This window comes from Equus asinus, unplaced genomic scaffold (assembly GCF_041296235.1).
Source record: "Equus asinus isolate D_3611 breed Donkey unplaced genomic scaffold, EquAss-T2T_v2 contig_3, whole genome shotgun sequence".
Taxonomy (NCBI): Eukaryota; Metazoa; Chordata; class Mammalia; order Perissodactyla; family Equidae; genus Equus; species Equus asinus.
Window position 1 is genome coordinate 788917 of NW_027224960.1, and position 60948 is coordinate 849864.

The 60948-nt window shown below is 43.9% G+C and overlaps 1 long non-coding RNA gene and 1 pseudogene across 1 annotated transcript; one reads left to right on the plus strand and one right to left on the minus strand.

Moving 5' to 3' along the window:
* Positions 1 to 679, minus strand: part of LOC123289598 (myelin-associated neurite-outgrowth inhibitor-like) — a 1043-nt pseudogene extending 364 nt beyond the window's left edge.
* A 32984-nt stretch (positions 680 to 33663) lies between these two features.
* LOC139043600 (uncharacterized) lies at positions 33664 to 55091 on the plus strand. The gene is made up of 3 exons (XR_011500681.1): positions 33664 to 33816; positions 35064 to 35189; positions 54942 to 55091. It is a non-coding gene; the product is annotated as an uncharacterized lncRNA (long non-coding RNA).
* Positions 55092 to 60948: the final 5857 nt, after the last annotated feature.

The following is a 60948-nucleotide window of genomic DNA, read 5'->3' on the forward strand; positions in this document are numbered from 1 at the left end:
GCCTGCAGCACCAGCTGTGGAACCTCCATTATGTGACCGCACAGCTCCATCCTCAAACATCGCAGGGTGATCACCACTGAGGGGGCACGTAGCTGTAGGTGGGTGTTCCGGGGGCCTGATATGTGGGCACCGTGACTGGGTGAGGGGCGACAGGAGTTGGGGAGTGGGCAGTCAGCAGGGTACCTGCTGACATCGCCATAGTGGTCCCAGCCACCATGCCCATGGTGACCCCGTTGCCTGTAGGTGGAGGGATAGGTGCAGGGTACACCGTCGCCGGCATGCCATTGGGCTGCACCACCGTGGTGTGGTGGACGACGTGAGGAGGTGCTGCCTACAGGGGTTGTGTGCAGTATGTGCCTTGCTGTGCGTATGGGCTCTGCTGGGGGTAGGCACTTCGCACGGGGTACACGGCGGTCTGGTAGGGGCTCGGGGAGGAGTATGGTGGCACTGCCTCACTGGTGGGGGAACAGGGCACTTTGTAAGGTGTGCCAGGAGTGTAACCTGTTTGGAAGGTGGGGTTCGCTCCAGGGTACATGTTGGGGGAGTAGGCGGGAGCCGCTGCTGTGTAGCCCATGGGGAAACCAGCTGGATAACCAATTCCTTTGGCGTTTGCATAGGGAACCCCAGAAGAACCAGGGCTATAAACAGGATTCATGATTTCAAGAACATGACATCCACAACCAAGGCTAAGACAGGAGTCCAGATCAGCGCTGTCCAACAGCACTTTCTGCAGCGATGAAGCTCTTCTCCATGTGGGCCGTCCGATAAGCACCCATCAGCTAAAGTAACAATCGCTCCCCGCGCCGCGGCGGGCGGCCTGGGCCTCGCTGACCAGCGCGCCGGCCGGGGGAGCGCCGCGAGGCCTGCTCCGATGCGGGGCCCGAGCCGCCAGGGCCAGTCTCCACCGCCGCCGCCGCCGCCGCCGCCGCGGGCCTCTCCCCTGCTCCGCGCCCGGCCCGCCTCTCCGCAGCCCGCGCGACCCGCCCACGCTGCTACATCTTTTGTTTTTATATATTCTTTGATATTTTTGTTTTTCTCCCAACATTGGAGTATGAAAATTACTTTATAAATGAATAAGTTGAAAGACTTATATACCGTCAATGCTCATATTTCTATCTTCATTTAACTGTTTTTTATTTATCACATATCTATATATTTATGAATGCCTTTCTCCATTTAGTCCATTTTATTTATTTTATTTGTTTCAAAGTGAATTTCAGACACTGGTACACTTTAGCCCCTGAACATCTGAGGATAGATATATAATATTAACTAACTAGAGTTGTTTGCTTATTTTTAAATTTTATTTCTATATTTTCAATTTAAAAAATTGGTATGTAAAACTACATATGCTATATTTTTACTTAAATACAGTCAGATACACAAATTTAAATGTACCACTCAATGAATTCTGGCAAATGCATACACCCACGTAGTGTGTTGAATTTATCCTGCAGAAAATTTCTTCCTCCTACGCCCATTCCCGTTAATCCTTGCCCCAAACCCCAGAAGCTTCCACATTGTTCTGACTTTTTACCATCTTGGATTAGTTTGTTTTCTGGAAGTTTATACTAGTGGAGTTCTATGGCATCCAGTTTTGAGTAAGAATTCTGTCATTCTACATGTTTTTGAGATTCACCCATGTTGTTTGTATAAATACTTGATTTGTTGTTGTTGTTTAATTTAAACTCTTTTCTTTTGAGAAGTAATTTTAGATTCATATGCTATTGTAAGATATAATGCAGAGAGATACTAAGTAACTTTTACCCATCTTTCCTCAAGGATGACATCTTATAAAACTAAAGAACAAGAATTATAACCAACACAGAGACATTGATAAAATTTATCAATATTTCTCAGATTTTCCTAGTTTTACTTTTCTCGAAAGTATGTGTGTAGGTGTGTGCGTTTAGTTCTATGTAAGTTTATTATGAATGTAGGTTAGAGTGTCCTTCACTGTGGTCAAGATAGAGATCAGGTTCATTACCATGAGAGTCCATCAGTTTGCCATTTACTGCCACACCAACACACCCTCCCCTAATTCGTGGAAATCATTAATTTATTCTCAACTCTATAATTCCATCATGAATTACATGAATTTATGTATATTACATAAATATTATATGAGAGGAGTTTTATACACTATATAATTTTTCAGGATTGGCTTTTTTTCACTGAGCATACTTGTCTGGAGATTCATTCAAGTCATTGAATGTAACAATTCCCAAAACTTAGACCATTTTTAATTAATTTGTTTTTATGTTGGAAATGGAAACATCTTGTATATTTTTTAACACTAGAAAAGAGGGGACTGGTGAAAGAGAAAGTTGACTAATATAAAGTTATTACCATGCAAGCTTTAGTTGAAATTATTCTGTTTAGTATAATAAATTTATATAATAAATTTTAAAATCTCAAACTACACTTCAACATACTAAACTTTTGAGATGGAATGAAAATAGTTAAAAGGAGAAATTTTATAGGGGCTAATGTCTGCATTAAAAAAAAAAAACCTTAAATAAACAAGCTAACCTTGAAGTTTCCAAAGAACTAGTAAAAGAATAAATTAAGTCCTAAGTTTGTTGTAGAAATAAAACTGAGACTAAAAACAATAAAAGAGATCAATTAAACTGAGAAATGCTTCTTTTTTTTAAGGGAAACAAAATTGGCGAAAATTTGGCTGGACTAATCAAGAAAAAAAAGAAAGAGGGGTCAAAAATACAATCAAAAATGAAAGATTACACATTACAAATGATACCACAGAAATAAAAAGGCCCATTACATATTATTATGAACAACTATATGCTAACAATTTAGATGATCTGGAAGAAATGGATGAATTTCCAGAAATGTAAAATCTACCAAGACTGTCATGAGGAAACAGAAATGATATCTACATATACAATGTAATATTATTCAGCCATAAAAAAGAGTGAAATCTTGCCATTTGTGACCATGTTGTTGGACCCTGAGAACATTATGCTAAATACAATAAGTCAGACAGAGAAAGACAAATACTGTAGGATCTCTCTTATATGTGGAATATATCTATACAAACACACACTATTTATACACACTATGTACTATACACCATGTATATACTCTATAATATGTCTGCTAGATATGTATGCTATATACTATAGATAGATAGATAAATAGATAGATATAAGCTCATGGATACAGAGACCAGACTGGTGGTTGCCAGGGGTGGGAGGAAGGAGATGGGAGAAATAGTTAAATTGCTGTTTGTTTTTGTCTCGTTTAAATGAATTGAACAAAAAAGTAGAAATAAAAAGAAGTAGAAAATCCAAACAGACTAATATCAAGGAATAAGATTGAATTAGTAATCAAAAATCCTCCAACAAATGAAAGTCCAGGATCAGATGGCTTCACTTGTGAATCTGACTAAACGATTAAAGAAGAATTAACACCAATCCCTCTCAAACTGTTTCAAAAAACGGAAGAGAAAGGAGCACTTCCGAACTCATTTTATAAGACCAGAATTATCCTGTTACCAAGCCAGATTAGCACGCTAGAAGAAAAGAAAATTACAGGCTAATATTGCTGATAAACATACATGCAAAAAGTCTCAAACAAAAATTAGCAAACTGAATTCAACAGCATATTAAAAGGATCATATACCATAATCGAGTAGGACATATCCCTGCGATGAAAGGATGTTTCAATATGTGGAAATCAATAAATGTGACATTAACAAAATGAAGAATAAAAATCATACAATCATTCCCATAGATACAGAGAAAGTATGTGAAAAACACTTACCATCATTTCAGGATCAAACATGATAACTATAGTTCCCACTGCTGTGTGATATATACGAATGTTGTTAAGAGAGTAAATTCTGAGTTATCACTACGAGAAAAAAATATTATTTTATTTCCATGTATTTTTATTGTATCTGTGTGAGATAATGAATGCTAGCTAAATTTATTGTGGTAATCACTTCTCAATATATGTGAGTCAAACATTTATGCTGTACACCTTAAACTCATACAGTGATGTATGTTAGTTATATCTCAATAAAACTGAAAAAAGACCTCTCAAACTAGATATAGAAAGAATGCAATTCAACATAATAGAGACTATGCATGACAAACCCACAGCTAACATCATACTCAACAGAAAAAGCTGAACACTTTCTCTCTGAGATTAAGAACAAGACAAGGGCACCACTCTTGCCACTTCTACTTAACATAGGACTAAAATCCTAGCCAAACAATTAGGAAAGAAAAATAAATAAGAGGCATCTGAATAAGAAAGGATGAAGTAAAATTTTTTCTGTTTGTAGTTGACATGATCTTACATATAGTAAACCCTAAAGACTCCACAAAAAACTGTTAAAACCAATAAATGAATTCAATAAACTTGCAGGATATAAAATTAATATGCAAAAATAAGTTACATTTCTATACACTAACAATATACTACCTGAAAAAGAAATTAAGATCTCATTTACAATAGCATCAAAAAGAATAAAATATTTAGGAATAAATTTACTAAAGGAGGTGAAAATCTGTACACTGAAAACTATGAAATATTGATAAAAGAAACTGAAGAAGACTCAAATAAGCTGAAAGATATCTTGTGCTCAAGCATGGAAAGAATCGATGCTGTTATAATGTCCATTATACCCTAAATGGTCTACAGATTCAAAGCAATGCTTATCAACATCCGATGGCATTTTTCCAAGAAAATAGAAAAAAAATCTTAAAATTTGCATGGAACCCATAAGACTCCAAATAGCTACAGCAATCTTGATCAAGAAGAACAAAGCCGATTCCAAGCTGGGTTACAAAGATATAGTAATCAAAACCATATGGTAATGGCATAAAAAAGACGTAGGACACTAAAAAAAGAAAAAAAGAGAACAGAAATAAACCTGACTAACATTTTTACAAAGGCACTAAGAAGGGGCTGGCTCCATGGCCGAGTCATTAAGCTTTGCCAGCTCAGGGTTCTGCCAGTTCGGATCCTGGTTGCAGACCTAGCACCACTCCTCAGGCCATGCTGAGGTGGCGGCCCACATAGCACAACCAGGGGACCTACAACTAGAGTACACAACTATGTACTGGGGGCTTTGGGGAGAAGAAAAAGAAGATTGGCCACAGATGTCAGCTCAGGTGCCAATCTTTAAAAAGAAAAAGGCACTAAGAATACACAGTGGGGAAGGGATTGTCACTTCAATAAATGTTGAGAAAACACAATATCTGCATGTAAAAGAATGAAATTAGACTCCATATTATACCATGTACAAAAATCAACTCAAAATGGATTAAAGACTTACAAGTAAGACTTGAAGCTAACAACTCTTAGATGAAAACAGAGAAAAACTCCTTGACATTGTTCTTGGCCATGACCTTGTGGTTTCGACACAAAAGTATAAGCAAAAACAGAAAAATATAAACAAATGGAACTACATCAAAGTGAAAAGTTTCTGCATGGCAAAAGAAACAATCAACAAATAAAAAAGTAATCTATTGAATGAGAGAAAATATTTGTGAACCATATATACCATAAGAGATTACTATCCAAAATATATAAGAAGCTCATACAACTCAAAAGTTAAGTAAATAAATAAATAACCTGATTAAAAAACACTCAAAAGACATAAATAGACATTTTTCCAAGGAAGATACACAAAAGGCGAACAGACATGTGAAAAGATGCTCAATTTCACCAATCATAGGGAAAATGAAAGTCCAAACCACAATTAGACATCACCTCAAATCTGCTAAGATGGCTACTATCAAAAAGTCCAAATACATCATATTGGTGAAGATCTAGAGAAACGTGACCACTTGAAGACTGTTGCTGGGGATGTAATTGATCAGCCGTTATGGGAAACACTATGAAGTTTCCTTAAAAAATTAAAAATGCAACTACTAGGGGCCAGCCCAGTGGTGCTGCAGTTAAGTTCACATGTTCTGCTTCAGCGGCTTGCGGTTTGCCAGATAGGATCCCAGTTGCGGACCTATACATTGCTTGTCAAGCCGTGCTGTGGCAGGCGTCCCACATATAAAGTAGAGGAAGATAGGTATGGATGTTAGCTCAGGGCCAGTCTTCCTCAGCAAAAAGAGGAAGATTGGCAGTAGTTAGCTCACGGGTAATATTCCTCAAAAGAAAAAAATCATTAAAACTCAAAAAAGTAGCACAAATCTCCCTGGTAATGGTAAATGTATAGCCATAGTTAAATCTGCAATATGGTAATGGTGGTGTATAACTCACAACTCTAGTTTACAAGGTAAAAAAGTCAACGTGGCAAAAATAACCAAAAATTCAATAATCTGTCATTAGTTACACAATACTAAAAAAATTTCAATTGTAGCAGCAAAAATCTAAAATTTGAGGAGGAGAAGAAACCAAAATATAAAGAATGTAAAATATATTGATGTTAAATTGTTAACAGTTCAAAACAGGATGTTATAAGTTTAAGGTATTTTATGTAAGCCTCATGGTAATCACAAAGAAAAATCTCATAGTAATTCTTCAAAAGAACATGATAAAAAGTCAAAGCATACAGTTACCAAAAACCTGAAAACACAAAAAAAGGACAGCAGGAAAAGGAAGAGAAACAAGGAACAATGGATATATAAAACAGCCAGAGAACAATTAATAAAATAGCAATAGTAAGTCCTACCTATATATAATTACTTAAAATTTAATCAAATTAAACTCTTCAATCAAAAGATAAAGAAAGGGTGAATGGATAAAAACAAGACCCAGTGATATGCTGCCTACAAAACACTCATCATAATTTTAAGGACACACATAGGCTGAGAGTGAAGGGATGAGAAAAGACATTTCAGCAAAAGTTAAACAAAAAAAGAAGTGGTAGCTATACTTATCACAGACAAAATAGACTTTAAACTAAACATGATCAAAAGAGATAAGATTATTACATAATGATAAAGGGATCAACACATCAAGAAGATAGAACAATTGTAAATATTTATGCACCCAAGATCTGAGTAGCTAAATATATAAAACAAAAACTAACAGACCTAAAAAGAGAAAGAAATAGCAATACAATAATTATTGGGGACTCTAATACCACATTCTCAACAGCAGATGGATCATTCAGACAGAATCAATAAGAAAACAGTAAATTTGAGCAACAGTATAGATCAAATGGACCTAACAAACATATAATGAACATTCTGTCCAGCAACAGCAGAATACACATTTTCTCAAGCTCATGTGAAATATTTTTCAACATATCATATGTTAGGCCACAAAATAAGTCATAGTAAATTTAGGAAGATTGCAATCATCCAACTATCTTCTCTGACCACAATGGCAAGAAACCAGCAATCAAAACAAGAGGAAAACTGGAAAATCCAAAATCCCATGGAAGTTAGATAACATTATCCTGAAGAACCAATGGATCAAAAAAGAAATCAAAGAGGAAATAAGAAAAGTTTCTTGAGACAAATGAAAATGGAAACACAACATACCAGAATTTATGGGAAGCAGCAAAAAGAGTTCTAAGAGGGAACTTCAAAGCAATGAGCCCCTACATTAAGAAGCAAGAAAGATCCCAAATAAATGACCTAATTCTACATCTTTAGGAACAAGAAAAAGAACAAATTGAGCCCAAAGTTAGCAGAAAAAAAGAAAATCATAAAGATTAGAGCAGAAATAAATTAAAGAGGACAGAAAAACAATACAAAAGATTAGCCAAACTGAGTTGATTCTTTAAAAAGATAAACAAGCTCTTAGCTAGATTAACCAAGGAGAAAAGAGAAAGAACCCAAATCAAGAAAATTATACATTAGAAAGGAGTTAGCCTAGATTCACCAAGAAAAAAAGACTCAGATAATGAAAATCAGAATTAAAAGAGAAGACGTTACAACTGATACCACAGACATTCAAAGGATCAAAACAGGCTACTATGAATATCTATATGTCAACAAACTGGACAACCTAGAAGAAATAAAAAAAAATTCTTAGAAACATACAACTTACCAAGAACAAATCAGGAAGAATTAAAAAATATGAATAAACCAATTACTAGTGAGGACATTGAACCAGTAATCAAAAATCTCCCAGCAAAGAAAAGCCCAGGATCAGATAGTTTCACTGGTGAATGGTACCAAACTTTAAAAAAGTCCTTCTCAAATTCTTCCCCAAAACTGAAGAGAAGTAAACACTCTCAAACTCATTTTACAAGGTCAACATTAACCTGATACCAAAACCAGAAATAGATATTACTAGAAAAGAAAATTACAAGCCAATATCCTTGATGAATATCGATGCACGAATTATCAATACAATACTAGTAAACTGAATCCAGCAGCGCATTAAAAAGATCATTCACCGTGTTAAAGTTGGGTTTACCGCTGGGATGCAAGAGCGTTTCAACATATGCAAATCAATCAATGTGGTGCATCACATTAATAGAATGAAAGAAAAGAATCCTGTAATCATCTCAATAGACACAGAAAAAGCATTTGACAAAATTTAGCATCCATTCATAATAAAAACTCAACAATTTAAACATGGAACATATCTCAACATATTAAAGGCCATATATGACAAGTCCACAGCTAGCATCATACTCAATAGCAAAAGGGTGAAAGATTTTTCTCTAAGATTAGAAACAGGACCAGAGTGCTCACTCTCACCACTCCTATTCAACAGAGTACTGGAAATCCTAGCTAGAGCAATCAGGCAAGAAGAAGACACAAAAATTATCAGAATTGGAAAGAATGAAATAAAATTGTTCCTAGTAGCAGATGACATGATTTTATATGGAGAATATTTTAAAGATCCAACCAAAAATCTGTTAAATCTAATCAATACATTGAGTAAAGTTATAGGATACAAAGTTAATATACAAAAATCAGTAGCATTTCTTACACAAACAGTAAAATTTCTGAAAAAGAAACAAAGACATTGATCCAATTCACAATAGCATCAAAAACAATAAAATACTCAAGAACAAATTTAACTAAGGAGGTGAAAGATCTCTGCTGAAAACTACAAAACATTGATGAAGGAAATCAAAGAATGCAAGTGGAAAAGTATTCTGTGTTCATGAATCTGAAGAATTAATATTGTTAAAATGTCAATAGTATCAAAAGCTATCTATAGATTCAGTGGAATCACTATCAAGTTTCTAATGGCGATTTTTACAGAAATAGAAATAATACTCCTAAAGTTTACATGGAATGACCAAAGACCCCAAATAGCCAAAGAAATTCTGAGAAAGAAGAACAAAGCTGGAAGAATCTCAGTTCCAGATTTCAAGATATAGTATAAAGCTATCGTCACCAAAATATTACAATACTGGCATAAAAACAGATGAGTAGAAGAGCTTTGAGAGCCCAGAATACACCCAAGCTTGTGTGGTCAACTAATATCTGACAAGGGAGTTGAGAATGCTCCATGGTGAAAAGACAGTCTCCTCAATCAATGGTGCTGGGATGATTGCATATTCACATTTAAAAGAATGGAACTGAGGTCATGTCTTACACCACTTGCAAAAATTAACTTGAAATGGATTAGGCTTAAATGTAGGACCTGAAACAAGGAGATTCCTAGAAGAAAACTTAGGAATAAAGCTCCTTGACACGGATCTTGCAATAAACTTTTGTATATGGATTTTTTTGACGCATAAAGCACAGGAACAAAATAAAAAATAAACAAGTGGGACTGCATCAAACAAAAAAGCTTTTGCATGGCAAAAGAAACCATCAACCAAGTGAAAAGACAACACTTGGAATTGGAAAAAATATTTGCAAACCATGTATCTGATAAAGCATTAATATCCAAAACATAAAAACTCATACAACTCAGTGGCAACAAACAACGAAATTAAAAAGTGGGCAAGGGATCTGAATAAACATTTGTCCCAAGATATACGAAAGGCCAACGTACATAAAAATATGCTGAACCTCACTTGTTATTAGGAAAATGCAAAGGAAAATCACAAGGAGATATTATCTCATGCCTGTTAGAATGACCATGGTCAAAAAGACAACAGTTAAGAGATACTGACCTGGATGTGGAGAAAAAGGAATGCCTGTGCCCTGTTAGTGAGATTGTAAATTGGTACAGTCGCTGTGAAAAACAGTATGGAGGAGTCTCAAAAATTAAAAATAGAACTACATTATAATTCAGCAATTTCACTTTTGATAATATATCCAGAAGAATAAAAGCATAAACCCAAAGTTAAAATAATACTCCAAAGTAACCCCATTGTTAGCCTCCAATATGGTTCTTTTTGCTTATCATCACCTAGAATATCAATACAGATTACAAGATATCCTGCTAAAACTGTATGCTGCTTAGTTTCATATTTGGAGATGTCTTATAAATGTCATGGCAATAAAGTATTCTTTTATATTTTGATTTTAATACTCAACTTCAAGTCTGTGTTCTTCGTTTAGGTTCATTAATGCTGCTCTGTTTGTGATTATCAATTTTATAGAATATTCCATTGCACGTTTTGCACTATTCCTTGTATTAAACTAAAAAGTCGAATCTAGTACACAGGGTATCAAGTCTTGAGGCACATTTTTCCCCAAAATAGTTCTCTCCAATTTACACAAACTCCAGCAGTGTTAGAATTTTAATTGTTGCCAAAGTAATGTGTGGGCATACTTGAATCCCTCGTTTGTTCAATTTGCATCACCTTGACCTCTAGTGAGCTTGACATGCTTTTAAAATGTCTGGTAACATTTTGATCTTCCTCTTCTGTGAATTGCATGTTGGTATCCATTTCTCTTTTCCTATTTATTTAGGTATTCATCTTTTCCTATTGAATTTTTTGGAGTTTTAAAAGGCTTGTTCTTTATACCAATCCTTTTTCCATCACGTATGTTGTCTATATTTTCTTCTGATATGTCTTTTGTGTTTTGACTTTGAATATGTTGTCTTAGTTGTTATTGCTGCTGATTGCAATAATTATGTTAATATGCACTTAAATATTGAGGGAAAACCTCCTCATCTTCAGCTCTCTGCCGGCACCATGAAGCCCATCATAAACATCACTCGGCCTACCTGGGACGGACACCATGACCTGAAAAAGAGATGGTGGTGGGGAGGGGGTGAGACGGGAAATGGAGTCCAGTTGTGTTACTAAGCCCCGACTTCTGAACCAGTCTTCTCTGTAGGGATTTTAATTCAACTTGGCAGTTTGGGCTCATTCATGCCCCTCTTCTCACTGGTCACACTCTGGCATACTGCCGTATGAGGTTCACTCTGTGGTGGAAGTTCCTTCTTTAGGTTTAGAGTGACACTTCTTCCATCCTGGGAAAAAATGAAGCCTATTAAAGGAAAATGCCACAGATAAAATTATTTTTGTGGCAAAAAGAGGGGAGATCATGCATGCATGTATGAATACCTGCTAATGTACTCCATTCACGTGTGGAGATTCTGCCCAAATCTGAGCCCTTTTGTTGAACTAAGTGCTATGGACTGAATATCTGTATCCCCTCAAATGAATATGTTGAAATCCTAGCTGCCAATATAATACTTTTGTAGATGATTATGTCATAAGGAGGCAACTCTTAAAAGGGATTAATGTTGTTGTAAACGAGATGCCAGAAAGCTCCCTTACCCCTTCCACCATGTGAGGACACAACAAGACTATGGTCATCGATGAACCCTCACCAGACATCAGATCTGCAAGACCTGATCTTGTAGTTTTAGCACCCAAAACTGTGAGAAATAAATTTTTGTTTTTTAAGCCACCCAGTCTGTGAATTCTTGTTATAGCAGCTGAATGGACTTACACCAAGGAAAGTATCCTTTGAGAAGTTGGAAAAGATCACAGCCCCCAGTACAAGGTAGACGTGCAGACAGGGAAACTGCGGAATGCAGAAATTATGCAATGTCGACAATTTGCTGCTTTGGGGCCTACTGTAGAAACAGTTCAGAGCTGGGAATGTCTGGGTCATAAGGAGAAGGTCTCTCTGATCGCTCACCAGGGGAAGCTGGTGATAACGGCCCCAAATATGACGGGACACTAGACAAGTTCTTTCCTATGCTAAGGAAGGAGAAGTCACCACAAACCTGGAAACTATTCAGTGTATACTCCAGCACAGCTCCAAATCCAAATCTTGTCTATGGTCTTGTTTCACTCTTCCTCAAAGCTTCTCTGAAGAACAAAAGGTTCCCTCAAGTTTTGAGGGGAGGGTGAAAGCAGGGTGGTAAGCATCTTATATAAGCTTCTCTCCCATAATCAACTTAAAAACTAGTCTCAGAAACACACCCAACCAGAGACAGTGGAGAAGGCAGACCCTAACCCCCCACACAGGCTCTCTGACCACACGTAGCAGCTTAACATCTGGTTGTCCTGGCCGCTCTCACATCACAGGACAAAGATAGTATGATAACAAGCAGGAGACACTGCTTCAAAGTCCATTCTGCAGACTGCAACTCGGTCTTCCTTATAATCTGGCTAAGGCATAATGGGAAGTGGGGGAGAAAGGTGATACATAGGTGGGGGGATGTTCCTGTTGTTGGATCTTTGCAAGCCAGCTGTTCCAGTCTGGTTCAAGCTCGCTATAAGCAGAGTATTCAGTCGGCAACCATATCCACCTGCACAATCATCTGGGCCACCCCTTGCCAGACCCCTTCCCTCCCATCCCCCAGGGACTTAGTGGAGGGCTCTCCCTTTTCCATACAAATGTGGCCCTCCTGGTTCAAGAAGTAATTGGCTGTGCCCCTCTTCCATGAAAAAATGAATTGTACACAGCAACTGCTCAGCCTTCTCTTGAAGGGTGTGAAAACACCACAGAGGACAAGTGAAGGAAACAGAGGGAGGCGTGAACTGTATGTGACTCCTTATGACAGGCCTGCTTCCCCTTGGCTGGCGAACTCTCCTATATGTGCTCCATTTAAAAATGATGTGACATGAAACATGGCAAACCACAGATAATCAATGTTAAAACTAATGTCAACAGTTCAAACATCCAATGAGGTAGCAGGATGTCAAACTAACATGCAACAGTCAGTAGCATTCATGTAACAAACAGTAGCCACAGCATATAATAGATGAATAGACCTTATTTACAATAGAAATAAGGAAAGATAAACTGAAAAAGCTACCAAGAAATGACCTGGACCTCTATACACAAAAGTACAAAATAACCTATAAATGCATAACAAACACAGAGACAGGATGGTCCTCTCTGCTAAGTTCAACCATAAAACCTGGACAACCATAAAAGAAGAAATTTAGTGAGAACTCTGAAAGGTGGTAAGAAGAAGGCAAACTGACTTGGGACTTCAGGACTGGAGGAACAACACAGTGACAGGGTGTCTTACCCCCCAACTTTAGAAGGAGACCCAGATTCAGTAATCTCAGATCCTGACCTGCCAACAGAACTCAGCGCAGGTAGGCTTGTCCTCCTCCAGATGTAATGAGTCTCAGGAATTGTTCCAAATTAGCACAGCAACACTCCCAAGGGGGTCTTTGGAAAGTGTCACTAACAAAGGAAACAAAGAGAAGATTCTCCTGCCCTGTCACCCATGAGACTTTCCTCCTTTCCCTGGAGGTACCAAGCCTGCTGGGCAGCAGCAAGAGGCACTTTGCCCACTGGAGGGGACAAAATGACTTCCTCCTAGGTTTTTAGGTTCTGTGGCTGCTCTGCAGATTAAGTTTGCGTGAGACAAATTAACAAAAGAAAATAAATTGATTACACAGTAATTTAACTATGGCTTGAATTTCATAAAATATAACACTCAAGAATGTAGCCAGATGACTCAGATTTTTTTCAATTTTTACCAATTTATTAAAGTAATGTTTCTCTAATAAACACTAACCACCACTTGAGTGAGATTCATAATCATTCTTGTGATTGTGTTCACAAATTAGAGACAGTTTACTTACCCCTACTGCTGTGAATAAAATCAATTTTGTCAGTGCTGTTGGCACGTCATAACTGAAAATTCTGTAAAGTTGAGATTTGGGCCTACAAAACGCTATTTAAGAGAGCAGGTGGGTCTTGACAGTAAAGACAGTACCAAAAGCTGCATTAAGAACTTCATCCAGGCAGTTTGCTGTGACAAAACTTCAATGCTATCATACATTGTCTGGGATTTCTTCAAGGTCCTTTTCATTCCTCTGAGAAATGATGATTCACTTCCATCCTGCTCTGTGTGCTGCCAGCACTTTTTCTTTAATTCACTGGAAGATCAAGACCCCTCTGAAATTTCTCCAGTCATAACTACATTTGAATGTAAAAGCAGCCCACTAAAAGGTGAGGCAAGACAAGTCACTATGATAACTCCAGCATGGGGTCCATCTTTTGTGACAGCTCCAGCTGGAAAGTGCACATGGATGTCTGTGTTGTTAAGATCAAAACTTCCAGAAGCACAGGGCAGATGGTATTTCTCGGCATTGCTGCAGAGCCTACTAATAGCAAGATGGGTGGACTCTTCTCATGATATCCCCTAGCTGAGCAGTTAGAGTTAAATGACCTTCACCATCCATTCAACTTGCCTCCACAAATATGATTTCTCCACCTAAGGGAGTCCAAGCCAAACTTATTGCCATTCCTGGTTGACTCAAATGCCCATTTTATCTATCTGGAGCCCAAAGATGTCTTTTGGAGCATAGAAATCAATCAAAATTGGCATTTCAGGTGGTAGGGCCAAGTAAGTGCTGTCATTGATAGATTCAGATTTTGCGTCTTCTAAGATGTTTTCTCTGTAAATTTCTTTCTCATTCACATCAAAATGGTCCAACTTGACTTCCTTATATTGTTCTTTTCCCACCTTCACAGCAACAGCTGGGCAAATGGCCCCAAACCAGCTATCCAGAGAATGACCCCCTGCCTCTCTGGTACACCTGGTGAAGATGTGAAGAGGAGTAACCTGAGAGATCTGAATCTGCTGAGGACTCAGCCCATGTTGTTCCAGTTGCTTTGGGATCAAGTGCTTGCTGGCAATCTATCTTCTCTTGTGTATACCCTGGCACCTGAATGTCCTCATTCTGTCCAAGAAGACAGGTGGAGTAGTAGCAGTGGTATTGGCGATAGTCATTAAAATAACTTGGGAGAGGTTAAAGCCCACATTTAGAGAATGATTTGTGAAGCTATGGTTTTGTTCATGATCCAATACCTCAAGCAGAGCTGCTGCAGGATCACCTGGACACAACTTTTTCTAATTTGTGAACCTCATCTAATAGAAACACCAGATTGTTAACCTCAACGGTCTTCAAGTCATTGATTGTATGACCAGGTATACTGCCAACATAGGTGTGCCTGTGTCCTCCAATGTCAGACTATTCACGTTCTCATCCAAATACAATCTTGTGGAAATCTCGATCTAGAGTCTTGGCCACAGACTTTCCAACATTGTTTTACCAGCTCTAGGAGGGTCAGCAAAGCAAAGAGTGGGCCCTTCAGATTGGTTTTCAGCTGTTTGACAGCCTAATATTCCAAAATTCTGTCCTTCAATTTTTCAAGGCAAAATGCTTATTATCCAGAAGAATTTGGGCTTCTTGAATGTCTGGATGGTCGGTTGTACTTTTGTTCCAGAAAGTTCCACCATAAATTCTAAATAATTTCTAATCTGAACATATTCTGGCATTGCTTGAAGCATCTTTTTAGTCTTTTTCTCTTTTTGACACAGACCTAATGGGCTTCTTCTGACATATTGGATGCTCACTTTTTCTTCTAGCATGACAATATCATGATTATCTTCTTCCTCATGTTCATCTTTTAAAGTACCTAGGATGCGGGCCAGCCCGGTGGTGTAGCAGTTAAGTGCTCACGTTCCGCTTCAGCAGCACAGGGTTTGCAGGTTCGGATCCCAGGCATCGCTTGGCAAGCCATGCTGTGGTAGGCATCCCACATGTAAAGTGGAGGAAGATGGGCATGAAGGTTAGCTCAGGGCCAGTCTTCCTCAGCAAAAAGAGGACAATTGGCAGCAGATGTTAGCTCAGGACTCTTCTTCCTCAAAAAATAAAAAAAATAAATAAAGTACCTAGGATGTGTGAAATCCTATTGAGGCATATTCATATAATGCATTTATTATTATCTTTCTTGCTTTTTCTGTTTTATTATTATTATTATTATTATTATTATTATTATTTTTAGGAAGATTAGCCCTCATTAACATCTGCCACCAATCCTCCTCTTTTTGCTGAGGAAGACTGGCCCTGTGCTGACATCCATGCCCATCTTCCTCTACGTTATATGTGGGACTCCTGCCACAGCACGGCTTGATGAGCGGTGCATAGGTCTGCACCCAGGATCTGAACTGGTGAACCCCGGGCCACTGAAGGAGAACACGCAAACCTAACCACTGTGCAACCAGGCCGGCCCCAAGTTTTCTGTTTTTTTAAAGCAATTTCAATTCTTGCATTGGTTTCACAAGCAGTGGTATCATCATCTTGGACAGTTCCTCCAGAGTCACAGTATCTTAAATTTGGAGCATCATGAGTTTTACTTCCAGGAACCCTACTAAGTTCTCACAGTGAAGAACCATGAAGAAACTCTGATGTTTCTGGCACGGGAGGGTGGGGGAGAAAGGTTACCATTTTGAAAGGATTTTGAAATATCCCCTGAGTGTGATCCGTAATAGAAGCCTCCACAGCAGGGGAAAAGAGTACCAAGCCTTATCCCACGTGGGTGAAGGGCAATTAACCAACTGCAGCCCCCTGTAGCCTTCCTGTCTCATCTAAAGAGTTCAAAGAAAAGAAAAAAAAAAGCTTAGAAACACTTGTGAAGGTCACAACCCAGGGACACAGGCCCACTAAAAGATTTAATTATATCCCCTCCCTTAACACCTTCCTACCGTGTCCCCAGGGCTGCAGTATAGTGATGGGATCATAGCTGAAAGAGTTGCAAGGCATAGGCTCTGTTTAAGGAGGAGATTTAGGGGAACCTAAAGACACAGGAAACACAAAAACAAGGACACTAGAGGAAATTGAAGCCTCTGACATGCACAGCTACGGTAAATATTAAACACAGCCCAACACCTAGCCAGATGAGCATAAAACTTCACACTAAAGGTTTATTTATTTCAGTTCCTATTTCCTAATACAGCATGTGTGGCTTTCAACCAAAAATTACAAGGCATGCTAAAAGGCAAGAAAAAACAGTCTAAACAGACAAAGCAAGCATCAGATCCACATTCACATTGACACAGGTTTTGGAAGTATCACACATAGAATCCAAAATAACCATGATTAGTATGTTAAGGGCTCTGATGGAAAAAATAGATGGCACACAAGAACAGATGAGGAATGTCAACAGACAGAGGGGAATTCTAAGAAAGAATCAAAAAGGAATGTTAGAAACCAAAAACACTACAAGAAATGGAGAAGGCCTGTGATTGGCTCATCTGTAGATTGCATACGGCCAAGGAAGGAATATGTGAGTTTGAATATATGTCAATAGAAACTTTGCAAACTGAAATGCACAGAGAAAAAGAAAAAAAATTTTAAAGCCCAGACTATCCAAGAACTGTGAGACAGTTTCAAAATATGTCGCATGTGTAATTGGCATACCAGAAGGAGAAAAGAGAAAGAACAGAGTAGAAAAATATTTGAAGTAATAATGGCCAAGGATGTTCCAAAATTAATGACAGGTTAACCATAGATTGTAGAAGCTCAGAAAAGACCCCAACAAGATAAATACTAAAAAAGTCTATACTTGGACATATCGTCTTCAAACTGTAGGAAACCAAAAGATATATCTTGAAAGAATCCAGAGGAAAATAAACACCCTACATCTAGAGGAACAAGGATGAGAATTGTGGGATTCTCATCATAAACCACGCAAGCAAGAAGAGAGTGGAGTGAAATATTTAAAGTGTTGAAAGAAGAAAAAACACCACCCACCTAGAATTTTATATCTAGTGAGATTATCATTCAAAAGTGAAGGAGAAATAAAACCTTTCTCAGACAAACAAAAACTGAGGGAATTCATCAGCAGCAGACCTGCTCTGCAATAAATAGTTTTTAAAAGTTCCTCAGGGAGAAGGAAAATGATAACTTGGATCTTCATTAAAAAGAGGAAGAGAAGGAATAAATTAAGGTAAAATGAAACTTTTATTTTTCTTATTCTCAATTGAGCTAATAATAATAGTGACGATGTATTGGGTGATTATAGTATATGGATAAGTGAAAGGAATGAAAACAATGTTACAGAGGACTTACATTACTTATAAACGTATATTACAAACTCTACAGCAACCACTGAAATTTTTTTTAAAGAACAATTGATATAGTAAGAGATGAGAGAAAATGGAATCATAGAAAATGCTTGTCTAAAACCAGAAAACGCAGAAAAAGAGAAGAAAAAAGAATAGATATAATGAATAGTAAACAGTTATAGACATTGTAGATATGAGTCCTACCGTATTTTAAAAAAATCGCTAAATATAAATCGTGTAAATTCACCAATTAAAAAACAGAGACTGTCAGTGGATAAAAAAACAAGACCCAATTAAATGTTGTATACAAAATGCCCACTTTAAAAATAAAGATACAGATAGATTACAAATAAAGACAGAAAAAAATGTACCCTGCTAACACTAACCAAAAGAAAACAGGAGTAACTATATTAATTTCAGACAAAGCAGACTTCAGAACAAGGAAAACTATCAGGGATAAAGAGGGGTATTACATAACCATAAAGGGTCCATGCTCCAACAAGACACACAGTCCTCAACATGTATACATCGAACAACATAGTGTCAAAATATGAGGCAAAAACTGGTAGAACTGCAAAGAGAAATAGCTGAATCCATTGTTATGTTTGGAGATTTCACCCTCTCTCTCAGAAATGGACAGATTCAGCAGGCAGAAAATCAGTATAGATGCAGTTGACCTGAACAGCACCATCAGTCAACGTGGTCTAATTGACATTTTGTAGAGTACTTCATCCGATAATACTCATTCTTCTCAAACGCTCATGGAACATTCACCAAGATAGACCACGTTCTTGGCCACAAAACACACTTTAACAAAAATAAATAGAGATTGTACAAAGTATGTTTTCAGACCATAATGGAATTAAACTAGGAATCAATTACAGAAGGATAGCTGGAAATCCTAAAATGTTTGGAGATTAAACAACACGCTACTAAACACATTGGTCAAGGAAGAAGTCTCAAAGTATTTTAAACTAAATGAAAATTAAAATAGAACTTATTAAAATTTATAAGGTATAGCAAAAGCAGTACTTAGGGGGAAATTGATAGCATTGAATGCATCTATTTGAAAAGAAAGATTTGATATTTCTGAGGGACCTGATTTACTTACCTGATTGATGTCTCTCTCTTTCCGAAATATTGGGAAACATGGACTCCTCTTTAGGTAGCAGAGTGACAGAAGAAGGAGCCCCACCCCACACAGGAAGGCAGGGATGGGAATACCTAGGAACTCAAGCTGGAGCTCAGCCATGGTGCATTAACATTCCTCAGACAAAGAGGGTGATCTGCATCACCAGAAGTGCACTGCCACCTCAGGCAGCTGGGCGTTAAGAGTGCACATTCTAGACTAGAGTTCCAGGCCCACATCACAGAGCTTTAGCATAGACACCAAAGGTTCTTGAAGGTCGGGGAGGGGAAAACACAGAAGTGATGAACCCACAACCCTTCCCCCACCATCCAGGCCAGCAAATCAGTCCACCCCTCTGAGGCCCTTTAGATCCTTCCAACTTACCTTCCAACTCCACATGTTCACCATAGCATATATTTCACCTTGGTGAAATTTTCTATTTATTCTGTTACCCAGCTGTTACCTAAGAGCCTTTTATTGCTTGGTGATCTCCTTTTGGACCCCCACGTCATCTTTGAAAGTCGGTCCTGTGCCCAGGGATTTACATCCCCAAGATCTACTCGGCCTTCAACTAAAACTTCCCCTCATACATGATGTGTTTTTACCTGTATGAAACCACAAATACACTCAGCAGCAGCCCCACCTCCCGTTATCTCCTCAAAAGAATCCACTATCACCCAAAAGCATGAGAGAACAGAGTAGTCTGTATCAACCAACAGAAAGCATGAGAAAGAGGGCCACAAGGGCGTGGCACATCCGTGGACCCAGGGCAAACAACTTGAAAATGTTTGGTAGTTCTTCTTTTCCCCGAATCCCTCTTAGGCTAGTCAGCCTCTAAAGGTTCTCAAATCTGGCCCCCTCCACCCATACGGTGTCTCACCCTGCTGCTCCCTCTTTTTCTCTGCCAAAGCCCGTCCTCCCAGCAAAATTTTAAACTTTTCCATTATTTTACAGAGCAATTGTGCTGGACCATGACCTGCAGGGTCAAACTCATCTTGATTTAGGGACTAGGCTTCTCTTTAGCATAACTTCTAGTGAGCACAGTTGTAATCATATTTGACAGTACCTTTAGATTTTTTTTGAATCACACCTATGGTTACTTCTTCCATGAAAGGTTTTATGATTTTTTTCCCCATCTACTTTCTATCTTTTCCCCAAAATTCCCATTGACATCTCTGTAGCTTTTTAAACAATAATGTCCTTTTTGTTGATGGTGTATATATGTTTATTTCATCTCCCCCCACACTAGCTAGTCATTTAATAGTTATAACTTTTACAGCTTCATTGTTCAGTGCTAAACTGCTGGAATGAAGCCCTGTGTCATGTCCTCCCTTTGCCTGCCCGCATTCCCTCGCTGAGTCTGATGAATCTATCTTGGCCGCAGACACCCAATCCTTTCCCTCCCATGTGAGAGGGTTTACCAGTAATGACAGCTCCTTTCTTTCCCTGTCTTCTCCCTCATCCACAGCTTCACCATCATCTCTACCCAAAAGGAAGGTACACTTCAAGCCCACCCCTCTCATGTACCCTCCCTCGACTGCAGGAGGTCTCTGTTCAGACAAATCCCTCTATGTATCTTTGCTTCTCTGGCATTGTTTTTTTTTTATAGCAAGTCTGGTCCTGACTGCCCCTAAGGTCCCCAGGACTCATGATTGTCAAATCATCCTTTAAAGTCTGAGCAAGATCAGCTCCACCAACAATAGTTTCAGGTGGGGCCAGCCCCATGGTCAAGTGGTTAAGTTTGCACACTCCGCTTTGGTGGCCCAGCGTTTCACCGGTTTGGATCCCGGGCGCGGACATGGCTCATTCATGGACATCCATGTGTGCGTGTGTGTGTGTGTGCTGATATAGAGAGAAAGGGGAGGGAGGGAGCGGAGACAGAGAGAAAGTGGAGAGATATCGAAAATGGGTCAAAATACTAATGGGTACACCTGGATAAAGGGTATATGGTTGTTTACCATCCATGCAACTTTTCCACAAGTTTATCTTTAAATAAATACATTTTATAAATGGACCATTGGCTGTTGTCCCAAATTTTGCCTAACCTTTGAAATTTCTGGCTTTGATTCCCGCACCTGCCATCGCTAGCCTACCCAGACCCCAGAAGTGTGCAGTGGTGACTTTAAAACAGTTGTCGCAGGTTCTGTCCCAGGCAAGAAACCCTGGATCCTCTTTGCACATTTAAAGTGTGCTAACATTTCAACAGGGTTTCACAAAATACTGGAAAAGAGCATCCCCCCCAATTTTTTTTAAAAAATTATACATAATATAAAACAAGAACCAAAGGAAAGAACAAAATATTCAACATGTGTACAGCATGAAACCCTTAATTTCTTCCTTATCTGGTGCCACTGGGTCGTCCGTCTTCTGGGGTTTTGTGGTGTGAGTTGGTTTGCCGGCACTGCCTCTGCTCTGCTAGTCAGTTACCACTCCTGCACCGGATTTCCGTCTTCAAAAATTGTGTTGACATCTTTTGTCATATCTTCTCCCCTTCTTGTCATCCTCAAGGGCCTTATTCTTTTTAAATCCTTTACTTGTTTTAGCAGCTTTATTGAAATATAGTTCACATACCATACAACTTACCCATTTAAAGTGTACAATTCCATGATTTTTAGTGTATTCACAGATGGGTAACCATCACCACAGTCAATTTTAAAGCATTTTCATGACTTCAAAAAGAAACTTCATAACCTTTAGCTGTCATTCCCCTGTCCTCTCATCCCCCCAGCCCTAAGAAACCACTAGTCTACTTCCTCTCTCTCTAGATTTCCCTGTTGTGGACATTTCATATGAATGGAATCATATGAGGTTATTTGTGACTGGCCTCTTTCACTTCTGCATAATGTTGTCAGGGTTTGTGCATATTGTAGCATGTATCAGTACTTTTTATTGCCAAAAAATATTACATTGTGTGGATATACCGTAATTTATTTACCCATTCGTCAGTTGATGGACGTTTAGGTTGTTTCCGTCTTTTGACCGTTATGAATAATACTGCTATGGACATTTGTGTACAAGTTCTTGTGTGGACATATGTTTTCATTTCTCTTGAGTGTATAGCTAGAAGTGGAATTTCTAGGTAATATGGTAATTCTGTGTTTAACTTTTGAGGAACTGCCAGATGGTTTTCCAAAACAGCTGCACCATTTTTCATACCCACCAGCAGCATAGAAGGGTTTCAGTTTCTCGGCCTTCAAACACTTGCTATTATCTAACTTTTTGATTCTAGCCATCCTGTGTGTGAAGTGCTATCTCACAGTGGTTTTGATTTGCATTTCCCTGGTGACTAATGATGTGGAGCATCTTTTCATGTAATATTTTACTTTTGGGGAAGGAGAGGAGATAAAAAAGTGTTTGATCTCCTGTGTTTAACTCATCATACAGTAGCTCGTTTTAAATGTATTACAGGAAAGAAACTTTCTTCTAAATCTTTGAAAGCACTTGCATGGTGATGTGAAGTCCTTATCACATGTACAGTTTTCTCCTTCTGTGCTCTCTACGTGCTGCAGTCACTGTGTGACTGAGGGACTGCAACACCGTGCACTGCATTTGCTTAGGAAGATTCCTTTCTGCGTGGGGTGGAGGGAGGAGTTAACTCAGTGACTTCTCAGGCTTGACTACAGGGCTGAGCAGAACTGATGGCCAGAGCATCTGAAGCTCAGTGCGTTTCCTCCCCATGGCTCTGTCCATCTGTTTTGGGTCAGTGAGCTCCACAGGTAGTAAATGTCAAAGAAACGTGAGAGCTGTGACATGGGCACAAAGCATACACCTGAGAGACGGATGGCAGGATGTTCCCATGGGCTTTTGCCCCTTAACCGTACTGTAGGAGACGGGCCGTATCACACGTGCCAGATGATAACTGTGAAAGTGGGGTAAGGGGTACCTGGGAAGTCCCACTGCTCTTGTGCATGTTTAAACATTTCTGTAATAGAAAGCTTAAAATAATGAAAGAAGCTGGGTGTCTCCTAAAGAGAGGGAGGGGACGAGAGGATACCTGGCAAGGGGGCTCAGTCCGTCAAGACGAGGGTTTAGCTCTCTCAATAAGGACATTTCAGGAAGTGTAATCATTGAGGTTAGGAAGGAAACCTCTTTTCATATAACAGGAAAGAAGGAAAGGAGGAACGGGAAAAGGTTTTTGTGAAGGTTTATTGACGGAAAGTTCCTGTCTCCTGACTTCTAGTTCCTCTGTGATCAGTGGTCCAGCACATCTACTGAGCAAATGGAGACAGCCTAAATTTGAGGAAAGTGAAGGAGATTTGAAATAAATTTGAGTGTCCCTGGAGAGAGAATGGAATAAGGAAACAGCGACCTAAGCTCCATTTGTCTTGTTCTCATGTTAGTAAGCATGGGATAATTCTTTGTGGAATGAGTGAGTGATTTCCAGCTAGTGCTGGGGCTGAATTTACTGTGGCATCGGTAGACTCCATTGTGAGATTTAATCCAATAGTGATCAGTTAGTTATAGGAAGGCATTTCTGGGAAAGGCAGAGAGATGGGATTTTGCCAGACAGGCAGGATTAAAAGGGATTGGATGGGGCCCATTAGTAGCGGAGCTTTTTAAATGTTGGTTAGCTGACAGACCATCGAGTCTACCCCGGAGAGGGAGGAAATGTAAACAAGAGCTTGACCGACAGACAAGGAGTAAGTGGAAAAATGAAGGGCCTGGAGTTGAAAAGTTAACAAGGGGCATATGAATCAGAAGAATGAGAGACGAGGCCAAGGGGTGGAATGTCCGACTGTAATAATCTGGATGGCTGAAGTGTTCCTGGTGATAAGCTCTGCAGTGTGGCAGTAACTACACTGGAATGGAAGTAAAGGACCCTAAGATGAGATGATGTAGAAACTGAGAGGCTGGTCTTTGGCTGGTCTATCCACATCGATGGTAGAGCCCTCCATGGCCGCCTCACCTCTTCAAGTCTCCTGCCCTGGGCCCCATCCCCCTCCCAGGACCTCCACAGAATCTGCATTCTTTCTTTGACCTCAAGTTTCAGACATTGTGGGTTCAATGGCATAACTCTGGACAAGAAGATACAAGTGTGGAGTGAGAGAGGCTGTAGTGGACACCGGTTTTGTTTTTGGTTTTTGTTTTAACACCTAGCATTCACAAGCCTTTCTGGGAAAACTACCTCCAGTGCCCTCTGGGATACTCACCCCATTTGTGTGGTGTGTGTGTGTGTGCGCGCGTGCGTGTTCGGTTTTGTTACAATAGTTACCATTATACTTGTATCTTTTCTAATGTCCTCAAATTCCTTTCCCTTACTCGGAGTCTTATTTCGTTTGTCACCTATATCTTGACCCCCTCTTATTACTTATAGAACAATCATTTTATTCTATTTTTCCATTTTTCTCCTCCCTTCCATTTTTAAAATCATGTTGTTTTTAGAAAACAAAATTGGTATTTTATTTTTCCACCCTTGTAGCCATCTTTATTTTACTTAGACGTCTACAACTTAATGTATTTAATGCTCACCATCATAATGCTGTTTGAATTTTGCCCCAGTTGACACTCAGCCAATTTTTGAGTCCCAGTCTGTCTAAGTGGAGTTGCCTTTCCTCCAAACCCCTATTTTAAGGGTGGGTATGTGTGCAGTCCATGGTGAGACCCCCATATATCTGTAACCTGGTGCACAGTCTGGGACTCACCTCTGGTTCATGAGCTGCAGATGTTCTGGGGGAGACCAGCCATGGCTCCACCAAGACCGTGAATATCAGAGGCGGCACTTCCATCCTGATAGGTGAACTGTACACACTAAGGGCAAGATCTTGTATATTCCTATTAAGCATAGATGGAAGGAAGGCAGCAAGATCACCTTCCCCAAAGAGGGGGATGCCATGCCTGATGACCTCCCTGCAGATATTGTTTAGTATTCAAAGAACAGCCCAGTGCCTTTTTGGAATAAGGCATCAGTGTGCTGTGCAGTGCCTGGATCAGCCTCAAGGTGGTGATGCCTGGATCAGATTGAGGAGGGGGCAGGGGGAACAGGACAGGGTCACCATATGGATGATGAGGCATAAAGCTTTGTTCTACCAGCAAGGTCCTCCTTTCCCCTCTTCATTTTTTCTTCCCTCCTCGCTTACTCCAAGTCATCTTTTCCTCACTCTCCGCTTTATTTTATCCTGGGAGGTAGGTGGCTACCTGGTCAACATTGTTACTACTGGCAGCTGAGTGATGCTTTTGCTCTGCAACAAAATATCATTTGGCAGTCTGAAGAAATACCTACAGAGGGGAACCACTTCCCCCAGGTGCCTTTCCAGTAGGGAAACCTCAATGTAAAGTTTAAAGTATTCTTCCCTAACACATTAATATGACTCGCATGACAGATTCTTAAGCCGCGTCTGTGCTGTTCCTAGCCCCTCCCCCACCAGCCCAGGATCCACTGCAGCAATACCCTCCCCCACCCCCCAAATCCCATTCAGGGTTCACCCACCTGTGGGGTCCTCTGGTCACTGACCTCTAAATCATGATGAAGCCACTGTTTTTTCTTCATTGTTGTTTTATGAATTGCATACCTATTCTTGACCCTCTTCGGATAGAGAACACCTGTCTTCCCTACTCTCTGAAGGATGTAAAACATTCAGTGAGCGGAAGGTGTGAGCTGCTCTACACTTTCGTTAAGGCTAAGCGAAGAGGCAGGAGGCAGAGCCCACCTCCTTAAACTTCATCAGGGAGGAAATGGGCTTTTGGGGGCACGTGATATCTCTTTGTCAACAAGAGCTCCAGAGCACTGGTGACCTTTTAGAAGCCAGAGGAAGCAATCAGTAAGAGCTGAACTCACTCCTCCTTTTCCCTAAGCACAAGCCCTGAGTTACCTGAAACCCATGCCCCCAACACAGGACACAGAAAAGACATCACTATTATTAGAGAATCATTTATTGGGGAGAATTAATATTCTCCACAAGAAGGAATTATTTTGCGGTGGGAAATTTTCCGCTCTCGAAACGCTGGAAAAGCGTTTTCTGTTGACATAGAGACGGATCCCTAAACATAGTGCCTTTAGCAGTGGTGAGAACAGCTGGAGGCCCCTGGGCCGGCTTGACGCCTGCAGGTGGAGCTTGGATGGGGCACATGCTCCCTGCGGGGCACAGATAAGGGACGCTTCTGATCCAATAGCTGATCTTTAAACGCCATGACTTTCTGAGGGTGTCTGTTCTGGTCCCTGATCCGTCTAGAACATGTAGGATAATTCTGGCCAGCAAAGACAACTTCTTGGTGGCGGGACTTGGTGCTTGGCACTTTACAGGAGGGAGCCCTGTAGTTGGAAGGATGTCCCTGGACGGGCTCTGCCTGGGCCTGCTCTTCTGCCTTCTGGTCAGTTTTCACAAACTTCCTCAGGGAAGGAAGGGGCTCTTGAGGGCGGGTGACCTCTGCTGCACACCGCTGCCCCAGTTTCTCCACTGGGAACTTCCCAGGGACCGTCCTGGTCTTCTGAGCCGTGGTGGTCCCAGTAACGGCAGCTCTCCCTTTAACCAGGCCTCTGCTCTGTGCAGATGATATGGGGCTGCCCTTTTCCTGGGGATGTTCTTGGTTTTTGCCTTTTGTCCCAGGACGAAGCCATTGAAAAATGTGGTTCATCTTTTTTCTGAACAGACTTTCAGGAGGCGGCTGTGCTTTCTGTGATGAGGTCTGGGAAGACTTGCTCCCAAGCGTCTCCTCTGATGCTGTGATCTGAGTAGGGAAACTCTTTCTTGTAGGTTGGGATGTCCCCAACCCTGCATCCCCTCCACCAAGCTCTTCTTTGTTGCTGCCCGGAGGGCTCACTCTCATTGTAGCTGGTGGGAATTTCTTATCCTCGTACCTCTTTCGGTCTTTCTTAGGGACCCAAGGCTCCTGCCGCTGCTGCCTGCTGATCCCAGTGTCCTCCAGATGGACATGCAGCACCTGGGAAGCTCCCATGTCCCCACTGGAGACACCGTGGGCATGAGTCAGTGAGGCCTTGTAAGTCAAGCTCTCTGAGGCAGGGGACCTGTCAGTGTGTTGGCCTTGGACCTGGCTCTGATTCCTCTTCTCTAGTTTCGACTTTAATTCCCTAAACAGATGTTCCTTAAGATCCGATGACTTCGGGTCTTGGGGAGCTTGTCTTTTTGGTGCAGGGCTTTCAATGGTCCCAGTAATTTCTATTTTACTGTGATTCTCACGTATCCTTTGGGAGCTTCCTGGCTTGCTGGTTGTCAACACATTAGCAGTTTTTGACTGCAGAGCGTTGAGCTCCTTGGCCCTGAATATGTCCCTGGCCGTGCTGTGCACGGAAAAGGGTTCCGACTTAATCTTTTTGTCCTGTCGCCCTTCTCTTCTATCACTGGGACTCACTCTCTCATCCTTTGTCTCATGTTTGGCACCAGCTTGCCTTGCAGGCAGCTCTGGGGGGCATCTGTTGCCTAGCTGAGTAAATTTCTGACTCGCTTTGCCTGTGATGCCACACGTGACAGGCAGATGAGTCTGCCTGGCACCCTTACTCCTCTGAACAACCTCTGCAATCTCTTGGTTGATACCAGAGGGTGATTGTCTCGGCACCCCTTGTCCTTGCCTGCCCATAGGTGAAGTAGCAGGGCAAAGACGATCCAGGACCAGGGCTGAATTTGTTGTTTCTGCTTTTTCTTGAAGAACAGATTTAGAGCTTCCTCTATGGGGCTCGAAGCCCTCGGATTTGGAGTCCACTTCCAAAGTTGGGTTATTTGAGGGGGGACAGTAGAAATAGGTCAAGGACTGGGATGCAGCATCTTCCAATTTAAACGCCTGTATGGATTCAAGGACCCTGCAGGGAAGGCCCCACTCCATTCTCATACGAAAGCTTTTAATATGGGTTTCCATCATCTGTTGCGCACTGGAATCAATGAAGCAAAGCTCCTGGAAGGTATTCAGGGAGGAGTCCCCACCCACTGAAGGAGGCAAACTCCTCTGTGTTATTTGGGTGCGGGATTTGTCAGAAAGCAGCAATGTCTGCTTGCTGGCATGCCATGAACTGCGCACCGTCCCAGGGAGCCGAGCCTCACTGATTTCCTCAAACTTCTTGCTCAAATGTGCTTTCAGGACATTTTCAAGTTGTTTCTGATCTAGACTTTCCTCCAAGGCCCTTGAATTTTTCCCTGACAGACTTGCCACGTGACTATTTAGGTCTTTCTCAGAGTCATATGCCGGATCCTTATCTGAAGAGCTCTCTGGGTCACTCAACAGATGAGCTTTTGGGCCGTTCTCTGGGCCATGCCCCTGATCCTTCCCCATCTCCTTCTCTACCTGAAGCAGTTCTGAACCCCTCTCATGGAAGCTTTTGGACTGGCTCAATCCAACATTTAGATCTTTGTTCACCGAGATCCGTGAGAGTCCACGATTGCTCTCTGCCTTAGCTATCTCTGAGAAATCTCTTGGAGGCATCATCAGTGACAGACACTCACAGATCCTGCGGGGCAGGCCCCACCGGTGTTGGATGAGCCTCTTTCGAAGGTGATGTTCCAGTTTCTTCCTCAGCTCATCACTGAGAGGAAACTCTACGGGAAGGATGGAGATGGAGGCATGGGCCTGGGAGGCCCGATGGTAAGGAAAGTTGGGAGCTGAAGAACAAAATTCTTCCTGAGATCTTTGGACTACAGAGGGGGAACCCCACAAACTTTCCTGTTGCTTCTGCAACACTTTCCATTCCAGCTGTTGAATTTCAGATGAGGTGAGAGACTCTGATTCATCCTGGGGTCTATGGTGACACACTCCACAGATCCTTATCTGGGGTAGAGGACCAGATGGTAGGATTGGGAGTGGGGATTTAAGGTGGGCCTGGGACTTGACCTGAGTGAGAGGTAGGGGCTGGGATTGGGGCAGGGTTTGAGGCAAGGGTTGGGGCTGGATCTCAGGCAAGGATGGAGGTGGGCGCTGGAGAGGTACTGGGGATTCTTGGCCCATGGAGGCATTTGAGATGGTATTGAAAAGGAAGATTGTGGTGCAGTCACTTGAGTCACGGATAGCAGAGGGCAAGGACTCGCTGTGCAGAGATGGGAGACCCCAGAAGAGCTGCATACATTTTTCCTGTAAATGGTCCTCCCAGATTTTAGGATATGGGGGCTGCTCATGCATGTGCAGCTCCTTTGGTTTGCCTGCACTGCTCCAAAAAGGAAGGGAGAATGCTGAGTCACACTCATCAGCATTTGACTCTAGCATTTTCCCCGAAGGATTTAGTTGGTAGTCTGGCCTAAGCTTTTTTGGAAAAGAACCCTTCTCCTTCTCCTTTTCCTTCCACATCAGGAAATCCCTCCTCTTTCAGACTTGTCTCTCCAGGAGTGCCAGGACATGAGGGCTGAGAAATGAGAGGTTACCAGGCTCTATAAGGTTAGCTGTAGGGTGTCTCTCCAGAGAGGACTCTGAAGAATGGAGGGCAAGAAACTCTCGATTAAAATCACATGGTGCCAAGGTGGAAGGTGCTAAGAACAAGTCTTTGGCAGAAGCTTGCCACCAGGATAATTCTGAAATTGACAGGCTTGAATGGTCAGTGCCTCTGACTGTTGGGACATAAGTGGACAACCCACCAGGGCTATCTGGAGATGAGTTCTCTGGAACAGACTTCAATAAGATGGAAACCGATTTAGATTGAGTCACAGTTAAAGGGTGGTCTGTCGGTGGTGAGACAGACAGCCTTGGTGGTGTGTGATGACAAGCCAGTGAATCAGTGGGATTGATTATCTGGGACAAATTTGGTAAGGGGTTAATATCTTGGGAAAGGGTGCGGTCAAGAGAGAAGATCGTATTCAGAGACAGAGTGGCCTCTGGTTGGAGAATAGGACCCGTTGCCTGGGTGTCATGTGGTGGCAGAGGGGGAAGGGCAAGGGGTTGGGGTGGGGAACGGTCTGCTGGGAATTTGGACTCCAAGGGAGGAAAAGGCTCTGGTGGCATAGAGTGACCCGGTGGTGAGGGTGAAAGAAAGTCAGCTAAGGGTGTCATTGGGTTAAGTGAGAGGACGGAGGGGGGCGGTGGGGAAGGGTCAGGTGGAGGGGATGGTGTTAGGTCTCCTGGAGGGACTTCTGAGAAGGCAGAGGACAGAGTGAATGATGACTCAGTCCCAGAAGCTGTGGAAGACAGAGAGGACACAGAGGCGTTATCATCTTCCAGGTCCTCCAGGAGCCGATTGATCTCAGCAGTTGTGCTATTACACACCTCACAGGAGGGGTCTGGGCATAATAGTTGACGAAAGCGGGTGGTATCGAGAGGCCGGCCTAGGGGCCTGCGGGAGACAGGAAGTAGAAAACTGTAGCCTGGACCAGAACAAGGAAAGGAGGACCTGCTGGCCTGTCAGGGGAGGGGCCACCTGAAGCCTGCTGCCCCTTCACAATGCCCCACGTCTATGACTTCACCATACACTCAGCAGCCCTCACCCCAAGGCCTTCATTCACATACCCACTCCTATGGCAAACCCCTCCCATGACTACTGCAGGCTGTACTGAATCCCTGGAATTGCAGAGAACATGTCAAAGAGGGATCAGGAAAGAAAAGACTAGTCACCTTTTCAGAATAGAAATTAGCCTCCTTTTCTCCTCTGTTTCCCTCTGGTAATTTCTCCAACCTGGGAAACCAGAAGAGTGAATTACATGTAATAAAGGCAGAAGCATAGGTGTTACACAGGAGTCCCTTTAGGGGAGACCCTTGGGATATTAACGGGCTGTTAACTCTGAAAGCCCCAAGAACCAGTAGATGTGGTCAAACGGTCAATGATAATATTAATAAGGTTCACATGTGTTTGTTGCTTCATTTATAAAGTACTGTCACATACATTATCCCATGGGATGTTCAAAACCACCATGTGAGGAGCATAGGTCAATGGTTACCTCGAGGAGTCTGATCATCCAGGAAGTCAACGTAGTTTCTACAAGGTCAGGAGACAGAAGTTCTGACTCTTGACGTCTCCCACGGCCACCCACTGGGCAACACCCATTGTCCAGGCCCATCACTGCTTCATGCCCAGAGCTGGGCAGAGCAGGAATCTGAGAAATGTCTCGGGTTCTGACTACCTTCCCATGAGCCTTTCCTCTGAGGCCTCTATCTTCTGAGAGGGACTCTATCTAGCGACTGACATCCTCAGAGACCATGGACCTGGGACCTCATGGAGAGGACAGGAAGGGTCACCCTTGGAGAGCTCAGGTGGGATAGGTGGAACCTTACCACTTGATGTTCCACCTCTTCTTCTCCTCTTGGCTCTGCCCTGACGCTGAGAACAAAAAGAAAAGAATGAGGAGCGAGGACTTAGTTGGCTTGCTCCTCTCTCTAGGAAACTCAGATATTCATCCAAGATTAATGTCACTCTCCATTTTTATTACTAGCACTTTGTGTTCTTTCCCTTTCTGAATTTCTAAAGGTGATAAGATACTTTCAATTTTTCCTTCTTTGAAAAACTCGAAGGAGGATTTTTGGCTAGAGTCCACACTTGATATTCTCAGTCAGAAGTCCTCTGCTCAAGGAAGGCATAGACTCTGAGGCCCACAGTCACATCTGTGCTTCCTCAGATAGGACCCTGTATCCTGGGACAGAGCTCACACTCCAGTGTCTGCTCAGAGGCTCAGCCCTGCTCTCCTGATCTGCCCAATACAAAGGACAGTTTGGTCGAATGACGCCCGACATGGGAACGTGACTCATGATCCAGTGTTGGGAACAGTGTTCTCCTACACAGATCCCAAACTCTCTAAATAACCTAATGCAGGGCCGTGAAATCAGTGATGGGATTTTATCCAGGAATCCTCCACCACACCCAGATGGTCTGTGAGTTTTAAATGGGAAACAGTCCCAGCTGAACCCCTAGTCCTGCCTGGCCTATTCCCCTAGAAGGATGATGTTCTATCCTCTATTCAGACTTGCCATCTTAGGAGTCTCTCTGGACCAACTCATTTAAAAATGTGGGACTAGAAATGGAAACAACAATAAAAAATCCCTGTTGGTGGCTTGCCCAGGGATCCTTACCTTTTGGTAGATTTTGGTTTTCCAGAAGGTTGGTAAAGATGGAATCCCCACCAGGAAGCACAGGAACAGAAGAAGCAACCACAACCCACACACGATGGTGAGGTTGTGGTCACTATCTAAGAATGTTGAGCAGATGCTCAACAACAACTCAATATGGCTATTCAGAAATGAGAGAACATTCCATTGACTGAACTCCATTTTCTGAATCGCAAGGCTGCCTGAGGCAACTGAGCTCTGAGAGTGTCCACACTTGCCTATAATCCCAGGCCTGCATCACAGAGCACTGAAGAGTCACAAAGGGTTTCAGAGGGTGGGGGAGGGGACATGAAGAGGGTGTGCCCATGGCCCCTTCCCCCCACCAGCCCAGCTGATCTCTCCATCCATCCTGGGCCCTCCAGGTCCCTCTGCCCTACCCTGCCATCCTATTTTCCAACTCTGTCCGTTCATCATATCATACAATTACATTAATGGAATTTTCTGCCTGTTCCACCTGTACTCCAGATATTGCCTGGGCCCCCTTGACTGTTTGGAGAGCTTGACTTTGGTTTCACCAATTCCACTGCCTCGAAAGTCTGAAATGCTCCCTGGAATTTTTGCTAGTACCCAGACATTTATACTCAGAATCATATATGTCCTCAAATCCATCTTTCCTTTAGAATGTTTTTGCCTTACATGAACCCTGATATAGAACTTAAAGTTCTTTACTCATTTGGTTTTGTGAATGTTGAATAACAAATTTTAGTTTCTTGCTTCAGTCAGCCTTTACCGTCTTCAGCCAGTGGGGCTGGCTCAAATAATTGAAATGAATAATTCATTATTCAACATTCACAAGACTAAAATCAGTACGGGCATACCTCACTTAATGAAAGGGACATGTTTTGAGAAATGCATCATTAGGCACTTTCACTGTTGTGTGAACATCACACAGTGTACTTACACAAACCTAAGTGGTAGAGCCTACTACACACCCAGGCTATGTGGTGCTACCCGTATGGGACCACTCTCATGTATGTGGTCCATTAGTGACCGAAACATCGTTAATATTGTTACATGGTGCGTGACTGTGGTGGATGACAATGACAAAATGGAGTACCATTTTCAAGGCTTCTAAAATGGAGCTGGGAGGCCATTAAGGAAGTGGGGCTTATGCTTGTACACCACATCCACCACCAGACGTTAACTGAACTTTTGAGCTTTACCTGACAGCAGAGGTCACATCTTGAAGTATTTCCTCATTCCAAGAAGGGGCAGTCTGCCTAGGACCAACTATGTTCTGGCAAGTCAGCTCACCCCATGCCAGAACCAGTCATTAACTGTTCACTGTAGAGCTTTGTAAGCCTGTGTCCTTTCCTTTTATATACCCCTGCCTCCTTTGTCTTCCTAGGAGCACATTTGAGCTTCTACTCGAATCTACATCTCCTGAATTGCAATTCTTGAGACCCCAAATAAACTTTTTGGTTCTTTTGCAGTTTATGCCTCTTATTTGCTGACTTTACGTGGTGACAGAAGTGGGATCCCTAGCTACTGACCTTCAATTCTGGTGCCACTTCACAGACACAAGCAAGGTGCCTGCAAAGAATCTTTTGTGCTCTGTCGTCTCCTCCTGGTGGCTCTGGTTCCTGGTGGTAAGTCCTCCTGGGCCTGGACCACCCATTTTTGGTAGAGGTCCAGACTCTTTATGTAGGCGTCCTTTGATACTGGTTCTGGCCATCCTTCCATTGTCAGCTTTGTTAGAAACTTCTGTTTCTTTCACTCCTTTTCTGGGCCTTTGATCCTTTGGTAAGTTCATACAAATGAGAAGTCCATTTTCTAAGAGGACCACCGAAGAACAGCCCCACTCTGGGACTCCTGCTGGTTTTGTCTTTAAAGAATACAGACCTTCTACATGTAGATTTCTGTCCCACTGGGCTCAGATTACTCAGGGTGATTTAAAGCTTCGCTGGCCTAAATGGGGCTCCTTTGAAATACCTAAATTGGTTTATCTGTGCACTCAATTGGAAAAAGCCTATCAAACCAAACAAATAAAATGGGAAACTTTTTAAAATTGGTATCTTGAGGCCTCTAAATGAAACACTGAAAAGGACACTTCCTTGCAAGCCATAACAATGTCATAACTAAGAATTTCAAATGATTAAATGTAAATGCCATCGAGAAAAGAATATTAACTCCTCCTGTATTTGTCAGGGTTCTCTGGAGAACCAAGGAGATTATCTATATATATATAATATATATTAATATTGATATATAATAGAATATATAATCCATTGTATCTATATTTAAATTCATTTATTTAGTTCTATAAATTACATATATACACATAAAATTTATATATAAAAGAAACTTTGGCCTCGCCCCTAACTGCCTAAAAGAATTTAAGACAGAAGGCCTGTTCCAGGAAGGAGCTGTCAACGTAGGGAACTCTAGATGTGGTAGAGAAGAAGGTACCTAGCCGGGCCCATTTTACACAAGTTCTCTCTCATTTGTTTAGAGATGGCCCAGCAAACATTTGGTTTCCTGTCTCCTTGTGAATCGGCTTCCTCCTCTTTGAAGTCCCAAACCATGACCCCCAACCCCGCGACTTTGTAAAATATCTAAACCCTAACCATAGAGCTGGCAGACACGCTGTAGACTGAGCAGCAGCATGAAGACCAGGGTCAACCTGATGACATTGTGGGTGGGACTACTGGCTGTTTGTCCACATCCTTGTCCTGGGTGCCCAGGAAGGCAGTCACCCAGCAACTTGCAGTGAGGTGTGGCGTGTGACTATGTTTCAGCCAATGCAATGGGAGTGGAAGTGGTGTGTGCCATTTCCAGGTTGGAACTTTTGAAAGCAGGTGTGTCTTCTCCGTGTTCCTTCTTTCTCCTTGTGCAGATTGGTTGCAGACAATGATACAGGCATCAGGAATGGCAGAGCCAAGAGACGGGAATTCATGGGTGACTGACACACCCTGTGGAAGAGAACCACCTGCCCAACACGAAACCCACCTTGGCCTGTAAGGTAATCACACATAAATTTCTACTCTCTGGTTATTCTTTTTCGGGATCTGCTTGTTATTTTCTTAACTATTATGGAAATATTTCAAATATGCAGAAGAGTACATAGTATGACCTCTATCTCCGGCCCCAATACCCAGAAAGAACAGACGTTAAATTCTGCCCTATTTGCTTCCGATGTTGCATTCATTTGCTGGGGCTGCCATGACAAAATACCACACGTAGGGTGGCTTAAACAATAGAAATTTATTTTCTCACGGTTCTGGAGGCTGAAGTTCAAGATCAAGGCGTTGGCCGGTATAGTCTCTTCTGAGGCCTCTCTCCCCGGCCGCTTCTCCCTGTGTCCTCAGACGGTCTTCCCTCTGTGTGTGTCTGAGTTCTAATCTTCTCTTCTTACGTGACTATCAGTCACATTGGATTGGAGCCTACCCATGTGACCTCACTTTACCTTAATTACCTCTTTAGAGGCCCTCTCTCCAAATACAGCCCTATTTTTAGGTCCTGGAGTTAGGACTTCAACATATGAATTTTCAGGGACATGATTCAGCCCACAACGATATCTCTGTTTTTAAGAAGCAAAATGTTGCCGTCACACCTAAAATTCACATTTCCATCCCGTTCTCCTCCCTCCCTCATCATAGGTATCAATATCCTAAAATTAATTACATTCTTTATGATTCCAAGAATATCCATGTGCATGGCTCCATTAACAAAAGATTACATTTTTATGCAGAGTCAAGACATACATGTGTATGTCTCCGTTAACAAATTCTTACATTGTTATGCACTTAAAAAATGTGCAGGAACAGCATCACACTGCACATGTCCTTCTTTGATTGGCTTTGGGCTATAAATGGGGAAGGAAAAACAGCAGCCGAGGGTAAGAGAATAAATAAACGGCTTATGCATAAAAACCCAAAAGGACAGATTTCCAAGAGCATCCAGGTTGGTGACCACGTGCAGGTTCTGGGAGAGTGGTTACCTGGAGAGGGCGTGGAAGCTCAGTGCCCTTTCCCCATGTCTTGCCCTGTGCGTCTGTTCCATCGAGCTATTCCCGAGTCATATCCTTTTCTAATAAACAGGTAATCTAGTAAGTAAGAGGTTTCTCTGAGTTCTGTGAGCCACCCTAGCAAATTCGTCGAACCGGAGTAGAGAGTCTTGGGAACCTCCTACTGACAGCCAGTTGCTCAGAAGCATAGGCGACAACCTAGACTTGCTGTTGGCACCTGCAGTGGGGGCAGTCTTGTGGGGCTGAACCCTTAACCTGTGGGGTGTGATGCTGTCTCTGGGTACATAGTGTCAGAATCGAGTTGAGTTGTAGGACACCCAGCTGGTGTCCCAAGAATTGCTTGTTGGTGGGGGGGACTCCCCCGACCCACAACCCCACACACATTGGAATTGGTACCAGAACCTAGGAACAAACTGTGAAAGATAAGCATCTTAGCTTGGGTTCCCATAACAAAATGCCATAGCGTGGGTGACTTAAACAACAGAAATTTATTTTCTCACCATTCTGGGGGCTGGAAGCCTGAGAGCAGGATGCCAGCATGGTCAGGTTCTGGCGAGGGCTCTCTCCTCAGCTTGCATAAGGTCCCCTTCTCACTGAGTCCTCAGATGGTGGGGTGTGTGTATGCGTGTGAAGAAACAGAAAGAGAGATCTCTTCCACTTCTGATGAGGCCGCAGTCCTATCTGATTTAGGTTCCACCATTATGACTTCATTTTCACCATAATTACTTCCTAAAGACCTTGTGTCTGGACATGGTCACAAGGGGGGGTCAGGGCTTCCATATATGAATGGTGGGGAGAGAGAATTCAGTCCATAGCAATAAATAAAGAGCAAATAAATAGAAACAAAGGTTTGGCATTTCTCTTTCTCATTTCCTTTCTTCCTGACTTTACTGTCTTGCTCTTTGTCTAGCTTCTTGAACAAGTAGCTCATTGGTTTCTAATTTTTCTTTTTAGATACGTATGTTGAAGGTATCTTTCTTCTAAGTATTGTTTAATTCCATCCACCAGATTTTGTCATGTAGTGCTTTCAGCTATAAATATTTCCTGAGTTCCATATGAGATCCCTTTCAATGCAAGGTTCTATAAGTTCCCAGCCATTATTATTATTTTCTCATCTGTCGCTCCTTTTACAAGTATGTAATGTTCCTCCTTGTCACCATGTTGGTTTTGTCTGGAGCTTTACCTCCAGATTTCTATAGATATGCTTTTTTATTGACAGGTAAAGGACAAAATGAGGAAATATTTTTGCTATATATAAGCATGGTATCTGTCTACACTCCTGGGACAGTGTAGACTTCTAATCTGTCACTTATCCACCTTTGTGAAAAGGAATTCTAATATTGGCTCACTGAAGTCATTTTGGTCAACAGCACAGGAAATTGGTAATATGTATGTGTGGGGACCTGGAAATGGCCACCCCAAGATATGTCTCTTTGGCATCAGGATTATTTGAGGCTGATTGCTTTTGAGAAACTGGGACAGGGAAGGAGGAATGGAACTTGCCCTTTGTTAGGGCACATTTACATTTGTAAGGTAAATCTCTATCTGTAAAAGTTGCCTCCCTCCCTGTACCAGGAAGAAGAAAGGAGATGACCTTCTCTCTAAAAACTCTTAATCAATACCAAAGGCAAGGACTTAAATCTGCATTTTATTGTGCTAGTCTGGTAACCTCCTGTAACTGACTTTCCTCCCCCTCCCAACGTTGGCATTTCTTAAGGATTAAGCATCTTTCCTTAGGCTAGGAACTGATTGCTGAGCTCACCTGTGACCGCCCAGCTCCAGACAATCGACTTGAGTCCTGCTATGCCCACTGAGATAGCAGACCCACTACCTGCTGTGTCCATCAAGTGCCGACAGGGCAATCTTGTGACTATTGTGGGAGGGACATTTCAATCACATGTGAAACACCCCATTTGGCGGTATATAACCACTATGTGCACCCCACTTCTTTGGTGCCCTTTCTTCCTTCGGGAAGAAAGGCACCGGGCCACGGTTCCTCATAAAGCTTTGTCCAATTTTCTCTTGCTTTTCTGTCTCATGTGAATTTAATTCGTTCTCCAGCCAGACGAACCCACATTTGGGAAGAGGAAATGTCTTCCTCCCCTACATATGTTTTCACCAGTCAGATAGTCCATGTTGTGCTGTATTCACAACAAACTCCTAAGTCTCAGCTAAAAATAACCAAGGTTTATTTCTCGAACATGCTCCATGTCATCAGGAGCTGGCTCTGTATTATCCTTGCTCAGTCTGGAGGATTGAGTAGATGGCAGCTAAAAGATGCTCGATCCAACTTCTTGCACAACTGCCAGGCAGGAAAAACACACTCCTACTGTTTGCCAAAGGTTTGTCTGGAAGAGACAGCCTCATTTTTGCTCAAGTTTCATTTGCCAAAGGCTCACAAAGTCACATTTGACTTTAAGGGGCCAAGAAGATACATCCCTTCTGTGTGCCAGAGAAGAGCCGACAATATTTGGTGAACGGCAGTAATAATAACTATACACTGTGCTCTATTGTGTCTTCCAAAGCTTATTTTTGCTTTTTGTTTGTTGATTTTTTCAAAAATTCCCTTCAGTTATGTGAGTTACCGTAAATCCTTCTAGTCAATTTCTTTAATAAGAAAACTGAAGTTAGCCAGAGTTAGCTTCTTTTGCTTAAAAAAAAAAAACAACGGTCTAACGCATTAGACTTTGCGTTATAAATGTTACTGAGCAGCTTAGGAAAATGAACTTCAGTTTACACCTTGGGCTGGTCTTCAAGAAAGGGTACACACCGATTTTTGAAGGATAAGGTTTTAATAGGAAAAGAAGCAGGGCATGGCATGAGCCAATATTTAGATCCGAATAATTATTGGTGACTGCAGCATGTCAGGCAGGGAGCCAGCTGTTTTTGCATATGCTCTCTAAGTCAATTTTAATTCTTTATAAGAACAATATGAGGTGACTCTTACTATTCATCACTTATATATGCAGAAACTGAGGGTCAGGGAGGTGAAATGACCTGTGCAAAAGTCACTTAACTAGCAAATGATGGCTTTGTTTCAAGTCCATCATCTGATCAGGCAGAGGTGAAAGAGAAGAATGCAATGTGTGTTTTTGGGTAGTGGGTACTGTTCGGTTTGGCAGGACTGTGGGATACATGAAAGGCGGAGGGGCCCTTGAGTGCTAAGGCAGAGAGTTGGAGTCTATCAGGTAGGCAGTGAGAGGAAGGTTTCCGCATCAGAGAGGGCACTGGTGGAGCCATGCCTCAGAAACATTGATCTGCTATTGTCCTCTACGATGAAGAGAAATGAGGCACGCTGGAGGCCTGGAGACCAGTTGGAGGAGCATTGTAAAAACTCACATAGGCCTGAATGGGCATGGGTGTTGGCAATGGAAAAAGAAAAAAGTATTCTATCGAGTCTCCAGACGCCCAGGAAATTGCTGAACGAAGTCTGAGTTCTCCCTATGTAGATAGCTCATACTTTTCATTATAGATTTCTCAAGAACTTGCTCCCAGGAGAAACCCTGGATGGAGAACAAAACAGGTAAGTGCCCAAGTGAGAAATCTACAAAGCTCCTCTCCCCCAAAATCACCTCTTCCCCATCTGGCATGTCTGGTTCTGGCATGTCTTGCAGGTGGTCAGTCATGTCCATCACCTGGTTTCGGTGTGTGCGACACCTGTATCTGGTGTATCCGGCAGGTGTTTCTCACAAGACTTGTAGGTGGTTCAGACGTGTCCAGAAGGTGGTTCTCGCGTGTCGGGCACCTGGTTACAGTGTGCCTGGCATGTGGTTCAGGATTCTCCATCTAGTGGTTCAGGCTGGTCTAACAGGTGGTTCAGGTGTGTCCAGCCGCTGTTTCAGCTGTTTCTGGAACCTGGTTCTGGCCTGTGCTGGACCTGTTTCTGGTGTATCCATCATATGGATCTGGCATGTCCAGCACAGTGTTTGGGCGTGTTCAGCAGGTGGCTTCAGCGTACTGGGCGCCTGGTTCCATCGTATCTGACCGTTGGTTCCGTGGTGTCTGGCAGGTAGTTCCTGTGTGTCTGGCATATGGTTCCAGTATGTTCTGAAGGTGGTTCCGGCGTGTCCGACTGGTGGCTACCATGTGTCCGGAACCTGATTCCTTTGTGTGTGGTTGGTGCGTTCAGTGTGTCCAGGTGTTGGTTCCGGCGTGTTTGACAGTTGGTTCCCGCATGCCTGGCGGGGGATTCCAGGCTGTCTGGCAGGCTGCTCTGGCCTTTTCTGGAAATTGGTTCTGGCGTATCCAGGACCTGGTTCCGGTTTATCCAGCAGGTGATTTTGGCATGTCCGGCAGGTTGTGCTGGCGTGTTAGGCTGGTGGTTCCGGCTTGTCTGGCAGGTGTTTGTGGCATGGCCAGCACCTGGTTCTGGCGTATTCGGGAGGTGGTTTCAGTGTATCTGGCACATGGTCTCGGCATATCCAACAGGTGGTTGCGAAGTGTGTGACAGGTGGTTCCTGTGTGTCTGGCATGTGGTTCTGGTACGTTCGGAAGATGGTTCCAGCATGTCCTTTGGGTGCTTCTGACATGTCTGCAAGGTGGTTCTGGCGTGTCAGTGTCATGGTTCCAGTGTGTCCGGTGGGTGGTTCCAGGTGGTTCTGGCGTGTCTGGTGGGTGCTTCTGGTGTGTATGGCGGGTCATTCAGGCATGTCTGTATGGTGGTTCCAGAGTGTGCGGCAGGTGCTTCTGGCATGTCTGTTGGCTTTTTCCGGCTTCTAAGGGGCCTGGTTCCAGTGTATCCGGCAGGTGATTTTGGCTTGTCCAGAAGGTGGTTCCAGCGAGTGAAGCAGGTGGTTCAGGCGTGTCCAGCAGGTGGTTCATGTCTGTCAGTGATGTGGTTCCGGCATTTCCAGCACATGGTTCTGGCACTCTGAGAGATGGTTCTTTCATGCCCGTCATGTGATTCTGGAGTGTCCATCAAGTGGTTCTTGTGTATCCGGCAGGTGATTTTGGCGTTTGAGTCAGATGGTTCTGGTGTGTCCTGCAGGTGCTTCTGGCACGTTTTGGACCTGATTCTCACATCTGCGATGGGTGGTTCCACCGTTTCCAGATGATGCTTCTGAAGTGTCCAACAGTTGGTTCCAGCATTTAAGGCAGGTGGGTCACACAAGTCCCGCCCGAATCATTCGGCTGAGGCACGAATGATTGTCCTTCCACATGCTTAGGAGGAGAGAGACAATAGGATTTTAACCAACCACTCTTTGGAAGTTAAGAAAAACTCGCTTTCCACAGTGCTCTTACAGCATACTGGCAACCTCTCATGCCGCCCTTGTGCATGGGTGGAGAGAGTGTTCACAAAGCAGCTATGGAAGAAAGGCCAAGTTTGCTCAGCAGAGTCCTACATTGCCCTAAAATTGCAAGGCACGAAACACTGCCTCCAACCCTCAAGGGGAGATGAGCAATAATCCATCTTGCTTCCAGCTCTTTAGGAAGCTGAGAAAGAACTCACTTGCCACACTGTTCTTATAGTGTACCTTGAACATCTCATACAAAGGCACCTGAAATGCTGTTTATTTGGAGCCCTTAACTCATTGCTTTAGAACTTCTGCTTTTGGGGCATTTCCATCTTGCCAACCCGGCTCAGACAAAATGCCTACATCTTCTCCTTAAGCAAGGAGGCTGAGGCCCGAATGATTGTGCATCCACATGCTTAGGAGGAGAGAGACAATAGGCTTTTAACCAACTGCTTTTGTGCACTGGAGGAGAGAGTGTCAGAAAGCACCTATGGAAGAAAGGCCCCTTTGCTCTCAGCAGTGCCCTACATTGCTCTAGAGGTGGAAGGCACAAAGCACTGCCTCCATCCCTCAAGGGGAGACAAGACACAAACCATCTTGCTTCCAGCTCTTTAGGAAGCTGAGAAAGAAGTCGCTTTCCACAGTGCTCTTATAGCATATTGGGAACCTCTCATACACAGGCAGCTGAACGCCATTTCCTCCCAGCCCTTAACTCGCTGCTTTAGAACTTCTGCTTCTGCCACATTTCCCTCTTGCCAACCCGGCTCAGGGGTAATGGCTACATCTTCCCCTTAAGCAAGGGGGCCAAGGCCCGAATGATTGTGATTCCACAAGCTTAGGAGGATAGAGACAAGAGGCTTTTAACCAACTGTCCTTGTGCATTCGTGGAGAGAGTGTCAGAAAGCCCCTATGTCAGAAAGGCCCATTTGCTCTCAACCATGCCCTATATTGCTCGAGAGGTGGATGGCACAAAGCACTGCCTCCATCCCTCAAGCGGAGACAAGCCACAAACTGTCTTGCTTCCAGCTCTTTAGGAAGCTGAGAAAGAACTCACCTGCTGGATATGCTTGAACCAGGCACCTTAGAGGCTGGAAAAACCCGACAGGCATGCCGAAAGCACCCGCCGAACACTCTGGAACCACCACACAGACATCCCATAATGACCCAGCAGACTCACCGGAAGCACCCACCGGACACACCAGATCCACCTGGAACCACCCACTGGACACACTGGAAACATGAGTCTGACACACCAGAACCAACTTCCAGACATGCTGGAAGCACCTAACGGACAGGCCGGAACCATCTTCTGAACCTACCAGAACCACATGCCACACACTTCGGAACCACCTGTTGGATATCCCAGAACCAAGTACCAGATACACTGAAACCACCTCCCAAATATGCCAGAACCAGGTGCCAGACACGCCACAAACACCTGCCACACAAGCTGGAACCACCATCCTAACACGCCAGAACAACAGGCTGGATAAGCCAAAATCACCTGCCAGATACACCGGAACCAGGTCCTGGATACGCCAGTACCAATTTCTGGAAAAGGCTGGAAAATCTGCCAGACACGCCAGAATCACCCACCGGACATGTGGGAACTAATTGCAAGACAGGCCGGAACCAAAGCCAGGACACTCTGAAAGCATCAACCGGACAGGATGGAATCAGGTCCCAGACACACTGTTGCAACCTGCTGAACATGCCGGAACCACCTTTCGAATGTACCAGAACCATATGCCAGACACACAGGAACCACCTGCCAGACACCATGGAACCAACTGTGAGATACACCGGAACCAGGCTCCCAGTATGCTGAAGCCACCTACCGAATATGCCAGAACCATGTGCCAGACACGCTGGAACCATGTGACGGATACACCAGAAACAGGTCCAGCACAGGCCAGAACCAGGTGCCGGACACGCCTGAAACAGCTGCTGGACACACCTGAAACACCTGCTAGACCAGCTTGAACCACTTGACAGACAGTCTGGAACCACATGCTGGGCACACCAGAATCAGGTGCCCGACATGCCAGAACCACCTGCTGGACACGCCTGAAGCACCTGCCAGTCTTGTGAGAACCACCTGCCAAGAACTCCAGAAACAGGTGTTGTACACGTCAAAACCAGGTGCTGGACATGAATGAACCACCTTAAAGAAATGCCAGAACCAAGTCCCAGACACGAGTGAGTCACCTGCAAGACATGCCAGAACCAGGTGCCTGACATGCTGGAACCACCTGCCGCTCACGTCGAAATCACCTGCCGGATACGCCGGAACCATGTGCTGCACAGGCGGGAATCACGTACCAGACATGCCGGGACCACCTGTTGGATATGCCAGAACCAGGTGCCTGATTCACTGAAACTACCTGCCGGGCACACAAGAACCAGGTGTCAGACAGGCCTCGACAACCGACAGGGCACGTTGAAATCACCTGCATGATACCCCGTAACCATGTGCCAGAGAGAATGGGACCACCTGCCGGACACACCGGAGCCACCTCTCAGATATGCCAGAACCACATGTTGGACACGCCGGAACCATCTCCCGGACAGACCTGAACCACCTGCTGGACACGCCAAAATCACCTGCCCGATACGCTGGAACCAGGCACCTTGGGTGCTGGAAAAACCTGGTAGACATGCCGTAACCACCCGCCACACACTCTGGAACCACCACACAGACATGCCAGAACGACCCGCCAGACACACTAGAAGCACCCACCAGACAAGCCAGAACCACCTGGAACCAAATGACGGACATGCTGGGACCATGACTCTGACACGCCAGAACCAACTCCCGCACATGCCTGAAGCACCCAACGGTCACGCCTGAGCCATCTTCCGAACGTACTAGAACCACATGCTAGACACTTCGGAACCACCTGCCAGACACTTCGGAACCACCTGTTGGATGTGCCGCACCCAGGTACCAGATACTCTGAAACCACCTGCCGTATACGCCAGAATCAGGTGCCAGACATGCCACAAACACCTGCCACGGAGGCCGGAACCATCAGCGTAACACATTGGAACAACCTGCTGGACACGCCAAAATCTCCTGCCGGATACACCAGAACCAGGTCCTGGGTACACCAGAAGCAATTTCTGGAAAAGGCGGGAACAACCTGCTGGACACACCGGAATCACCCCTGGACATGCGGGAACCAACGGCCAGACATGCTGGAACCAACACCTGGACACTCTGAAAGTACCAACCGCACACGATGGAATCAGGTCCTGGACACATGGTAGCCGCCAGACGGACATGCTGGAACCACATTCAGAGCGTACCGGAACCACATGCCAGACACGCAGGAACCACCTGCCAGAAACCATGGAACCCACTGTCAGATACGCCGGAACCAGGCACCCAGTACGCTGAAGCCACCTGCCGAATATGCCAGAACCATGTGCCAGCCACGCTGGAACCATGTGATGGATACACCAGAAACAGGTACAGCAGAAGCCAGAACCAGGTGCCTGAAATGCCAGAACCACCTGCTTGACACAGCTGAACCACCTGTCAGTCTTGTGAGAACCACTTGCCGGATACACCAGACGCAGGTGTCGCACATGCCAAAACCAGGTGCCAGACACATCTGAACCACCTGCCAGTCTTGTGAGTACCACCTGCCAGATACACCAGACACAGGTGTCGCACATGCCAAAACCAGGTGCCGACATGACGGAACCACCTGCAAAACATGCCAGAACCAGGTGCTGGACATGCTGGAACCACCTGCCGGAGACGTCGAAATCCCCTGCCGGATACGCCGGAACCACATGTCACATGTGCTGGAATCGCCTACCAGACATGCCGGGACCACCTGTTGGATACGCCGGAACCAGGTGCCTGATTCACTGAAACTACCTGCCGGACACGCCAGAATCAGGTGTCGGACACGCATGGAAAACACACAGGATATGTCGAAATCACCTGCATGATATCCCATAACAATGTGCCAGAAAATAAAGTACCTAGGATGTGTGAAATCCTATTGAGGCATATTCATATAATGCATTTATTATCATCTTTCTCACTTTTTCTGTTTTATTGTTATAATTTTTTTTTTTGAGGAAGATTAGCCCTGACTAACATCTACCACCAATCCTCCTCTTTTTGCTGAGGAAGACTGGCCCTGTGCTAACATCCATGCCCATCTTCCTCTACATTATATGTGGGACTCCTGCCACAAAATGGCTTGATGAATGGTGCATAGGTCTGCACCCAGGATCTGAACCGGCAAACTCCAGGCCACTGAAGGAGAACACGCAAACCTAACCACTGTGCAACCAGGCCGGCCCCAAGTTTTCTGTTTTTTTAAAGCAATTTCAATTCTTGCATTTGTTTCACCAGCAGTGGTATCATCATCTTGGACAGTTTCCTCCAGAGTCACAGTATCTAAAATTTGGAGCATTTCTGTTGCTTGTTTGGATAAGTGATGTCAGAATGTCTAGTAAATCTTCCCTAGGAGAACTGTCTAAAAGACGTCTCAATTTAGCAACTGCAGGGACATGTATATTCAACATTTCAATCGATAGTAGTTCATTTTTGTAGAACTCTTCTGATAATTCTCCCAGCTTCTCTTTAGTTTTACAGGTGTTGAAAAATCCCTCAAGTCAGTCCAACAGTTCCACTTTAACAGCAGGATATGACTTCTCTTTTAAATCTGTACCATCTGCAAACAGCACAGGCGTGTGGTCAACAAAAGTGAGTGGGAATTGGGCTGGGTACTGCCCACAATCTGAACCATCAGTGCCGCGGCCCCAATCCTGTGCAGTGGTGGCAGATCCTGAGTATTGCTGGCCAGGTAGGTCATGCTGGGGATGAGACTTAGGATGGGGCTCTGCAGCCCTCGAGCAGGCAGCTCCACACCAGCTGCCAGTTGCAAGTCCAGTCCACACTGGGTGCACATGGGGGAGCTTGGAAGCAGGCAGCCATCTGGGTGAGCAGCAGCAGGAAGTGGATGAAGGAAAATTATGGGAAGATGAAGGGAGAAAATGTATAATAAATAAAGCTTGCCTTGTTATGCAGATAAATCTCTCAGTTAAAAAAATTCTCTAGGGGTTGGCCTGGTGGTTCACTGGTTAAGTGCGCACGTTCCACTTTGGTGGCCTGGGGTTTGCCGGTTCTGATCCCAGGTGCAGACATGGCACTACTTGGCACGCCAGGCTGTGGCAGGTGTCCCACATATAAAGCAGAGGAAGATGGGCGTGGATGCTAGCTCAGGGCCAGTCTTCCTCAGCAAAAAGAGGAGGATTGGCAGCAGTTAGCTCAGGGCTAATCTTCCTAAAAAAAAAAAAAAAAATTCTGTAGGGGCTGGCCTGGTGGCACACGGGTTAAATTCACACATTCTGCTTTGATGGCCTGGGGTTCACCAGTTCAGATCCCAGGTGCGGACCTACACAACACTTATTGAGCCATGCTGTGGCAGGCATCCCACGTATAAAGTAGAGGAGGATGGGCACGGATGTTAGCTCAGGGCCAATCTTTTTAAGCAAAAAGAGGAGGGTTGGTGGGGAATGTTAGCTCAGGGCTAATCTTCCTCCAAAAAAAATTCTCTAAGAGTCATTCTCTTTCTGGTGCAGATGCTTTTACTAATGGAAATTTCCTTTAGAAACATAAATTTCCTTTCCAAAGAGGAAGTCTATCCTTCATTTAAAGCAGTCAAGGTGGAGATCAAGAGTTTTTCCTGCATCTGCGGGCTCTCGATTGCTTTTGGCTCCAAATAATTTGTATGTCAAAGTACCATACTTTGGGCATCTTCAGCATTCCTTCAAGAAGAAACAACTTGTTCTTGGAAGTCTCTGTCTCCTCCCCAACCCAGATGCACTCAAGCTGTTAGAGGCCAACAGCAAACAGGGTTCTGCCTCAAGAAGCTTTGGGGAAGCCTCTTCACCCTCAAAGGCCTGAGACACACGAGAGGGATAGATCACTGCAGGTTCTTCAGCCATTGAAAATAATATAAACAGTTCCATTCTCATAAATTTAACAACTTGAAAACAAGGAACAACTTACCAAAAATTTCAAACTAACAAAACTCAACCAAGATGATAGTATTTTCCTCAATCGGGCGCTGCTAGCCAAGCTTTTTGCCACAAAACTCAAGACTTGGATTCATGGGACACACCTGAAGAAAGCACAAACTCTGGGGGGAACTGCACATCATTTGGTGACTTAAAAATAAAGATTTCTCCAAATGGAAGCAGACAGTATCTGATGCGAAGGTTTCCAAGGTGTCTGGACCAGGTCTGTTGGAAGTTTGTCTGCCAAACCTTTGAGGATGACATGACACTTCAGATCATCTCCAATGCCTATGATCTTGATAACATGCAAACTTCAGGTAAAAAGTGCCAGAGAGTTCTCCCTCCTCTCACTCCGTGTTCCTCAAATGTGGCCACAATAGGTTTCCAATCTGTGTGTTTTTCCTCCAACCTGGGACATGACTCCCAGAGAAGCTCCTTCCTGGCCTCGAGGGACGAGAGGCTACTGAAAGTGGAAAAATCTGACTGCAGATCAACAGTGCTTTCAGAGAAAGATGGCAATCAAAATGGGGACATGTGAAAGTTAATAAACGGAAACGTAGTTGAAATAGTGTTGGAAGGCTAATAGAGGGAGTTCTCATGCCCTATGTCAAAGGCGCAGTGCAACAGGAAGAATAAAGACATCCTCTTCCTGACCAGTCAGAAACTAACCCAAGGAGAAACTGTCACAACTCTGCCGATGAAAAGCCACTGCCCTCAAGACTGTGTCCAATAGCCCCCACAGTTTTCCCCACTCTGAGATAAAAGAGCTTCTCCTCTCTTCCTTGCTGGGTGCTCCTGCATGGCTTGCCATGGTTGCACACTCCAAATGGCTATTCTTTGCTAATCCCAGATAAACCAATTTTTGCCAGAGAAATAACTGGCTGTCTATTTGTTTAAGGGCAAGACTTGTTAATAGGCAAGAGATGTAGAGAAAACATTTGATACAATCCAACTCCTGTTTGTCATAAAATTTTCTAGCAAGTTTGAAATAGATGGAAACTACTTTCACTTGTTGAAGGTCGTCTACAGAAAATGCACAGTTGACTTCATGCTTAACAGGGAAAGACTAAATGATTCTCCCCACAATAAGGAACACGGAAAGGAATACCACTTTCACTACTCTTATTCAACAAAATACTGAAGCTTCTGGCAATAACAGAAGTAAAGGAAATAAAAGCCATAGAGTTTAGAAAGGAAAAAATGTAACCATTCCTAGTTTCATTGTTGTCTGTGTAAAAAAACTCTGGGAATCTACAAAAAAAAAAAAAATCAGAACTAATACATGAGTACAAAAAGTTCACCAAGTACAAGATCAACACACAAAAGACCATTTTATTTCTACAACTAATGATGAACCTGCAGATGATAAACTTGAAAATGCTGTATTATTTAGAACCACTCCGAAGAACATGAAATATTCAGGCATAAATTCAAGAACATGTGTACAGGATCTGATGCTGAAAATTATAAAATACCGATTACAGTGATTAAAGAAGATGCAAATAAATTGAGAGCCTTACTATTGTCAAAGACAAATGCAGCAGAAATTAGTTAAAGTGGTGAAAGCAGATTTTATTCAGTAACAGCTGACAGAAGCTGAGCTGCGCTCAGATTTGTACGGAGGTGAATCTAGAATTTTAAAGACGGAATGAAGGAGCAGGGTTCAGGGGCTCAGTAGAGTCAAAGAAGTAAAAAAGTACAAAGGTTGGTCAGTGTAACTGTGATTAGACCCACTGTGTTCGTTACTTTGCAGTTATCAAAGTTAGGATTCTATCCTCACTCAGAAGTTGAGAGAAAGAGGCTCTATCTGTCTTAATGATCGTATTTCAAAGGAGTGGCTCTTAGGTCCTTTAGAGAATTGTGAGAGATACATATCTACAGTTGTAAGCCCTCTTTAGTAAATACTCTAAGAAGGGGGATCAGAGGCCTATAATTGGGTGTTGACTAAAATAAATAGAAAATTTTTCTGTCAGCTTTGAGCTCTCAGGAAGGCATTTTAATGGTGGGCTGGAGTCATTCCGGTTACACAGACTTATGCAGCTAGAAGCCACGCCAGAGTTTGGTTGAGTCTCCTCCTGGTGTGGGGGTTTGGAAGGAGTTGTTATGTGCTGAGAATTCTGCAGTCCTCACCATGTTACTGGATAGAATAATGAGGACAGGTCTCAATTATCCCCAAATTGATCTATAGGTCTAATATTATTCTAATAAAAATTCCACCACAGTTTGTAGACAGAGACACCTTTTTCTAAAATTTATATAGAAAGGCACATAGCTGAGAGTAGCTAAAACAATCATGACAGGAAGAATAATGCGGCAGTAAACACTTTAACAATATTTAGTATTGCCTTGTACATACTGTAATCACAGCATCATCATTTTCATTGTAGGACAGCTACATAAATCAATGGAACAGAGTAGAGAATCCAGAAATGGACCACAGAGTTATACCCTAGTGATCTCTGACACCAAGAGTGAACCTTAATGTAAATTATGGACTTTGAGTGATAATGATGTGCCTATGTATGTTCATCAATTGTGAAAAGTATACTACTCTGATGAGGGGTATTGACAACAGAAAGGTTATGCATATGTGGGGGCAGGGACTATATGAGAACACTGTGTATTTCATTAAATTTTGCTGTAAACGTAAAACTGCTCTAAAAAATAACATCCATTGATTTTTTAATAGGCAATGCAAGAATACCTTGTAGTGATAAAACTGGTCATTATTTTAGCTGTGATGGATACAGAAACTTGCACATCTGATAAAATTGTACAGAACTAAATACACAGGAACAAATTAGTACAAGTGAAACTGGAGAAATCTGAATAAGATAGTGGATTGCATCAATGCCAACAAGCTGGCTGTGGTATCGTCCTATAGTTTTGCAGAATGTTATCATTGTAAGGAACTGGGTAAAGTGTACACTGGAACTTTTGGAGTTATTCCTTACAGCAGTGTAGAATCTACAATGATCACACTATAAATTTCAATTAAAAATAGTTGGCAAATGGAAAGTCAGTCTATGTTTTAAGTTAGGAAGTTTCATTAAATGGTCAGTCCCATTACTTTATAAATTGAATACAATGCCAATAAAAATTTTAACGAGCTTTTCTGTTGAGTTAGATAAATGATCCTACATGGAAAAAATAAACGCATAAGCTAAGCTAGGAAAATATGGACCAGGAAGAACTCTGAGGGAGGAGCTGGTCTATCACACGTTAAAAATATTGCAGAGACTGTAATGCGACAGGAGAGGATTGTCGCATGCACAAGAAGAGGAGAGAAGGGAAAGGGAGGGGAGAGGGTGGCAGAGGTCAGGGGAGTGGGGGAGGGGTGGCCTGATTGGAATTTGTTGACACGGGGAAGCTGGAGCTCACTAAATAGAAGGCAGGCATCCTATGTGATGGTTTAGGGAGCACATGTGGCTTTCTCTGGCGGTCCTGTGTTGAAAGCAGAACGAGAGTTTTGGAAACTGGCAGTTACTGACCAAGTGCTGACTGTTCTGTGCTGAATGCTGCAGGGGCTGTGACTTGGCTTCTTGGGATGTTTGCTTCCCACGTTGGGGGGTCAGAGTTATACTGTCATATATGATCTGTCCTTTGTCCATTTGTATATTCAGTCTCAAAAAAACAGTTGGTGCACAAATTCATCAGTTAGCTCGTCATTAAAAAATAGTCTCTTGGAAAGTTAAACCTTCGAAAGTTAAAAAGATGAAAATGTTAAAAAGATGAAAGATGCCAAATAAGTTTTATAGATGAATATGAAGAAATTGAATGAGAATCTCAAAATTATCCTTCAACAGATTAGGGTGTCATGAAACAGGTTTCTCAAAGTCCTATATTAACATTATTTTCTAAAAAAGAAATTTGGCAAAATGAATTGAAGGAATTAAAACGTCCTTAGCGTTGACTTCATGTTTACACTTCTAGTAATTTACAATCAGTAAGTAATTCTAAATAGCAATACGTTTTATCTCCTAAATTGATTTTTTTGTGTAAATTATTGATTAAAAAAAGAAAAAAAACGAAATCAAATCTCCAGCAGTGAAATATATTTACTTGAGAATATATGATGCAAACTATGTTTCAGTAGAGTGTCATTTTTATTATCAGCATAGGAGAAAAGATGAGTTATGGAAGGGATTCTGCTCATGCTCAGTTATTTCCTTTACTTAACATTAAATCTTGAATAAAGTATAATGTCAAGCTGACTCATTTACTCCTTCATTTTAAAAGCTGAAGACTATTTCCTTGGTTTTTAAATAATGAGGTGTAAAGGAGGGGGTGAGGTGTTGAAAATAACTTCCACTGAGATTGACAGTAGCAACTGCTCTTGATTTTTTTTGAGAGTTGTGGGGTCACCCATCAAAGCAGGAATGCTATTTATGTTGAGAAATTAACAATCTGAATTTTATTAGAAATTTTGACTTTTATGCACCCTCAAAAAGTAATTAGGAATTTATTTGAATTTTTAGCTCTGTTGAGGTATGAGTAATAGACAAAAAATGCACACGTTTTCTATATGTGTATTGATTAGTTTGGACATATGCATACACCCATCATATCATCCCCACAACCAAGTGCTGAACACATCCATGACCTCCAAAACTTTCCTTGTGATTTTTGTGTGTTTTTTTAAGCTTAGGAATTTCATGGATTTTAACCTAATGCTCAGATAAAAGAGGGAGAAGATGAGGTGTACGTTGTTTCATTATGGTACCTTAAGACATAGACTTTCAACATACACATGACTTCTGAAAAGCAACATTTATTACTTTCACAATGAAATATTTTCTCCTATTTCCTTCAAATATATGGCCTTCTTATTCTACCCCCCACCCACTTCCTTTTTGAGTAGGGACTCAGGAGAAATTTCCAATGGTACTAACAAACAGGGTCCAAGGGGTGGCTGCCCCTCAGCCCTGCAGGCTTTTCCCTTGTGAGAAGCGACCACTTTGCACATGTGTGAGCCAGTGTGGAACAGGACAGAGTATGTCTGCAGACTGGTTCAGCCTGCTGAGCCCCTTTGCTGCTTCTAACCTATGGCCACGAAAAAGGCTAAATGGAGGGAAATTAAACTTTGATGTGTTGATGATTGAAAAGGAAAGTGCCTTGCTCTCTAAGGGATAAAGTCATTTGGAGGAAAATCAAATAACTATCATAGTTATTTTTTCCTATCTTATTTTTCCGCTGAAGCCACTAGATATTTCAATCTTTCTGACTTCCTAACAGAATCCAGTAGTACTTTCCTTTTCTAAGGCCAATGAACTGTTATGTAAGGGGCTTCTCTTGCTTTTTCCAAACCCTCCTGGGATTCTGTTTATCTACTGTTCGTTTTTCACCCCCTGCTTTTCAGATTGCTTTGTTCACTGTCCTTGTCAAATAAATGTGGCTCATTAAAATAAGCAGCATTAATATGTATCTCTTTCACGGCATTTTATCTAATAAATATGCTGAAGATTTTCTGTATTCTGCATGTGAATCCTTTGTTGAATATTGGAACTGGGACAATCTCTTCGCATCCTGTGACTTGCAAATTCCCTCTTGTAATGTGTCTTATGATGAACCGAAAGCCTAAATTTTAGTGAATCCCAGTTTACCGATATTTCTTGTATGGAGAGTGTGTGTGTGTCTTCTTTGAGAAGTTTTTTCTACCCTGTGGTCCCGAGGATGTTTTCTTATGTTGTCTTCTAGAAGTTTCATTATTTTACCTTTCCCCTTTAGGTCAAAGTGTCCAGGAATTGAGTTTTGTGTGTTGTGAGGGTAGGGCTCAAGGTTTCCTTTACATCCATATGCCCGTCTCTACGAGTAATAACAGGCAGCATTGGGACAGGTGGACACAAGCCTGGGAGTTAGGGGTCCTGTATTCTCAGCCTTACCCTCCCTTTAAAGCACCCTCTGAACGTGGGCAGGTGACTTTCCCAGTTCTCCCTCCTCTCAGACTCCTTCCTTCCTCTCTTCCTCCTATCCTTCATTCCTCCCTCCCTCGCTCCCTCCATTCTTTCCTTCCTTCCTTCCATCTATCCACCCGAGCATCTGTCCAGGTATCAATCTGTCCAACTGTCCTCCTGCCTGTTCGCCGGTTTGTCCTTCTTCTCTCCTTCCATCCTCTTTCCTCCCATGTCTCAACTTCTCTTCCTTGTCTTTGTTCTTCCTGCTTTCCCTGTGATCCTCCATTTGTCCGCTCTTCCTCTGTCCATCCAGGTATCCCCTCTATCTGTGCCTCTACCTGTCTCTTTGTTGCGTCTCTCTCTTCTTCAAGCACACTGTCTCTCTTGGGTTCATCTCACTCACAGGCTCGAACATCCCGCTACTCACACAATCCCTCCTTCTGTCACTCACATTTATGGCTCACCTGTGAATGGTTGTCCTGGGACAGCCACTGTTGGAGTGCAGATGAGCCTGTGGGGCTTCACCCACTGTGTGGGGTCTCTGTGTCTCCCAGACGACAGCCCTTTCCACAGCTCCTGAGCTGGGCAGCATGTTCCTGCCTACTTCCTCATTGCTTGAGCAACCAGAAGCCACCACAGGCCTAGGGGGCCCCTCTTCCTTCCCCAGAGGAGCTCTCTAGCCCCACACCTCAACTGACCAATTCTTACTGGGCAGCTGGGAAGCCGAGGTGTGCAATTCTGCTTTGAGGGCAAGCATGCTGATCACAAGGATTATACCAATATTTCAATCTGACGCAGCCCTCAGAGAGCCCCTGGTCTTGTGAAAGTCACAGAAAATTCTAATACAAGGTGGGATGTTTTGAGGAGAAGCACCTGGCATCCTTTGGGTGGGAAGAGCTCTCTGGAGGGAGTTTTGCCCAATTGGGGTCTTTAAGAAGGAGTAGGAATTATATAGGGAAATAAGGTGTGGAGCGTGTTCCTGGCAGAGGAAATTGCATGAGCAATGGCCCTGTAGGCAAAAACAGCATAGTGTACGGGAGAAGTGACAGGAATTTGGTTTGCCTGAAGCACAAAGCCTAACTCAGAGTGAATGCATCAATGAGGCTGAAGAGTCAGCAGGAGCCAGATGTGCAAGGGCTTTGAGTGCCAGGTCAAGAAGTTTGAACTTAACCCTGAAGGCCTTAGGGAGCCATGGGTGATGCTAGAGCAGGAGTGTTCTAGTGAGATCTTCATTTCAGAAAAATGCTTCTAATGTTCAAGGCAGAGAACATCCTTTAGACAATGCATCCAGTGAGCATGTTAGGGTGTTGGTTCCGGTGAGAAAAGATAAGACCTACCTGGGACGTGAATGAACAGAAGGAATGCATTGAGGAGCAATCTGTAGGTGCAGTTGGTGTTACCGGCAGGGGAGGGAGGAGGAGCTGAGAGATATGCTGGCTTCAACTTGGATGAGCGCAGCATTGAGTGGTGGTTCCACTGGGAGCAAAGGCAACAGATGATACTGAGTTCAGGCTTCTGATCTGGTCTCAGCCCAGCTCTCAGTGATGGCCATCTCTCTCCCTCTCTTCTTGCAGCCAAGGGGCACGACCTGAAGGCCCTCACACTCAACTCCACCATCTCCAACATCCAGTATTTGACAGACATGAGCAAGAGCTCAGCCACATTGAACTCCACTGAGAGAGTCCTGCAGCACCTGATGAGACCCTGGTGCCAGCAGCTCCCGGCAGGATGAGTCCCAGCCAGGAGCACCCCACCTGCTGTCTCTCCTGCTCGTCCTCCTCCTGCCTCCTCCCCTGCTTGGATCCTTGTTCAAGAAGAGCAGCCTGGGCCCCTTGTCTTGGGCTGTAGACTGATCTCCCTCAGGGAAGTCCCTTTTCTGAGCATTTGAGAGTCATGAACACTTTTGGTGACCACCCCAATTATCACTCTTCCCACTGACTGCCAATTTGCTCCTCCCTCCCTCTGGCCCCCATTATCAGAGGATTCAGGACATCTCTCTAGAGTCCCCACATTCCTCTCTCCCCGGGCCTGCGGAGGAAGGGGCAGCCTCCAGCATGGAAGCTGTCTGCACCTACCACCCTGACCCCATGGCTCATGATGGAGAATGTGACAGAGACCCCATGTGACAGAGAGCAGCATTCCTGGGTGCGGAACCAGCTGATCCACCATGTGACCCCGAGGGGCCTCTACTCCCTGGTCAGGGACAGCCTTTTTGTCGGTGGTGAGTGCTCGTGCTGAGCTGGATTGACAGTGATCGTTACTTATGCCTGTTCTGCTTTATTTCCTCTCTAACACGTCAGCCCAGGTTCTGAGTGGGGGACACAGAAACCACATATGTAAAAAGTTTCAACTTACAAACGGAGACTATGTAAATGGATTTGTTGATCCCAATAAAAAAAAAATGTGAACTATCTCACTATTAATTTTCATATAGATTGCCTGGACAAATGGTAATATCTTGGTTATAATGGGTTTAAATATCCCATTAAAAATTAGTTTCACTTGTTTATTTTTACTTTTTTCAATGTCAGTATTTAAAAAAAGTTTAAATTTCATTAGATAGAGTGTGAAATTCTACTGTTGGACAGCACTGTTCAAGACGTGAAAATAAAGCCCAGAGAAAGTGGTTAGGGACAATTTTTCCCAGGAAAGGAGTCAATCTGACCCACGTGGCAAGATGCAGACAACAGTCTCATACACACATACATACACACACACACACACTTAGAAAGCAAGACCAACATCATCATAGAGTTGAACCACTACTTCTCATGTGGCAAGAGCTTGCAGTCCTACATTGTTCTAAGTGGACGAACCTCAAGAAAGGAGCCAGGAGTCAAGAAAATTTACCAACCAGGAAGATCTAAAACCAGAGAGTAAAGGTCAGGATCTTTGGTGAAGTTCCCAGCAGTGGATTCTGTTAGAGACTCAATACATTAGCGAGAACTTTGCAAGAAGCGTTGTTACAGAACTCACCTATCCTTTCCTATGTAAAAGTACACAAGTTTCGTAAAGAATACTAGCTCCTGCCAATCAACGAAAAGATGGTAGAACACGAATATCGCCCTTGTAAATCACTCCTGGATTAGTGAGCCAGTCAGGGAACAAATGACAGTGCATTGCGCTGGACCTCATTAGGCTGATTCTGACTTCATGACCATCCTGTGGATTGTCTCATGCCAGGAACTCTAAAACATGCTGTCCCCACCACTCTTTTGCCACCAAGGTCCACCAACCAGACCTTGCTGACAAATGCCCTGGCTGGGCCCCTTCTGACCACACCTGGAGGACTCTCCACAAATCCTACTCCGTCACGGCGCTCTTCCACCTGCCACTGGCCAGGGAGGCATTTCCTCCAAGGCTGACACTCTGTGTGCCCAGCTCTGGGAATGACACGTCTCCCTCAAGTGAAGAAAAGGATCTGAGTTCAGAGCCTGTGGGCTGCAGCCATTAGGACAAGGCCTGGGGTTTGCTGTCAGACAGAAGAGAACCTGTGGTGGGTGTGGGTCCCAGGGTTCAAGAAGCCCCCGTGATTCCTGGATAGAATCCCAGAAGACGATGCAGGAAGGAGGAGGGATGCTTGGGTGTGATTGTCCTTGGGAATGTCCATAGGGAGGCGGATTTGCCATTGGTAATGCCTTCAACAGGGTTGTTCATTCATCGATTCATCCTGTCTCAGGGAGTGCTGTCTACATCCTTCCAGCCCCTAGTCTCCCGTCTGGAGCAAACAGACAGCGTCAGAAGAACATTTACATTTCATTTGTAATGTATGCGTACAGGGCATGCAATGTGCTGGATGTTGCAAGTGTTTTGAAACATTAACTCCTTTAGCAGTCTCCATATCCTCACAAATTAGGTACGCTTATCCTTCTTGCCAACAACAGATGAAGAAACTGAGGCACCAATGAGGTAAGTACTTTGCCCTCTACCAATATCTAGGAAGTGATTGAGGTGGAATTTGAACATAAGTTGTGGCTCCATATTCTCTGCTCTTAACCATGTTCTTTGCTCCCTATGACTTCACACCATGAAGACGTTGGCTCAGTGTATCCATTTTCTTGTTACACCCGGTAGCCCCACTCTTTGATCTCTGTCTGAAAAAGATGCTATTCGCATCAAAACTGCTGCACATACACAACCAAAATGACTTCTCCCCATATCCCATGTCCTGGAAAATACATAGAGAACATTTCAAAACATTTCTTGCCCAGGCTGGGAGTGCTTCTGGGAAATCCCACTGTTCCTGTAAGAAGCCAAGGGCAGGCTGGGAGCTGTGTCTTAGCGGAAAGGTGAGATCAGGAGATACTATGGGGTTACAAAATGGATGGGGGACCTCAGCAGGAATTGACTTCAGGATCTGGTGGTGTTTCAAGCTGGGTGCTAATTTTCTGGCTTTGGGTGTAGGGGCTGGTGCCGCATTCCAGGGAGAGGCCAGTCTCCCTGTGTTCTTGGGGAAACCAGACCCTTGAAAGCAAGGGAATGAGAATTTCCTTTCACGATGGACTTGGGAGGGGAAACATTCAGCCCAGAAGAGACAGTCATGATCCTGAGGAAACCAGAAGAAGCTGCCTCCTCGTCCGCCAAGCAGAAAGCCCTCCTTCATGGACTCACTTTATCCAGATGAGACCAAGAAGGAGGACATCATGAGATGCCCTTGCAGGTGGGAGACCTGTGACAGTGGAGCCTGTGCCTGGGAGGCTCTGAAAGGCATCATAGGGGTGACATTTACTGTCAGCAGGGTGCCAGATGAGAGGCACGCCCGCTTGTGTCTGGGAACAGTTTGAGTGTCAGGGAGAAGGCACCGCTGGCGCAGAGGCTCACAGGAAGAAGTGGGTCTGACCAATGTCCGAAAGAGGGCAGTGTAGCTGGAAGGAGCCTGAGAAGAGAGAGGAGGGTATATGGGGACAGGCAGGGCCAGAGGGCAGGAACTGGCAGACTGTGCTTTTCCCGTCGCTCTCTGATGACACTGCTCTAAGACATTGCACCTAGAAAATACAAATCCTTAACATCTCACAAATTCTGTGTGCCAGGAATGGGGCACAGCTTAGCTGGGTGCCTCCGCCTCAAGGTCTCTGTGAAGCAGGGGCTGCGGCTATATTGCGGCTCGACTTGTGGAGGGTTTGCTCCCAAGTTCACTCACATGCATGCTGACGGGGTTTGTTTGGACTGAAAGTCTGAGTTCCTGCCTGTCTGTTGGCCAATCATTCCCTCCGTTCTCTCCTATGGAACATCTTCATAGGGCAACTGAAAACATGCACACTTGCTCCCCCAGTTCCAGAGATATAAGATGCAGAGAGAGAGAGAGATGGAAACAGAAGGAGGGAAAGACGGAGGGGACTAAAGCCAATGAGTAAGAAGGAAGGGCCAGGCTTTTTGTTCTTAACCCTGGGTTGCAGGCCATCCCATCACCTTGGCTGCATTCTATTCAGAAGGCAGTTCCTGACCACTTGTGGTTCCACAAGGACGTGCACAGCAGAAGACAGTGAGCACCAGGAGCCATAGTGGAGGCTGCCCACTACATAGGCCGACACGAGGCACTTGGGTCTGATTCTAAGTCAAACAGGAGACCTTGCAAGGTTTCATGCCAGTGAATGGAAGTATCTGAATTTCCCCTAATTTCCACCTCTTAAAGGTGCAGACCTGGAAATGAGGCCCAGAGGGGCAGTGACTTTCTCAAGGTCACAGAGCTGGAACCCAGTCCTGTTTTGAGGGGTACTCCACACTACATCCCACCCCTTCTTGTCATTCTTTCATCTCTAAGTGTGTGCATCAGACACATGCAAACCAGACCACAGGTGTTGTTGCTATTGTCTCTTCTACACCTGAGGACGTCCCGAGGGAGATATTTCTGGCCTCGTCCCCATTGTGCAGGTTGGGTGATTGAGGAGGCCCTGGGAGGCCCATTGGCATTTCCAGGACACAGAGCTTGTAGGAAAAAAGAGGTCGGAACTCAGCTGCATGTCCTCAAGCTGGAACCCTGGTTCCATCTCAAGGTCCTGTGTTGGGATCTGTGCTGGCTATTTGTGTACAGTTCTGGAGGTGACATGGGCAAGGAGGGTGAGCAGCCAAGATCCCAGAGAGGTTTTCGGTGGGTGTGATTGAAGAAGGCGCCCAGGTAAGGGAAACTTGAGGAAGTGACCTCACTTCCTTGGAGACAGACCCCAACAGAACTTAGCACACTGGTCTCCAGGCGCCCACATTCTAGACATAGCATCCTATTGAGCCCACTTGAGTGGCGACACTGAAGACAAGAGGATGTTCTCCTGCTGTCTCCCGAGTTGTGGAGGCTCTGGCTTCAGGAAAGCCAAGAAAAAGAGCCTTTTCAGTCACTATAGACACTGGCTTGGCCCTCACCTGCACCGCCTCTGTCCAACTGGCAGGAGGAGCACTCAGGTAACACAGGGAAAGCCAACCGGGTTAGGCCACAACTGGATGCCACCCGCACAACAATTTGAGCCTCCTTGTGTGTCGGAGGGGAGTGAGAGATGGGCGGCGGTGCTGAGCGGGGACCCACACTGGGCAGGAGCCATTTGCTCGGTGTTGGAAGCCTGGCAGTGTGTCGTGTCCCCAGCCTAGGTGGTGGCTAGCAGGATGGGAGAGTGGGTGCTGGGAACCAAGCTCCTCTACCCATAGGTTAGTCCCGAGCCATCCAGGTGTCATCTCATTCCCTCCCTGGCTAGAGGTCTATGCAGATGCTGCTCGGTACCTGATCTGTGCTGGGGTTTCCTCCTGTGGCCAAGTCGAGGCATGCCCCTCAGGCCTCCCGGCCCGGCTCTCGGGCACTGTCTTTGCAGAGCTGCACGCAGGAGGTGGTGGAAGAGCTGACGGATGGCTTCGGGTACTCCATCTCCCTGGACAGGGACCAGCTGCACCGCGCCACCATCAATAACCAGGGCTGCTCTGAGGTGAGAGTGGGCACGGAGGGGTCTTCCCACCCAGGCCCCTGAGATGACCAGGGCCGGCCCAGAATCCAACCTCAAACTGCCGTTCTCCTGGGACCCTAACAGGGCTGTCCCCCATGAGTGTCCCACAGTCCCATTCCCAAAGGAATCTGGACTTCCGCTCCTCCCCACCAGCTGCATAGGAGGAGGGTAGGAGGGCACTCTTTGCATTTTCCTAGGAAGATTAGAGAAAACGTTGATGTCGTTGTCACTTCCCAATAGGCCCTGAGTATCTTTGAATTTCGCCTTTTTTGGAAAATGAAACCTCGATAACAAGGGTCTCCAAACTCCCTTTAATGTAAAAGAAATAACCATCAGCGTGTTTGAAAGTCAAAGGGATTCTCAGAACGTGTCACTGCCCTGTACACTGTTTCCAGACCTGGGAGGGGTGAGGTGGCCACATAACATTTCCCTCCAGGTCAGGGTCTGATAAAGCCTCAGGCAGTTACAGGGGATGTCCCTCAGCCCTCACTTTGGGCGGTTCTCAGTTCTGAGCCACAGGACCTAGAGAAGCCACTTGGCATGCCTAAGCCTCTGTTCTCCTCTCTAGAGAGGGGTGTCTGTTGAGGATTCACTGGGCTGGTGCTCTGCACAGACGGAGGTCTGTTGTCCCTCAGCGAGCAAATGGCCTTGAGGGAGA